Source organism: Liolophura sinensis, chromosome 6 (genome assembly GCF_032854445.1).
Source record: "Liolophura sinensis isolate JHLJ2023 chromosome 6, CUHK_Ljap_v2, whole genome shotgun sequence".
Classification (NCBI taxonomy): Eukaryota; Metazoa; Mollusca; class Polyplacophora; order Chitonida; family Chitonidae; genus Liolophura; species Liolophura sinensis.
Genome location: NC_088300.1, coordinates 24,155,330 through 24,222,897, shown reverse-complemented (window position 1 = coordinate 24,222,897; position 67,568 = coordinate 24,155,330). Strand labels below are relative to the sequence as shown.

At 39.6% G+C, this 67,568-nt stretch overlaps 1 protein-coding gene across 1 annotated transcript; it reads left to right on the top strand.

Annotated features, from left to right (window-relative positions):
- Window positions 1-14,131: 14,131 nt before the first annotated feature.
- Window positions 14,132-62,259, top strand: LOC135467026 (transmembrane protein 151B-like). Its single transcript, XM_064744781.1, has 3 exons — window positions 14,132-14,263; window positions 53,781-55,434; window positions 62,114-62,259. Exons 1-3 carry the CDS (start codon window positions 14,132-14,134, stop codon window positions 62,257-62,259), a joined length of 1,932 nt encoding a protein of 643 aa, XP_064600851.1.
- The last annotated feature ends 5,309 nt before the right edge of the window (window positions 62,260-67,568 follow it).

Below are 67,568 nucleotides of genomic sequence, written 5' to 3'. Positions count from 1 at the left end.
AAGAGATTTCATTGGCGAATCGATGTGCGGTGACGTAAAAGAGCGGGAATGGGAAGGCTCCCACAGGAAAAGGGCCAGACGGCACGTGGCCACGCTGGCGCCAGGAATCTGGGGCACTGGGTTTGGGATGAAGTAAATGATAGATGCTGACTGATACACGCGCTATACCACATCGGATAAAAATGCAGCCAAATCCACGAATGGCCCAGGCCTGAAATAAATGGCAATTGCCTTGATTAAACAATGTTTGTTTATCTACTAATGCAACCACTGGCCGTTTAGAATATAAAACTAACGAGCAGTAAGCTTTTTCAGATATATGTTACTGAAAAAAAAAGATTAATTTTTATTAGTTTATTATTGTTTATTAGTTTCACTCCACCATACTGCGGGCCGCCTGTGTATAAGAGAAATGTTCTTGCGTAGAGCGTAAATTTCAATCGGATAAATAAATAAACTAGAATAGCAAGCAGATTCTGCCCTGGTCCTCCTCGTGAGTTGCCCTATCACTGTTAGCTATCAAATACATATAAGACACAGCGTAGGTCTACTTATGTCTAACGATACAATCGCTTTGAGGAATTATGGACTATAAAGTAGATTTAATATTTTCAGCTGGCATTTTCTTCCCAAAACATGTGGCCTGCGATTGTCTCGTGACAAGCCTGTCACTTCAGACGGCTCCGTTGTGTCTGGTAAGTGCGTGAAATATACATGCTGTAACGGAATCGTAGACCACAGTAAAAGACACATAGTATATATATGTACGTCATTTACACAGATCCATAGTTCAGGCCAGTGCCCGTTAATGTACACGTATTCGTAACATTGAAATAAAGAAACGTTTGATGAATCTGTAAAGTCGTGACTTTATCAACTGGCATTTAGTGCATATGTGTGATTATCTTGTCTTCTTGATTTCCGCTTATTTTTCACCGTACTGGAGAAACTTATGAGCTTCACCTTAATGCTGTCGATACGCTGTGAAAGGCATCTCGGTTAAGCGTAGTAACTTGGTCGCGACTATGCTGTATTTTTTTTATTTATTTGTTTGTTTGTTTGTTTGTTTATTCATTCATTCAGACTATGAATATTACACTACTGTGTCTGTTTTTAAATTTAGCGGGCGCCGTTACCTGCCGTTAGTAAAAAATGTTATATTGGTGAAAAAACAATATTTTTCCCAGCATAACATTTCACCTTGTTTAACTTCTTGGAATATCTCCTCCATAACCCAGAAACTTTTCAGAAACCACAAAGAACCCACCATCATCCGCAGGATGCTGACAGACCGCTCCACCCAGGGCAGGAAAGGAAGGCAGCATGAACTCAACTTGAACTCACAGCGACTGCCTTGGCGAGAGGCTCCCGGATCATTTTTTAAATAGCATTCACAGTAAATTAAAAAGGGTGAACATAAATATGCAGAAAGAAACACTGTTTCCATCAATGTTTTTTTTCATTCATCGGGGCACTTCACTTAAATGCTTCACGGAATCCGTCCGCTGTTGTACACGGCAGCACGGTTCGTCACCCACTTCCAGGTGCTTGTTTCTCTTGCGCGCTAACTGTAAAGTTTAGCGACACAAACATGACATGTCTGTGAGAGCTGTGTCGGGGCCCGATTCTCACGAATCAATTTCCATTTTTTTTTAAAATTTGAAAGAAATACATTTCGTATTACTTACTGTCCAGTAAGTTTAGCTCAGAAGAGCGAAATCAGGTCACCACTTGTGTGTAAATAACGGCCATCTTACATCGAAGACGCGTTCAAATTAAAACAAAAATCTTGATAATTTGGAGAAATTATTCTCTGTACAGAAGTGTCCAATTTCTCTGTACAGAAATAGATTCCCGTGCTCGTGAGGTTATGTTTTTTTTCCGGGGTGGGGGGGATTGGTGTTTTACGCCATACTCAAGAATATTTCACTTATACGACGGCGGCCAGCATTATGGTGGATGGAGCCCGAGTCCGGGGGAGACCCACGACCATCCGCAGGTTGCTGACAGACCTCCCCACGTACGGCCGGAGAGGAAGCCAGCATGAGCTGGTCTTGAACTCACGTGAGGTTATGATGACAATAAGTGGTCTCTTTGCATGTCTCCTATATTATACGTCAAACGTTGGAAAGTTCGTCAGTAACTTGCCATAAGGTCAGTTGTTTGCTCATAGCACTTTGTTGGGGTTTTTTTCACCTGTAAAACTGACCGCAAAATTGTTCAGTACGATGTTAGACAACGATCAAAAAATACATTTTTCTATGCGAAACCATTCTTGTTAGCTGTTCTTCACGCCCAATGCAGTTTGTAGCAGACCACAGACAGTTCGTCGCTTTGTTTGTTTAGCCGTGCAGGTATAGCCTCGCGATGAGAGAACATTGGGCCCCACACTTCCCAAAAGGTGTACATTTTACAGCTGAGGCTCATGTCCACTGCACATACCCCTCTCTAAAGCCCGTCCAGACTATCCAACATCGTTCAATTTTTGTTGACTCAACAGCAAATTGAATGTTGTTGAGGTAAGTTGAGTGTTCGTCCACACTACAAATCAGATGGGTCAACACTGTCCAACACTGTTGTCGTGTGTTGAGCTGTGTGTTTTAAACAAACTTTCAATAAGCTGGAGCATTAAGATTAATGCTGAACTGGATAATTTTTCACTATACCATGAAGAAAGGATACAGGAGCGCCCGGAGTAAACCGTCAACGTTCTCCAGTACCTGGCTTTAGGCTGCAGCTCAGCCAACGCTAGGCGGATTTGAACCTGTGACCTCAGTGGTGAGAGGTCTGTCGGTTGCTGTGAGAATACTTAACACTGTAGTCTAATGCGACGACCCTATACACTTACTCCTAGAGCGTTAAAGCGGATTTTATGCTTTTTTTGACTCGCAGTTCACATTTAATACCTGACAATTCAAAAGGGACAATTAATTATTTTCCGATTGAAAATAATCATTTATGTTTAGAAATAATACATGCATAGGTCGTACATATTTATTACACAAACACCACTTCGCAAACCCCACAAAACGTTTGATTTATTTATTTATTTAATTATTTGATTGGTGTTGTACGCCGTACTCAAGGATATTTCACTTGTACGACGGCGACCAGTATTATGGTGAGAAGAAACCGGGCAGAACAGATTGTTGGCAGATCTTCCCACGCACGGCCGGAGAGGAAGCCAGCATGACAGACTTGAACTCATTGTGCCGCGCTGGAGTGCTAACCACCTCGGCCAAGGTGGGCTTCAAAACGTTTGAGCTCATATGATAAATCCACCTGTGGAAACCATTACTTCATACATAATGAATTTACATGACTCAAAGTGAATTCACATGATTCAAAGTGAATTCACATGACTCAAAGTGAATTCACATGACTCAAAGCGAATTCACACATCAATTGATGACTTAACTGTTGTAAAGATGATGAAGAGAAATCTCATACTAAACAGATAAATATCGGTGTTTGTTTGGGCAAACCTGAGGAAAAGCTTACAAATTCGCTAGAGTGTGATGTTCACGTAACAAACCCATCTGCCTGCATTTTCTATACAAACCAGAGAAAACGTTAACACATTTGCTAGTAAAGGTGGAATTGTCGTAATAGACACATCTTACGGTGTTTTTGTGCAAACACATCTGCGCAAACCAGGGAAAAATGTAACACATTTTCTAGAGAAGGTGGTGCTGTCGTAATGGACACATGTGCTGGTATTGTCTGTGCAAACACATCTGCGCAAACCAGAGAAAAATGTAACACATTTTCTAGAGGTGGTGCTGTCGTAATAAACACGTGCTGGTATTTTCTGTGCAAACACATCTGCACAACCCAGAGAAAAATGTAACACATTTTCTAGAGAAGGTGGTGCTGTCGTAATAAACACATATGCTGGTATTTTCTGTGTAAAACATAGAAAACTATTACACATTTACCAGAGAAGGTGGTACTGCTGTAATAAACACATCAGCTTGTGTGTTTTGTGCAAACTATAGAAAAAGACAACACATTTGCTAGAAAAGGTGGTATTGTCGCAGTAAACACATCTGTGCAAACGAGAGAGGAGCGTAACACGTGTATGCTAGTGTTTTCTGTGTATACCAGAGGAGAAAACTATAACACAATTGCTAGAGAAAGTGGTCCTGTCGCAATAAACACATTTGCCGGTGTTTTCTGCGCCAACCAGAAAAAACTATAACACATTTGCTAGAGAATGTGGTACTTCGTAGCAAACACGTTTGCATGTTTTTTTTTTTGTGCAAACGAGAGAAAACGATGACTTATTTGCAAGAAAAGGTGGTACTGTCGTAATGAATACATCTGCTCGTGTTTTTGCACAAAACCAGAGGAAACTATAACATATTTGCTTGAGAAGGTGGTACTGTCGTAATAAACACACCTTCTGATGTTTTTGGTGCAAGCCATAGGAAAAAGCTTACAAATTTACTCTACATGGATTTAGGCTACAGATTTGATAGAGAAGGTGATATCCCTGTAATAATCTTATCTACCGGTGAAAAGTCTTGCCAGATTTTCTAGAACAGGGTGCTGGGTGCTATCATTGACCTTTTCTCTGGAAACCCAGAGAAGGACTGCCGTCGAGAGCTTTCAAAACGCTTGGAATATGTCATTAGGATTACTTATTTATTTGATTGGGATTCAACGCCAAACGGAGGAATATTTCGCTCATATCAAGGTAGCACTAAAATTATACTTCTTCCTGGCTCGCTTTGAGCTCAGTACTGGGTGGTTGGAACAAGAAAACAGGAATGGTTGGCCCGGTGTCAGTATAATGTGACATGGGTGGGGTGTCATGTCTGGTGTCTTCGGTATGATGCTTCGGTATGATGCTTCACTTTTGCACAGAGATTTTAGAGCAAAGAAACAAGATTAGTTGCCCCGGTATCAGTATCATGTGACTTTGTATGGTGTCCGGTTTCTGGTGTCTCCAGTGTGATACACTTTTGCGGCGTGGACACGCCCTGCTACAATACCAGAAGACACATATAATGACGTTGTTATATGACTGAAAAATTGTGCGAAAGTAGGAAAACAATAAACGTACATATATAGATATATGACGGTATCAACATGTATTGGATGTATTCATCAGGTACCTGAGAATCCTTCTGACTTAAGGTCGCAGTGGAAACTCGAGCACGTGAGGGCATTAATTAGCCAACTGATCGATTGGCTGTCGTGAGAGCCATACAAGGACACTAATTAATGTTATGATTTGATTTATTGCATGATCCTATCTCTCTCTCTCGTCTTAAGACGTCTCAGTGGAGCAGTATATACTGATCAAAGAGTACGAGTCTTGGTGTGCCTGTAAAGCAAAACGTTGTGATGATTTGACTGAACTGATGTTAAAAGCCGGAGAGCCGATTATTTCATATGTAGTTTCGATGTGTGCAACATACTAAAAAGATGAGATTCTGAAAAACAAAGACAGAAAGCACAGCTCAAAATGAGACAAACTGCGCTAGAAGAGAGCAAAATATAAAGCAAGCCAAAAAAAAAAGCAGCACGAAGCTTGTTACAAATAACACCGCAGTCGTTCGGACAAATCTAGTACTATTTCCCTACTTACAACGTTTGTACCTATGTGGTATAATTTGAAAAATACTGTCGTGGAGTTATCTCCCTTACCTTGCCATGCAGCATTCACTACTGCTTTCTAAAATTAGCTACTATTTCGGCTGAGGTGAACTGGAATTAAATATCGTTGTGTTGTGATGAAAATGCATATTATTGACTCTTCTTGAAAATGATGCTGTAAACAATTTACCATCTCCTATTCTAATATCTCCAGTTCTAATATGGAGTCTATAATAGGTACTTACATGCACAAGTATGTCCATCATACACCTTCTGAATCCTGGTTGGGTTGTCACCAGCTCTGGTACGGTTTTGTCGTTTGACTGGTATTACCGCCATAATGCACAATTTTCTTTTTTGGTTTGGTATACTGCATCGAAAACAATAATCCACAAACCACTGGTCGTGAATAAAATGAGGCATGTGAAATCAAGTTTATTACAATGTGACGTCACAGGTAGCGCGGAGATTTACCCTATGGACATTCCCAGATTGACATCCCACACCCCCGGGGGACATTTCCGCTTGTGGACATTTCCCCCTATGGACAACCACCTTCCACCCGTGTATTAGATAATGTAGAGTGGAGAATTACGGTGCCACAAATGTAACTTTCTGAAAAATTCTTGAGTACTGCGTTAAACACCAATCAAGTAAATAAACATATACATAACACATGTAACTTTCAACTTTGTTATTTCGCTACATATTACACATATATGCATGTATTTGTGTATGCTTGGGTTTTAACAAGTTTCCAATCATACGACTACGAGTGTTGTATGTGTCTTCTTGTGACAGGGCGAGTCCATGCCTACCTGAGTGATGCCCCAGCTGAAGTATCATACCGAAAACACCAGGCAGAACACCCCACAAAGTTTACATTACATTTCACATTATACTGACACCGGGCCAACCAGTCCTGTTTCCTTGCCCTAACCGATCAGTGCTAAGCCCCAAGAAAGGCAGCAGCAAGTACCATTTTCATTTATTTATTTATTTTACTTGATTGGTGTTTTATGTTGTACTCAAGATTGTTTCGCGTATACGAAGGCTGCCAGCATTATGGAAGGAAACCAGCATTATGGTATAGTTGCCACGTATTAGCACATCCTAACAATTAATTTATGTTAACACTTATTTAATACTAGCTGGCCTATATCTTTACTTAAACAGAAGCAGATTCCAAAGAAAAAAAAGATGAGAATCCCGATGAGCTTCCTGTTCTCCGCAGTCACCTGGTACATTCATTGTACTATGACGAATGCCGTACAGACTAAGTCAGAAATATGGAGTTTAAACTTGCCAAAAGGTCACAAAACTGATCTTATTACAAAGTTTATGTTTACATATGAAGACAAAGGTTAACCAAAACGAAACTTTCACAGCACAAAGAAAAATATACGTGAAAGCCTCAGTGAGTTTCAGTAAAAATATCAGGTTTACGCTTATCTTCATGCAGTAAATTACAAACACATTGAATTATTTCAACCAAAAACTGGCATTTATGATTGGGATTGCATTTGTGGCGGTTTATTATTGGGCAACCAACACCTCAATGGCCATGTAACTTTTATGATCGCTTGAACCAAGGTGTATACTTCTGATCCGGAAATTTATAGAATTGTGCGGGGATTTTGAAAGTTGCACTTTCATATCGCACCTCTCTAGGGACGTTTCTTCCCCTTACCGTACCAGGTCCTTTGGTAAATGGATATTCCAACCCTTGCGCTAGTGGTACGAATCGATGGATATAAATATACATACAAAATTAATACGCTGTGTCTTTTATCGAATATTCTCATTTTGGACATGACTGCAAAATTCGCAATAGGGTGAATTGATTATAAGCAGGGAAAATGTCCTAGGGGAAAATCCATAGGAGAAAATGTCCTGGATCAGGTGTTACACCACTTAGGGAACAAGTGTGTCACAAACCTCGTTTTCATCAGTACGAAGGCCGTACGTTAAGGTCATATAACTGTGTTGCCCTGATTACATCGAATCCGTTAAACCGAAATGACCTCTCTAGAATCAAGCTCCAAGAAATTCACTTCAGCGTCATGTTATAAAATACATATCCATCACAAAATAATAAGGTCTACGTCCAAAGTTGTTTCCTAAGCTGTCTGTTACATATTCATAAGCTTAAATAAGGAAGAAATGTGTCTATATTACAAACACATCAAAAAGATGGGGGGCCTTCGCTTCTGAGTCCACCAAGGTGTTGTTCCCCTCCCCCCCCCCCCCCCAGGCCACTAGGCTCCTCTTGAGGCCGTGTGTTCGAATCCAGCTATAGCCAATTTGGCGGAAACCGTGGATCAAGTGGTTTACTCTGGACTGTCAGGTTTTCACCACCCATAGACTTGACTCTTGATTGCGATTAACACCAATAAGACAATAGTTAAATCAAATAATAATGACACCAATTAATTGTATTTAATTAAATGTAAGACGAAATACAGACGCCTAGCCACTTTGTCCACCTGTTCCAATGGCAGGTTAATCCTATTTGAATCTATACATCAAAAGATGCGCTATTTTTATGGACATTTCACACAATTTTAACAATTGTTTCATAGCGAACCAAAATTAAATTATGCGGCAAATAAAATTATACAAATACATAACAAAATAGTCATAGTGGTGGAAAAGGAAAATAGAATTACCAGTGATGAATGCGCTACTGTTTTCTATCTTTGATGAGTTATAAATTAATTTAAACGATCATTTCTCTGTCAGAGCTGTTGAAGACAAAAACCGCAACAAGAACATCGAGCGCCCTCGGGTGAAAGGACCTGGCAGGCGAGCTAACTAGCAACCAACACAGGTTAACCCCATAGATCCTCAGGTTATTGATGTGTCTAATGTCATTCAGTCGGGCCACAGTGGCTGCAGAGTGCGATCATCTGCGTACAAGTTTCTTCCACGGACCTCTGAGTTTCGGTCGATACACAAGTCAGTGAGTATGCATAGGAACTGACGCCTAGAATAGATAAGTGGTGGTGAAAAGTATCAAACCATGGAGCGCCCAGCCAAACGAATACATCACTTTAAACTCCGATTCCAAATCGTTCCTTTTTTCTTTGCCCTCTTAACACCAAACAGCTTCAACTTCTTTTTTTAAGAAGCGAGATGGTATTGCGGAAGATATTGTTCGGCTCAGGATGTGTTTATTGCTTCTGCATGGCATTGAAAAAGGCTTTCATGCTGAAGTCTGTGAAATAATCAAACCGTAATGGCACGGTACCTTATTGATAACCTTGCAAAGAGCGTTTGTGAAAAAGAAATAAAGCAAGGATTTGCAATATGAAACCAAGCTGTACGTCCATATCTTGTATACAGTTTTAATGTCTGCTTGACAGATTGTGAAATATTCTGCATTCATCGAAACTCGTGCTGATTCCTAACAAAATGTGAGCTCATTGAGGATTTCATTGAGTACAGTAGGAAGGTAGATCTGTCCTTTTTGATTAAAGTGAGAAAACACCTTCTGTTAGTGTACAATTATAAACCAAGCATTCACTTTTGCTGTCTTTTGTAAACCTACATATTAAACAAAGAATACACTTTTGTTGTCTTTTGTTAACCTGTTTCCCTAAGCCGAGAATACGTCTTTGTTATTTTTTGTAACTCTCCAGTTTTAAACCGAGAATGTACCTGTGTTGTCTTTTGTAACTCTTTAGCCCTAAACCGAGAATACGCCTATGTTGTCTTTTGTAACTATGTAGTTCCATACCGAGAACACAATTTTGCAGTAAACTCGCGGCCTTAAATCGAAAATATACTTTTGATATCCTTCATAAATACGCGAATAGGCCTTTGTTGTCATTTGTACTCTGCAACCCCAAACCCTGATATTTATAACTGTGTCCCATTTTCTTAAAATATCTTCTATTTTGTATATATTGCCATGAGAACAGCACATATGCAGAATGGCCTGCCGTCAGTCAAACTGAGAACATGTTTTGTGGTACCTTATAAATGGATGGATATCAAGGCATGCAGCATGATATCTTTCTCGGTAAAGCCTGTACGTACAATGGTCTTTTTTGCTGCTTGCCTCAATGGTGAGATTCCTGGAGGTGACTTCCGTTAAAGCCGGCATAATGGCCTGTAAACTTCACGTCATACCTCACAAAGCTTTCTCTGTCTACAGACTGATGATTCAGGCTGATTAATTATAAAAGTTTCTGAAGAATAGAACAGCTCGTAAACTATGAGAATGGATGCGGTTTCACTTAGCTATACAGGCCGTCGAGTGCCTGGCGTGGCGATCCAGGTAGAGAACGAACGCCAAACTCCATGTTTTATGCATTCGCTCCGATAATGGTAACATTTTCGTCCCGGCTAAACGAGAACCATCGTCGTTTAGGTTCCAGACAGCCAGCTGTGAAAAGGAGTGTGGTAAGCTTGACACATTTGTCGTTATAACGGCCTCTTAACGTGCCCTAGGTATGGTCATAACCAAGACAGACACGAGTCGTAAGGGTCAGACGGTCGATCCCAGTACCTGTCAATTTCATCTCACACCGTATCTCATGCTTTTTAGGCGAAGTGGATGTGATTGGTTTCGTTCAGTTTTTAAATCCAGACAAGTTAATCTTGGATGCCTCAACTGAAAGGGCAAAGTTGAATACATTTAAGAAATAACTAGGTGACTGTATCACCAAGCCACGTGTTGGGTAAAGTAGCATATTTATTCTCATACATGTACCCATATTTTGAAATGCCATCGCTTAAAACCCCGTGCCCTTTTGCAAGTGGTTTGCAGGAATGTCACATCCAAAATACTGTGTAAAAAATTTCATGAATTACTTTTGTTGCGATGTACTAGTTACACGTTAGGCACATCAGCGCGGCGCAATGGCCCAGAAGCCTCCCACCAATTCGATTGCCGTGAGTTCTAGTCCAGCTCATGAACGTGGAAAGGTCTGCCAGAAACCTGCCGATAGCCGTGGGTTTCCCTGAGCTCTGTCCGGTTTCGTCGGCATTGAATAAGCGAAATATTCTTGAGTACGGCCTAAGACACCAATCAAATGAATAAATAAATAGCTAGTATTTCTTTGCAGAAAAAGGACAAGGCTCCATAAAAATATCTTTCAAACCATTTTATTTGGTTTGAACTGCTTCACTAAGTGTCGTTTATTCTAACTGAATGAAGTACGAATTACGCGAGCCGCCTATAAACCAGCTCTCTGAAAGGGTCTTATAACGGAATCGTGATGATCGAGGGTAATCAAAACTCTTCATTTTAGAGTGTAACGATTTTAAGTGGCGCCAATCAAGTGGTCAGCTTACGAGTCTTAAAGTACACCCACCGTTATTTGAAAACCTGTGTGTGTTATGTAGTTGTAATGAAATCTTTGGTTGATCCTATAAAATTGTTTACAGTTTAATCATTTGCACGCGAAAATCGACCATCATATCTGCATGTTTAGTTTTATGTTCGGTTTGCAACTTCTAAATTCATCATCATTATTGTTGATCGATGTTCGCTGTTTGGTTTTTACCTAGGACCCGAGAAAATCTGACAAGACTTAATCATTCAATCGAACTGCACACACCATTAAAAAAATGCAATCGGTAATATTTTATTGTTGCAAAAGATCATGCTCTTAAATTTTCGGATGGATTTCCGGACAATGCAAATAAAGGGAAAACACATCATTATGCTTAGAACCTCGTGTCTTTTGCTAAAAAAAATCAAGAAATTAGATAGATAGATGCACAACAGTACTGTTTGACAACTCAAGTGATAATACAGTCTACTCCCAGTGTCACCTCAAAGGATCCAGGCGTTCGTTGCTCGACTTTCCCGCATGGCCCGAGTGTCCATGCAAACACCATTTTATAATCACCCTAAACATGATCCACAAGATGTTGTCTTCGTTTAAGTGGCAACCTTAACATTTTAGATGACCGTCTATTGTTTTCCTTTGCTTCATCTCTTCCATAATTCCTAATTTAGATCACGCCATCCCACGTTTTGTAGGTCAGGCCCACACGAACAGGAAGCTTCTACAACTAAACGAACGTTCCCTCCTTCTAAAGGGCGATAACTAAAAATATGTTTTTAACTTGTGGCAAACAAATGAAATAAATCCAAGTGTAGGAACTGAAAAGCTTCTGCCAGCAAACACTTGGATCCTACAGTCAAACATTTGTGGAAGTCTACCCAAATTCTGCCGAGTTCGAATACTTGGTGGGAAATGGTGGAACCATAATCACACACACTACACAAACCACTTAGGAATGCAGGTACCCGTATCTTGAAATGCCATCGCTTAAAACCCCGTGCTATTTTGCTAGTGGTTTGCAGGAATGTACATAGATTATAAGTCGGATAACACCTATAAAATGGATGCAGACTTATAAGACAGCTGGTACCAGTGCAATGAGTTTCCACTGCCAGATCGAGGTATGGCTTAGCCTGTGCTAACAGGGAAATCTACAAATACCTAATACAGGGCCCTATTTGGAACCCGCATCTCATGTTTCCGAGTGGTAAACGTTGCATAACTTTAGGCGGTGAAGAGAAAATCAAAGACAACTAATCATGTACTCATTATAGGCGGTGAATAGGAAGCTCTCACATATGAGCGCGAAGGGAAAATAAAAGACAACTATCCATGGACATATTATTTACATATTTCTGATTGAGAAGAATTTCCCCGAAACTTCTGCACATTTGTGATAATCAATTACAAATTCAGGCATTTAACATCTTTATACTGCAAAAATGCCTAGAGACTACTTCAGTGATCGCCGCAGAGAGACAGAAATGGTGTTTACCCCCAAGCAATATACTGATGTTTAGAGCACTCTTCGCGTGAGCAGATGACAAGATGTAATTGGAAATTTCACCGTGAGGCTGATCAGCTCCTGGTTATTTTCGAGGTTAGCTGCACGTTAAGTAATGCTAAGTGATTTGATATTAACCCCATATGGTGGCACGACACACGACATTCGGAGTTTCCCATCAGCGCTACGGCGTAAGTAACAGGCCCGGGGAGGTGTCTTAAATAGGACATGAGCATTTTTATTCAATGCTTGCATTTCTCCCTAGCGGTTTTCGGAAATCAAGAACGGTTACAAAACGTTACTTTAATTATGATTTTTCACAATGAATATAAGAAAATAATTGTGAAAAACAAACAAATATTCTTTTTTGGGGGGAAGAACAACCAAATTCAGCCTACCAACCAAGTTACGTAATGCAAAATGTGATTGCCCAAGATTGCATGCTGTCCAAACCCGATTTGCTACTTTAATGATTGTAAGGTCTTTCTAATTCACGAACAATAACGCGATGATGGCCCCTGTTTTGTGCCATGTTTAGTTTTTACCTTCTTTGAAACACCACAGCCTTTCCTTCTTGTGTCAGTCTTTTCATCTCATGAAAGTCATTCCTTCTTGTGCCAGACTGTTCGCTTCATGAAATTCTTTCCTTCTTGTACCTGTCTTTTCTCCAAATGAAAGTCTTTCCTTCTTGAGGTAGTCTTTTCTCCTCATGCAAACCATTCCTTCTTGTGACAGTCTATTCCCCTAATCAAAGTCTTTACTTCTGGTGCCAGTCTTTTCCCATCATGCAAAACATTTCTTCTTGTGTTAGTCGTTTCCCCTAATGAAAGTCCTTCACTCTTATGCAGGTCTTTCCTGTCATGCAAAACATTTCTTCTTGTGTCAGTCGTGTCCCCCTAAAGAAAGTCTTTCCTGCTTGTGCCAGTCATTTTCCATCATGGAAAACATTCCTTCTTCTGCCAGTCTTTTTCCCCCCATGTAAAACATTTGGTGTCTTGTGTTAGTCGTTGCCGCTAATGAAAGTCTTTCCCTCATGTGCCAGTCTTTTCCCTTCATGTAAATCATTCCTTTCACATGTAGCTTCTTTCTTGTGTATATCTTTACAGTCTGAAGAGTATGTAATTCGTGTGTAAGTTTTTCCTCACACGTAATTCTCCATATTTAAGTTTTCCTCCTTTTTATAAGTATTCCCGTTCCGAATAGGTCTTTCTTTGTTCTGTGCGGTTTTTTTTTATTTTTTGTTTTTCGTTCCTTTCATTCAAGCCTTTCTCTTTCATATAAGTTTAATATTTTCATGCGTGTGTACCCTTATGTGTGCTTACACAACTGTCGATGTGAAAGTGCGTCTCTCTCCTGTAAGTCTTCTCGTCTCACGGAAGCCTAGTTCACCCAGCTTTCATCCTGACTTCTTCGACTAACCTCAGTTTAATGCCATCGATCTGCGGCAAAATCACGTCCGGGGTTTGAAAGAGCATGGAATTTCATCGTTGTCGATGGGCGGATTAAACGCGCGTGCCATCCATTTGCCAACTCGATTTGCCGGCAGTGATCAACTCTTTAATAGTCTGCATTGTTCGTACTCGTGTTCACGGTAATGGTCGTGTCAGGTCCGCCATTGTTCACAGATCGTGGTAAGAATGCTCGCTCGTTGACCATTCAGATAACGTAATGTCTATAATAGTGATGTTCAGCGTGGGAGCCTGGAAGGGGGCTGCCCCTGACCATGTTCAAGTGGTGTATTGAGAGAGAGAGAGAGAGAGAGAGAGAGAGAGAGAGAGAGAGAGAGAGAGAGAGAGAGAGAGAGAGAGAGAGAGAGAGAGAGAGAGAGAGAGAGAGAGAGAGAGGCATAACAGTAGTGAGCTTACCGGAATGGCAGTGCATCTTTCAACTCTCTTTGAAGTATTATATTATATGAAAAGAGGATAGCCTGAAGAAGCACTCATATACTTTTTGACATCAAATCGCCCAGAATACACATTTTAAGACCTTTTAATGTTTTTTTTTCTACGTCAGTTTCTGTTGTCGCCAAAATATGGCTGAAATACGGTCAATGTGGCATTGAAAACCGTCCTTCATGCTACAGGAGTTGTCAGGACAAGCAATATTGTTAGGATTCTGTGTCAAAGATTTTATGTCCCTCAACTCATGTTACTTATGTTGAGATGACAACAATTTTGTCAACAACAAAATGTCCATACATATCATGTGCCATAATCATGTATACTTGTGTTATCCATATTATTGGTTTCTTGATCCTCTTTCTGACATCGTACTCGGAACGTCCCATACCATGAGTCCACTCCAACGCACAGTTGATTAAAAAGATATTTCTGCTATAAACGTTGTGAGACATAAAGTCAGGAAATCCAGGAAACTGATTGTTCATCTCCAGACGGACTGATAGGCTGTGCCGGCCGTTTGCTCTCACGAAGAAATGTCTTAGTGGACAATAATCTGAAGTGGAATAAAACTTCTGTTGAGCATAAAATTCGATGAACCGAAGATCTGGGAAGGCACTGCTTTGGGTAGAATTAATGATACTTGAGGGACGTCGGATTTATTTCTGCCTTTAATCCGATGAAGTTTACCATCATATAAAGAAAGTTTCTGCCCACGTCTGGCTCTCAAATCTGTCCGATCTTGATGCTGGAGGCGATATGCCATAGCCTAGATACATTCATCTACGATGAACCATGGATGAAGTGCAGTATGTGTTCTGAATTCAACTAGATCTTGATCAAAACGGTCAGGGTTCGATTCAACTCCGGTGGCTGGTTTAAGGCCATGGATTGCAGATGTATGATAAGTTTTGATGCTTTCTGGTCTTCCATTTCGTCTTATAAGATTCAGCGTCCCTATATCTAACGGATACAACATAAATTTGTTGATTTATTTGACTGATGTTTGACGCCGTATTCAAGAATATTTCACTTGTACTATGGCGGCCTTACAGCATTGTGGTTGAGAGAACCCCACCTTCCCACATCAGACCGGAGAGGAAGGCAGCACGAGTTGGACTTGCACTCACAGCCATCGCATTGGTGAAAGTTATGGAAGCCGATAAAGACTGCGGGGTAGCGAGATCAAAATAATTTCGATTCGCTACCTTGCTGTCTCGCAGTCTCACTACCCTTTACAAAGGTCAAGGTAGCGATGCGAGGTAGCGAGACAGCGAAGCGAGACAAGCGAAGCTGCCACACTACATCGCCACGCTACCTCGATACCTCGCTATCTCGCTTCTCTGCCTCACTAACTTGCTACCTCCCTGCCACGTTACCACGTTATCTCGCGGCCTCGCCCTGTATTAGAAAGGTTGAGGTAGGAAGATGTCCCCTATCGGCTTCCATAGAAAGGAGCCTGGGTCATATTTTTGCTCTTGCGCGCTAACCACCAGGCCACAGAGACCTGCCTTTCGGCGTAAATCACAAATAAGATAAATAAACAGATACATCTGCACCTACGTCAAAAAAATGCTAAGTTGGAGTAGCACGTTTTCATGCCTCGGTCACTATTTTTTCCGGTGTCGTAAGGTTTCGAGTAAAGATTTTTGCTTTAATATATATCAGTCTTTGGGAATAACCTTCCCGTTCATGAAATGACCGGTATCATCCGCATGTTTATCCTTCAGGCTTCCTCCAACCAAAACCAGACCGATAAGTGAAACATTCTTGAGCACGACGTTAAGCACCCGTTGAAATCATTGAAATGAAATGTTTACAAACCATTACACTCCAAAAACAGCTACACGTTCCGTTTCAATTCATCAGTCAACATTTGTTGTAAAGACAGAAGTTCCCTAAGTTTAGTAAAACATATATGGAAGGTTTAATGTCCTAGGGCCGGTTTCATGAAGCTCACTTAGCTAAGTAAGCTCTTAACTATCATAGCAACGTATGTTGTAGAGAGATAAAGTGCACTTAGCTAAGGGCAACTTAACGCTAAGTAAGCTTCATGAAACCGGTCCCTGGATGATAATGTACAAAAACGCCTTTCAGAGATAATGTACATTATGTGACTGAGATAAATTGAGTCCAATTCCAGGAATCTTGAGAGTAGGCAACAACTGAATCCTTAAAGTAGGGTATGTCTTACCGTACACGTCATCTCAAAGGTTGGAATAAACAAATGAACAGAGTTTAGGCCGAATTATTTCAGGCGGGAAAGTTTTGTGTTCTTGTTTAGGGCTTAACATGGTCTTCAGCATTCAAGCTATCTCGATCATCTATACAACTTGGATATATGACCATGAAGCCCGTGTATGGGGCGTTTATACAAAATATGCCTGGACCTGGTCTAATTTCCTCATCTTAAAAATGTACTTTGTTGAATATAGATGAAAACACTAAACAAGTAAAGTGCAGGCTGCTGGAAGACCTCATCATAATAGGAAAGTACTGGTTTCAGGTACAGCATGAGTATGTCTCGACTGTTCCTCCACCCTTATCCGAAAATAATTAAGGTTAAATTATGTGCTGCCCTTTCTTTCAAAATAAACTGCCTATTTCAAGAAGCTAAAGGTTAGCTTTGTTAAAGTTCGTGTCGGTATTAATTTGGAAATATCATCTTTCATTTCTCTTGGGAATTGCTTCATTTGTTGGACCTCCGAAAATGTGATCCAGATCAGTGTACACTGTGATCGTAAGTTCGTGGTAGTCAGTTTCAAGTTGTTTGAATGTTTTTGGGGTATATCTTACTTGTTTGTTAGCAGTTCTTTATTATCCATGTTGATGAATTGCCCTAGTGATGGTAAGCCACAAACATTCATCTACTGTAAGTTGATTGCGTGTGTATTGTACCTTTTAAAGATGGAAAATTCGACAAAGGTGGTTATATATTGAAAATCAAAATGTTCAGATTCGAATGTGTGTTTTTGTATATCTGTGCGAGGAATAAGAATACGACGTACTCTGTGACTCAAAATAAGATACTTCATTGCTCTTAGGATTTCTAAAGTGAGTCAAATAACAGTCAGCTAAAACTATTTCGCTTTCTCGTTGAACTAACCAGTTACTTTTATAACACGTATCAGAGCTTGGCTGTTACGATCATGAAAAAAATAAAATATAGAGTAAGACTTCTCCCACAATATAATGTAAAACGAAGTAATATTGCAGCACAGTTAATGCCATTTTGAGTTCCATGAAAAATGTTCTGAATATTTTCCAAAGAATGTGATAATCGAGTAACGGAAAATGCTGCTTTCTAAACCAATTGTCGGTTCTGCTATTGCCGTGGACACTTAATTAAAACAATGCGTTATGTGGGGAAAATCCTGATAAAATGACATTTGAAGCGTGCCAGGTACATATCTTGAGAGTCAGTTAATTGGATTCAGTGTTTCTAATGATTCCTGAATAATATCCAGGATCAGAATTTCGCCAGTTTTGACGACATATATAAAACTGAATGGTTCGTATTTACGAAAAAAACACACCAGTAGGGAATTAAGATTCTAACAAATTGTTAAAATAGCAATCCTAATCAGAGTGATGTAAAGACAACACATGTGTGAAATATTAATTATCAAAGGCCATGTAAAATAATTGACGCATTCGTTTTGTAGAAATAAGAATATAATACGCGAGCAAAGGAAAGCATAAATCATAAGGACAAAGGCTAGCGAAGCTATAGATATAGCGTGACAGAAAATAACTTTTTATAAACCGGTATAACGGTTTATATATAGACGACACTATGTACGACATTTTCATGTGGAAATAAATTTGGCTGAGCAGCGTTAATGTACGGTGGCCCATATACGACATTTTCTTTTTGTCTTAACTTTCGTAAACTTTTTCTTAGGTTTTCACCTGGGTGAAAACGTTTTCACCCAGGTGGAAACTCACGTGACGCAAGAAGCCTCGTTCCCATTTCCATGGGAAGAATGATGATGAACTACAAGGTGTAAGAACTTCAGTATGACAGAGAAAGGCGTGGATGAGGCAAGACGCACAAGACGTACCTGACGAACACGATTTATTGAACTAGGCATTTGGTATCACGTGAGTTTCCACCTTGGTGAAAACCTAAGAAAAAGTTACAAAAGTTAACAAACAAGGAAAATGTCGTATATGGGCCACCGTTTAATGTCTACATGGTAATTAAACGATCTGTTATCAGTTAGGTAGGCTTTATGTTCTTTGCCGAAAATTTGACTTTCATTCTAGGTGCGTTGTGTAATGAGTAATGTATGAAAGCTGTAATCTACATTTCGAGAACGATGATTACCACACCATACACGTTTACTCAGTCGTAGAAGTATTTATTTATTTATTTGATTGGTGTCTTATGCCAAAATTTTAAAAATATTTCATTTATACGATGACGGCCAGCATTGTGAGGGGGAGCAAACCATGCAGAACCCGGGGGAAACCTATGTCATCCGCAGGCTGCAGACAGACCTTCCCACGTACGACCCGAGAGGACGCACTCAGCCACGGGAGCTCCTAGAAGTAATACAAACGATGATGGCGATGGTCGATACATTAATGGTCAGACTCCTATCGTTCAAGACCAAAGAAAGATATCGACTTTGTCAAATACCGAATAAAACAGATATCAGTTAGATTTCAGATCGACTGAGATTGATATCGACAACTGTTTGTATACGGTGACACAGTCTGATATCGACTGTCAGTTATCGTCTGGGACAGATGCTGACTTTGCCATACAGACATTGACTAACATGGATATTGACTGATGGAGATATCGACTAAAAAAGGTTTCGACTAGAGCAAATACTGACTGGCACTTATACTGATCGTTGCAGATACTGGTTGGATCAGGTTGATACTGGATGCGAGTAATGATTTGCGGACATATCTGTAACCTGGGTCATGAGTGTGGTAACAGTCATTCCCAAAGAGAAAAATACTGGATGAAACAAGTCAGGAGAGGCTATTTTACAGAAGTTATGTGGGATCGATGGAGCAAAATGAGACAGAGACCATTCTCCTGCTCAGCACACAGTTTTTCTAAATTTGTAAAGTGATGGTTATAAACAATTATAGCATTCTTCCATGAACGTGTGAAATTCAGCAGTGTGAGGGTCATTAAGGAAGATTTCTTGTAACTGTACCATCCCTATGACGAAGGAGTAAAGAGTCCAAACATGGGCCTCGAAACTTAATTTAGAAAGCGATTTCAATAGGCTAATGACTGGCTTTGTTCAAATCCGTGTCTGTATTAATGGCGTGGGGATATGGCCTCTGTTCGCTGTGTGGAATCACGACTCTTCCTGCAAACCTCTGCGATCGTGACCTGTTCAAAGTGAGGTGCTTGTAGCTTTGGACTCTTGCCCCTAGCTTTTGTAAACACCATACGGTCACGGTCACAAAGATCGTGCGAGTAGTATGATTAAGCCAGGGTTTTCTTATGTAATCAGGGAGCTTTTTCCTTTAATGAAGAACAGATTCCATGGCCAACAACGTAAGAGCATTTTCAATACTGCATGAGCGAAGTTCAGAATAACGTAACGGAAAAAAACTGCTTAGCATCAGATATTCATACCAGTCCTTAACGTTAATGGAGGTTCAGGGTATATAACCACAAAATCAGTTTCCAAAGCAACGATCAATACAACCCTCTAAGAAGGTATATGACACAGAATATTATACAATTATGTAACGCGAAGTCAACAGTTTACAATGATCCCGGAAAAAAGTAAGGATTATTTCCCGCCAGTATAATTTGATCTAGAGTATGAAAATCGTTTACCGTGTTACATTATAAGTTAATAAAAAGATGTGTCAATCAGTTGCACTTCGCTGGCTATTTGTTCATTTGTCTTATTGTCTTATTCAAAACGGTGCTTATTATTGCCAGAGCAACAGGATAAGAGGAATTAGAGGCAGTCATGAAACAGACAAACTAAACAAAAGACGGATGACCAAATGATCTGCCAAGACCACACATATTCTGTGTTTATCCAGTCTTTCCCACTCGTAGTGGCCACTCATAGCCTGCTTAAGGAGTTGTGCATTTTGAACTCTAACTAACATGTACTTCCTGGACTTTACGTGTCTTGTTTAAAGGTTGTGAGTTGTCAGCTCTGTTCTAACAGACGTGTACATTCTGGACTTCACATGGCTTCTCTATGGTTTGTGAGTTTTCAGCTCTGTTCTAACAGACGTACACATTCTGGACTTCACATGGCTTCCCTATGGTTTGTGAGGTTTCAGCTGTGTTCCAACAGACGTGTACATTCTGGACTTCACATGGCTTCCCTGTGGTTTGTGAGTTTTCAGTTCTGTTCTAACAGGTGTGTATATTCTGGACTTCACATGGCTTTCCTATGGTTTGTGAGTTTTGAGCTTTGTTCCAATGGACATGCAGGCGTACTTTCTGGATTGCTCATGGCCTGTTTACGGGGTGTGAGTTTTGAACTCTGACTTAACGAAATGTGCGCTTTTGTCAGCAGATGGCCTGTTGATGCGTTGTGAGTTTTGAGGCCTGTTCAGACGAATATATACATTAAGGCAAGTTATTGAATCTTGATATATGCACAGAGCCATTTTTATTTATAACTATTCACAGAGATACGTCATAATTCAATTTCTGTTCGTGTAAGCATTTTCCACTTTGATCTGTCACCTTTTTGTACTCGTGATATAAAATGCATTTGTCATTTTAGTCACAGCTTTATATAAATATCTACAATCCCATATGCGTCATTGTCCTACGGATGCAATATAGCGCACGGCGCCGACCCAATTTTGCCTGGGATTGGAAAAGAACCGCACGCAGTCTTTGAAGTCCTTCAAAAAGTCATTTGTGTGAGTCCAATGTACCGTTACCCTTCCCAAGGCAAGCAATTATTACCTTCTAAATAAGATTACTTCTTGCGAGTGACTAATACAAATTAGCTTCAATGAAAAGCTGAAAAAATCATGCAGTAACACTATTGGAGATTAAAAGTGAAACACAACTGGCTTGTTTAACTCTCAGATCAACGTTAGGCCTTACACAAGATCAAACAAAGAAACACGAAGACACTTGAATAAGTTCAATAGGTCTACATATATTTTTAGAAAATAGACAAAAAACACAATTGACAATAATATACAAAACAATACAAATACTATTATATATATATATATATATATATATATATATATATATATATATATATATATATATATATATATATATATATATATATATATATATATATATAGTAGGGTCTCCGTGGCTTAGTCGGTTAGCGCGCTAGCGCAGCGTAATGACCCAGAAGCCTCTCACCAATGCGGTCGCTGTGAGTTCAAGTCCAGCTCAATGCTGGCTTCCTCTCCGGCCGTAAGTGGGAAGGTCTGTCGGCAACCTGCGGATGGTCGTGGGTTTCCCCCGGGCTCTGCCCGGTTTCCTCCCACCATAATGCTGGCTGCCGTCGTATAAGTGAAATATTCTTGAGTACGGCGTAAAACACCAATAAAATAAATAAATAAATAAAATATATATATATAGTATCTTGCAGCGTCCAAATGCACGTAAATAGAGAATTCACAGTTAAGGTGAATTTAGGTCAGACACTGACAAATAAAAAAATAAAAGCAATATAATACAATGTTTACACACGGGGGCTCATAACAGAAAAAAGCAGATAATTTTCTGTGCCACTACGAAAAGCAGACCAGAGTAGTTGTGGCGTCATACGAATCTGCGGCTGTGACACGTGATCAATTCGCCGCATTTGCGGTCGGTGAGCTGCCACTGAGTAGTGAAAATGTCATTACGGGAGACGATGAACATTGACGTAATTTTAATATACTCTCAACGTGTCATCGGTGTATCCGGATCGGCGTCGTAGTTCCTGGGGGACCAGTGACTTAATAAATCATCAAGGGGATAGCCATGTCGTTATTCTGCTAGATTATTGACCATCCCTTTGAATCATTTCTTGCATTTTTATTGCCATCTTATCGTTCCCCGGACGGGGTAGTTACAGTTGCGTCAGCTGTGCAGCGCCCCTGATACTGCAGATCGATATGACTTTATACCCACTACGTAGGGTGATCCGTTCTCATTTCGCCGTAATTCAGGACTTGTTGTCTGCAAAACTACAATTTCCTTCTTAAAATTTACCCAGATCAGGCTGCATTATTGTCAAATATAGCTTGATCCCTAATTGGTATGTCGTTCATTAATCATAACATCCCGTTGTGTTCTCCATTTTATGTTTTAATAAACGTCGAGAAGTTGAGTTAAATGTCACACATATATGTATTAGCACGAATTCACTTCTATGGTTATTGGTATTGTTGTCAGTGTTTCACAACAGATGTCTGTAGTGCTCGTAAATTTGTCGCGTAACTTATGATGTGTTGAAAACCTGCCTGGAAATGAAAACGCTACATTTCATCTAGAGAACGGTCCTTATAACTTTTTCGGTTTATAACTTTTATAACTATATATCCAGCCTTCTAACTAAGATGTTCAGTGCTGCATATCAAACATTGTCAATGGCAGTTGGTATCAAACGATTGTAATGCTTCGTATTCCATCAGTGACATGGATACCAATAGCAAGGCTGTCATTCTTGTTATCGATTTTACTGTGTTGTTCATATTTTGCAATACCTAGAACACACTTTCTGTCAATATTTTTTGGAATATTAGTTCCATTTGGGACAATGAATTTGAACATCCTTTGTTACTCATTTCAACTACGTTCGGAAACATGGTTTTTAACCCCCAATTTCTACCAAAAACCAGATGACAAGAACACTTCTTGAAGGCTGTCTTATATTTACGTCTGGTTTTAACAGGTGCCGCGGGGACATGTATGTGTACCTTCACGTTTAGAGAGACTAAGGCGTAACCGCTGAGGGACGGCCTCGAGGATAAGCAGCCTGGTGGTTGTCCTGTCGTATAGACTGAATCTGATAGAAGCAGATTTGTACACCAACACACAATTCTGAAACCCTCATTATATCAATGGAACTATGGTCGATTTGTCGCCAAACCTTGAGCATTCTTACAACCCTTCAGACTAAGGTCAGGTCGATGTTATCAAAGACGAAGTACTATCAGGTTACGGCAATCAGATAATGTCCGTGGCCCATTTCGGTCAAAGACAGACAAGCACTGGGATGTATGGGAGAATCTGAAATCAATCCTTATGGAGTCAAGAGGAGGCCAGGATATTTCTGATGTATGGAAATCTACAATCTCTTGTTTGACTAGATGCTCAGTTAAATCCTAGTCTGTGTCAGGAGTTTGTGGATTTTGAATGCGGCCTTTATTGCATAGTTGACTGCTGCCTTCTAATCGGACTAAACCTGGGACAATGTGCTGTAATGCTCGCCTTTAACAACTTTCGCGGAATGGTCAGCGATTATCAGAGGTCATTTTCAACATTGTGCTGGACGAATGAAGCGTCTGAACGCACTCTGACCCATTACCAAGACGAAAATAACTGAATAGTCAGTTTACATTGGTCAAACTTGATCCGAAATGCCCGATTAGCAGCATTTACATCGGGTTTGGATCGTAAAATGGCACGTCCATAAAAGTATCCGTAGTAATGCAGAGTTATCTGAACTGGAGCATATTTCTCTCTTGTTATCGTTATCTTGGCTGGCCATGCAAGTGTCGTCAAGTCGTTAGTGGGCGCATCCGCGTAATTGGACAGTCTTGTGGTTGGATGGGGCATCATTTCTGTCTGCGGTATGTCCGGATGGCTGGACAAATTCTGCCGTCATGTAACGAGGACAAATCCAATTTCTTTTCAGATTACTCAACCGAACTTTGCCTGACCCTGTCCAGGGTGATCAGTGGATGATCAGTGGTAGAGGCGACTCGAGTTTGTTACTGAATCCCTCCAGTTTCTCATTACGGCCCCTCGCGGACAGAACCAGTTAGTTAGGCACTCGGACAAGAGAGTTAAGACATATCATGCGGGTTGATCGATACCCTAATGCCGGCCAGTTTTACCTGGATCTAAAACTGTCATTCGCTCCATTCATCGTTGCAGCCTGCCTGATGGATACGGATATCTAGGGCTTACCCCTACCCCCCCCCTCAAACCACGCCCACTTTTCCACACTTCCGGCTTGCATTGAAATCGATCGGTTTACGAGGCAAATGCCATGGTTGGAAAGGCGGGAAACACGTCTCGATCAGGCTGGCATATTGATCACAAACATCGAGTGGTGCTAGGGCTGGAAGCAGAGCTATAGCAGCATGAAGTAAGGACGGATGTCGTGTCGTGGCCAGTATGCGATTAGACGACGATACTGGACGGCAGGAGCATGAGGTAGGTAGCCTACTATAACCACTCGTGTACCGGACAAATCTACGACATCATCACTAACCCTTCTATGTAACAGGCTGTAAGCCTTCTCAAATACCTATATCAATACAGTGTCGGCATCAGCTGATCTGATGGCAATATAGGTTGCGCACCATTGAAGCAGGTCACAACACTTCACCCTATGCAGACCACAATGCTCCGATAGTACCTGCTCTGTGTCTATAGCCGCGAATTCCAGGGCTACTACCATAGCCTTAGTTTCCCTATAGAATATTAATGTCAGCTTTTGCTAATTCTTCACGATTGTATCAAGTTCTCGCTAACCCTACATCGACGGTAGCTCCTTTTGCCTCAGAAATAAGTCGTGTACTATTTTTTACTTTGTAGGCTTTTTTTTACTTTTGACATTCGTATATTTTCCGAGTAAAATCCTTACGAGGAGACGTGGTATGATAATGCTTTTTGCTTTTCTCCTACAAATATCCACTGGTACAGTCCTCAGGTGACACGATAACAATGTTACGAAATGTATTACGTTTTGCTCAAAATCCGCAATATCTTCATTATCAGTGCTACAATTCTCGTTATGATCTGCTACAAATCCTACATTTGCACATTCATTTACGTTTTACTGAAAATCTACATGGATTCTCAGTTTGCATGGTTATCAGTTTACAAGGTAACAATACTGTAACCCTACATTAGCTTAATTAGGCGTATACACAAATTTATTCATCAATCCCTAAGACAACAAAGCTGCTGAGATATTTTTGTTCCGTTCTAAATGAGGGTGTGTGGTTTGAATGATTGGCTGACAAGACATCATTGCTACATCCATATTTCCATGTTATGACCAAAGCTGCTTCTGTTTAGCCCTTTTTGGATGACATTGAGATGAACCAACGACGTCACGCACTGGGCGTACGTTTGTGGTGATCATCTGGTTTAATATCTTAAAACGAAAGACCTTTCAACTTCGCAAACTGGCGTACTGTAATGCATGGAAAGCAACCTCACAGCCCGGTGACAGATCAAATTGGATTCTAAAATTCTAATTCTGTATTATATATTTGCATTTGAGATATTTTTTATTTATAATGATAGCAAAAGTGAAATGCTTACAACATGAGATATCTAGGTAATGCCGAGGAAGACACTTTCTCTTTCTCCACGGCTAGCTCTCAGGACGAACCAAGCATTCAAAGCCTACGGCTGTGGCAAAAACTGCGGCAACGGGTTATGCGTCGCCTGCTTTTCTCAGCAGCTATTTACCTGCATCTAGACCAGCTGAGTAGCTTTAAGAAAGTTTCCTGAGAACGGTAATGGAATGGTATCCGACCGTCGCCGGGTCTAGAAGAATTCCCGGCGCATAGAAGGCAAACACAATTGATTAACTGACTTGGAAGGCTTGCCAATGTGAACCCTGCCATCGGATCTTGTGTCAAGAGATTTATATTTTTTTCAAATCAGCTAAAAGCTCGCTGAGTTATAGTGCAGTGGATTATACAAACGATACCGATATTGTAAACGACTTTTGTATAAAAGCTTTCCATCGTTTCGAGCATACTTTTTACAGTTTTTCATATTTTTGGATATGCGTTACGCACACTTTTTCTTCCACTCCCCAAAAGATTTGAGTCTGGTGTCAAAAATGCCTGTTGGACGTAATTCAGGCCAGCAGGATTATACAAAACTACAACTGTGGTGCTCAGTTTTTTGCACAAATCAAATATGGAGAGCAAGTTATACACGTCGCAAGGCAGAGACTGTCAGTTCTGCAGAGAAGTCTATTTAGGCGCAATATATAAAAGCTAAATCCTTCAGTTTATCCGCTATTCTTAAAATCAAAGCCCCTAGAAACGGTTAAAGAGCATCAGGACGGAGGCAATATGGCTCTTTTCAAAAGTCTTTCCAGCTGTGAATAATGACTGGCCCAAGATGATTAGGTATCCTTACACAGCGACTTGGATTTCCCACGGCTACATCTCGCCCGCCAATCTTCCATTACGTGAATTCCGGTTGATACTGGTTTTGGAATTAAATGTCAATCAATCAAATTGTAAAATAAAAGAGTTGGTATTGCAGTTCCTTTTATCAGTGATATTCTAATGGCGTTAAGGTCACGTAACATAGAAAGAGTTACCCGTCTGAGGCCGGTATTTCCTACAAGTGCATTATTTTTTCGTGCATTATATGTCCGTTCAAGAATTATTCTGGCGCCAGACTGATGCTATATATGGTAAAACATGAGAACAGTTGTGCCAGAACAACTTTTTTTTTTAGTTTTAATCTTACACAGCTCTACCTTTGTGTGACCTGTCAATTAACCTGCCCGCGAGGACATTTGCAATCTCGGACATTTCCTATCGCCATTATAATAGACATGTGAACAATTCGCTTTAGCTTCTTTCGCGTTGTTGGTTCACAACATTTGCTCCTTTATTGATAATATTCCATTCACTGTGCAATTGACTTTAGAGGCCCATTTTCTGTCATTTGTCACATCAACGATGATGTCAGAGCTTAAGTATTTATTTGCTACAGATTTGTTATATATGATGTTTTTGGCGGAAGTCATATGAGCCTTGTAGTTGTCTGTCTTGTGTTTCATGCACTGTAGTGTAGTTTAACTGTCAGGTTTTAATTCCCATGTGTTTAACTGTACTTTCCATTAACAGTCAGATTTTTCATCACATATGTTTAACTGTACTTTCGATTAACAGTCAAACTTTTCGTCACATACGTTTAACTGTACTTTCCATTAACAGTCAGACTTTTCGTCACAGGTGTTAACTGTACTTTTGATTAACAGTCAAACTTTTCGTCACATACGTTTAACTGTACTTTCGATTAACAGTCAGAATTTTCGTCACAGGTGTTAACTGTACTTTTGATTAACAGTCAAAGTTTTCGTCACATACGTTTAACTGTACTTTCGATTAACAGTCAGACTTTTCGTCACAGGTGTTAACTGTACTTTTGATTAACAGTCAGACTTTTCGTCACATGTGCTAACTGTACTTTTGATTAACAGTCAGACTTTTCGTTACATGAGTTAAATGAATATTCGATTAACTGTTAGACTTTTCGTCACATATGTTTCACTGCAAGTAATGCATGTCAGCTATGAACGATTTCATCATTTTTCTCTCCGTTTGCGGCGAATATTAATGTAAGGTTTCTGGTCATGTGTCTTTCACATAACAGAGCCTGATTTGCAGTTTAGTGTAAACGTTAGTAAGACGAAATGCTATTCTAAGCATCCGAGACATTTTCGCTGTGTGTGCTGACATGATTCACGTAATACGGAATTTTAACGTTGTATGTTTTTGTCTGCGAAGATCTTTAGTCTAATTACACGTCATCCATGATAGATGATCGGTGATCTCTTCCTCTTCATCAACCTATCGATAAAGTCGTGGGTGTCCTCTGCTATTTTTTTTTGTCTCAACCAGTGAATAAACTATTCCCTGAAGCATGGTAAACATTCAACAGGAAAAACTCTGACAGGCTGGACTAAAAAAAGCTAATTGACTAAACTGCTGAACAAAACAACCACGTATTTTGTGGTACAACGTACGATGTTGTAAAGAAAACTCCAGGGTAATTTTCAAAGAAACCAGAAGACAACTTATGATCCATTAACGTCAGAAACAGTAAAATGTGGCATTTGTACGAATAAATTTAAGGTATGGATTTTGGCACGACATGTGCTTTATCATACTTGGCAGCCTGCAATTGTCATTGTTTTTCCTGTTTCCAAATAATACGCCTTATCCATGATTGATGTTTATTCATAGACCTTGGGTAAATCTTGCTTCCCTTGGCCGGATCTTATCATGAACTCAGACGGTCTCTTCTTGCCTGTGACAGTCGGGATAGTGGCGTATATAGTGTAGGAGAATTCAGACTAAGATTGTTCTGAAAGTGATAGACCCTTACTAGCTTAGTATCTTAGGCAAGTGATACCGCATAAGGATACTCCAAATTCCTATCAGATTTCTGAAATTGCAATCATGCTACGATAATAGCGTAGTTCTCTATGATATTCAAAGGGCACACGAAGTACCCGTATGGTCTAGCAGTGTTAATCTAACACCATTCATCATAATTGCATGTTACGTTATTTTTGGAGGACGTCTCTTAATATAAACTCGTGATTTCTATGATATTCAAATCCACACTTCAAGAAGTGTGATTTTTTATCTTAACATATTACCAAACACATTTAGCATGTTAAGGTATTTCCAGCGATTCACTCTGTGGCTAGACAAATCTGTCACCTCCCTGCACAATATCTTGCGTTTGCCATACACTATGGAACTTGATCCTAAGCTAGAAATTAATAACGCGTTTTCTGGTGTTTCCAATTTTTTAGCTACTTTTCTCAATGGAGTTCTTTCCGATCTCTCCATTTATCAAAACTATTTCAAAGTCATTCTTAATGAGCAATAACTGGCATCTTGAATTTTTCATAACTTAACACGATCTATGATGTAAACGTTCATTGCACGCTGAGATTTCACATCAAGAAATTCATTGCAGCTTTTTTTTGCTCGCATTTGAGAGAAATGGGAAACTCGTTTTCACTAAATACACAACAATGTTTATTTTTGATGATGAGCCTCTAATGTGCTCACACATAATCCAGCCGCAGTTCTGCACTGCGGTCAATAAATGCCTGGGAATTCGCTACCGACTGCTGTTTTGTAAATCCTGGCTTTTTCACATAGTCTTTCATATTTATGGGTTTGGGCTGACAAACATGTAGGAACTTTTGGTTACATCTGTGAGCTATACAGTCCCTTATAAACCATCCTGCTTTGATATTCCCGACAAGAGCCTGAATGATAAATGGCGGACTGTATTGTTATTGAAATGTGAAAAATTTCTGTGAAGTATTAATAACGTCAGTATTACCATAACGGTCTATGAAATGGGCAAGCGTTTTAGTCATCATCTGCCAAGGAGTAAAATAATTGCTAAGATTTGAAGTTTGTATTTTTTTTAAGAAAAAGTAGTCCATTTCCTTTGTTGCATTGTGTTACATTACGCTTGAATCACAGGACTGTGTGTATTTTTTTTTTCTAAAAAGGCATAGTTATGAAATAGAAAGAAAGAAACTCCCAATATCGAAGTCATAATATTAATCTGTATTTCGGTCATTATGTTTGTACCATCATCAGAAAATATATACAATAAAGAATACATAGGCCTATATAAATGTAGCTGCGTAGGTCTACAATGTATGTACGTATAAACACAAAACAAAGTATGGTAAGTCAGCAGAAAGGCATGAATATTTGAGCGCGAATTACATACTGTTAAGCTGATGTAAGAGGCGTTGCATAAAATAAGCATAGTTATGAAGTTTTGAAAAGAAAATATGGATATAGCTGTATGTGTGAGGTGATAAATTCCTGGCAGGCCCCTTGCTTTATTTGCTTACACCGTGTATATTTGTGTTTTAGTTATTTTATTAGTTACATTTACGTCATAACAGCTGTTTACACTAAATGAACATGATTTTGAAATTCATGGTAACAATCATTAATATTCCGTCAAAAACTCTCAATTGTTTAAAATATATCTGGTTAAAATATAGCCGGGTAACTGAAACAAGATGACACATTCAGTTATTCTAATAGAATGCAATACACCGCTATTCCAATAGAATGTCAATGCCCGTTATGGCAAAAGCATGCCATACACCATTCTTCAAGTAAAATGCCTTACATTCTTCAGTCCACAGAAATCCATACTCCGTTTATTCCAAAGGAGAGCTTTACAACGTCGTTTTGTTAGAGGGCAATAAACCGTTATTCTAATAGAATATCATAAACTGACATTCCAACAGTAGAACACCGATGTTATGGACACATTATGAATGAAACCTTTTTTCAGTCGCAGGTGGTTTCTGGACAATCAACCCTCCATGAATAGTTTTAGAAATTGTATACATCCTTCCTCTTGTCAGAGAGCTATGGTAAAGAGATTTCCCAGAGCAGAATGAGGAGACAGTAGGTTTGTATTGGCAGACAGATAGATGTCAATCTTGGAGGACCCTAGCGTGTGTAAGGAGAGTAATGGAGCTATACAAATGTAACCCAGAATACCCATTAGGCTGAATTCATGAATAAATTTAGCCTCTGTCTATGTATGTATCGGTGAAAGTATTTGGTTTCTGTATGCAGAGATGAATATTTTAGCAGCAAGTCGCAATGGCTTCAGAACTTACAAACCCACTCGATGCTCGCTTTACGTCTGTCCCAGTCAACCTCAACAGATTCATGACTATCTTAATTAGACTGCTGTTGGTCAATTGCTTGTCGTACAATCTCTCTTTTACTCGACAAATAATAGGCCTAAAACAAACCACAGGCAGTTTTGCTTACTACGAAGCGGAGTTGTGTTTGGGAGGTAGATTGCAGAGTGATAAATAATAAGCATGTTAATATATTAGACATATATACTGTATTCTGTTTCTTCATGTATTATATCCATAGAATATTCTGCTCGATTATTTTTAAGTCTTGGAGGGAAATCCATGTTTGGCTTCTTTCTTGATTGGGTAGTAGTTGCCTTTAAATAAAAAAGAAACCTTACAAAACATATATTTGTCTGTCTCCATAATACTCGTCATTACTTTGTTTTTGCGGAGATAATTACCATCTTTATCATTGACTTACATGTAGTTTTGTTCTTTACTGAAGTATTTTGAATGAAAGTGTGTACCAGAAGCAACTCGCTATGTGCAGGGCTAATAAAAAGGGTTCTAAATGAAGACAAAGTCATAGCTATTTTGAACTAGCTTTTATCTCCCATAATAACTTTATCGAGCAGTTCAAACATGTTGCAGAATATATCGTACGTTTAAGGACCTCTTACAGATCAGTATAAAGGTTTTATTACGATTATATCAACTCTCACAGACGTATTTAGTTACGTGATTAAGAGTATGCGAGCAAAACATACTTTCTGTAATCGCTCACAGCTTATTACTGATAAAGAATATTTAAGCAGGAAATTTAATTTGTGACTGGCAAATTAGGGATAATGAATTGTCTTCTTTAGAGACCTTCAGCACCAAAGACAAGATGCTCTTCGTCTGTATATTCATTGGCATGACACAACCATTCAGGCTGGGGATTTCTAATGCCTCACTGATAAACGTTGATTCTTGGGATCAATATGGCATTTGATCTTTATCAGTTGGTAAATTACGTCGAGTACTTGTCACTGAGTATCACTGGGTATTCCGAATGTACATAAAACAGACCACAGAAGCAATAGCTAAATGGTAACTACTCGGATCATTTTGTTTCACAAATGTAGTCTAGAAAATATGGCTCGCTTATATTTGGTAAAAAATATGATCGTTTTATTTTCTGTACGAAATTAAGCTTTCTTTATGTGCCAATGTCAGACTAGAGACAATCCAGGTGTTGCCGTCCTATGATAACAATACTCCCAAGGCACTCTTTGAGCACTATCTAGGCACTGCTTATGCACTTTTCGCTCACTTTCTAAGGACTCTCTATGCACTCTCTAGGTGCCCTCTTGGGTACTCTATACGCTCTATAGGCCTACACAGTCAGTAAACCTCATTCCAACACTTTCTGTGCACTATATTCTTGTTTAAATGCACTTTGGACAGTTTCGGCTCAGCAATGCTTAGGTTATCCTGTTAATTTTACCCTAATATATTTCTTTAAATAACAAACCGTATTCGTTTTGAATAATTAACGATGTTTTTTTCTGTTCGGCTAAATATTATTTTAATGAGCAGAAAGCGCTTTGCTAGTTTTTCGGAGTTCATACCTGTTTCTACTTCAGCGCAAATGCCTCTTTTGGGTTTTTTGTTTTTCGTGAATTAATGGCTTTTTGACAGTGTTAGTCGGTCAGTACATAGTTAAACAATAAATCTTCCTGTCTAGATCACTCAGTAACATTACGATGGGTTATGAGTGTGAGACGATATGTTTACATTGATCCACTTTCGCTCGAGTACGATAAAATGTCTCGCTTAGAATTTCTTCCGACAAATGCTCTTAGCGTGAACATTATAAATTGATGCGATATTTTGTCAATATTATCTCTTTTTATATTTGAAAGGCTGATTATTGTTTCTGCCTAACACCAGCTTTAAGTAAAAAATAAATGATTGTGTTTCATAACTTCTGCATGGTATTTTTAGCCACACCACTAGCATAATGCATGGCAAATGGTGTGTGGTCATCAACGAATTTCATGGAATGGAACTGGCATATCTTATTCTGACAGTCAGCTTGAATTGAAAGGATAAAGCACTTAACTAGTATAAATAGAAAGTGACACAGAAAAAGCATTGAAACTTATAGCCTGTGGGCCTTTTTTAACTACGGAACTCAAAAAGATTATTCATGCTGAAGTAGAATACCTTGCCGCAAAAATCGCCTAGTTAGAGAAAAAGAGTATTAAAAATTAAGCAAACAATTTTGCAAATATCGATTTACTCCGGTCCTGCACTTCCGGTCAGATTCAAGGGATGCTGTTCGAACTCGAAACGGTAAATGTCGGTTGTGGCATACAGAAGCTTCAAATAACAGGGAATTCATTCACAATAAATTGACTGCCGTGGGACCTCAAAGACATTTTGCAATCAATCCAAGACTATGAATGAGTAAAAAATAGGCTGAGCGAATGACTGGTAATACACGAAATTGGCTATTGCATTCACTAATGGACCCGGAACACTCTGCTGTTTGGAAATCTGAAGTAAAGGACTTAGACATAGAAACGGATTTCCAGATTCCATTCTAGGATTTAGAACAGGGAATTCTAGATTATTAAGATGAACTGCTTTTTGTTACTGGCCGTAAAAGCAAATCGCAAGATTTGGCTTTCCCACAATTCCACGAAAGTTCATGCCTACCGGAATATTATTTAGGGCAGTACTTTTTTTGGTTATCAGAATCATATAGAACGGTATAATTCAGACCATTATGAAAGAAAGCCAAGGCAGTGACTTATACATAGAAAATGTTACAACGAAATTATATCGAAAAAATAAAGTGATATTTCATTAAGTTCCAATTAAACCCAGAATAAAAAGTGTAAACGCGTTTAGAGTAAATAATCGAATGGTTTTAGGTATCAGAGTGTGTATGTAGGAGTCGTGTTTAAGCACAGCGTTCATGTTGTTTCAGTAATTCGAAGAATTGGATAACCTAAAACATGATCAAATAAAGATCCTGTTTTGATAGTTTGCGAAAACATAACAGTGCTGTTATCTCCGTATAAGCCACAGATGTTAGATTGAATTTAAAGCATTTTTATCATCTTGGTGTATGCCAGGCGTTATATTGAACTTACTCTCATCTTGGTATATACCAGACATTAGATTGAACTTACTCTCATCTTGATGTATGCCAGACCCTAGATTGAACTTACTCTCATCTTGGTGTATGCCGGACATTAGATTGAACTTACTCTCATCTTGGTGTATGCCAGACGTTAGATTGAACTTACTCTCATCTTGGTGTATGCCAGACGTTAGATTGAACTTACTCTCATCTTGGAGTATGCCAGACGTTAGATTGAACTTACTCTTATCTTGGTATATGGCTCAGTCGGTTAGCGCGCTAGCGCAGCGTAATGACCCAGGAGGCTCTCACCAATGCGGTCGCTGTGAGTTCAAGTCCAGCTCATGCTGGCTTCGTCTCCGGCCGTAAGTGGGAAGGTCTGCCAGCAACCTGCAGATGGTCGTGGGTTTCCCCCGGGCTGTGCCCGGTTCCCACCCACCATAATGCTGGCCGCCGTCGTATAAGTGAAATATTCTTGAGTACGGCGTAAAACACCAATCAAAAAAAAAAATCATCTTGGTGTATGCCAGACGTTAGATTGAACTTACTCTCATCTTGGTGTATGCCAGACGTTAGATTGAACTTACTCTCATCTTGGTGTATGCCGGACATTAGATTGAACTTACTCTCATCTTGGTATATGCCACACGTTAGACGGAGTGTACTCTCATCTTGGTACATGCCAGACGTTAGATTCACTTTTAGCCTTTAGTGTTCTCCGTTTATCGAATGGAGCAGACATTTCAAAGGCAAACACACACTAATTTATCATCTGTACTACCGTACTTGCCTCTGAGTATATACTTAGAGTAGTTTATGTTACAGTTATTCTGTGTGAACTAATAACAATTCTTCCCACGCATTCCCCGAGGGAAAAAGGAACATTCCTGAAGCTCTGACATCCCACTCAATCACTGGTTGATACAGATATCATCTGATGAGATATCTGGTTATGTTTTCATTATAAATAGCTTCTTTAGCAGTGGTAAGTATTTCTGTGTATAATAACTCTGGATGTTGCACTGACCGAGTTTCTATGGTGTACGAAACTTTGAAGAAACTTTGTAGAATTAAAACAGAAACAAGTTTCATTTAGATGATTAAAAATAAGCGTGATATGACTATATTACATGCGACATCAGTTGATGTCTGACGTATGATATCAGTTATAACATGGACGTCGAAAATGGGCTTAGCCATTCAGATGAACATGTTTGGGGGTTGGAGGGCGGGGGGCTGAATGATTGATGTTTTATCGTGGAGAGATGTCCAGAGACTAACAACAATAGATATGCTATTACATCAGTGCCTGTATAAACTGAACTCGACAGTCAGTATATTCCTTTGGATTTGTAGCGGTAATCGGTATCTATTTTTAGTGGTGAACAATGCGCTATATTCTCTCTCCTGGATTAATACTAAGGTCAGAGCAGTGCAATGCTCTTCCCTCATCAAGTCTTTAGCCAAAAGCTCATGGACCTAAATAAAATCCTAAACTCGCGTTCTGCGCAGGTATTGGATCCGCTCTATATTAATCCTGAACGTTAATGGCGGAATTAACTGCACTAACGTATATCATGGGACGGCGCTGAGGGTATGATTACATGATTACTGATGGATCAGACTAAGGGCACCTGGCCGACATGATGCTCTGCCTCAGGGGACGAGGGGTGAGGCACTAAGGACAAAGCACACATACACACCTAAGGCACCTTGCCAGGAATAACCGGAAACGTTAGCTCACAGACAAACCGGCGTACAGGAAAACCCACTTTGTGGCACTCCAACAGAAAATACCGGCAGATTCATTTGACAAATACCTATCAATCGTTTATGTATATATTCAACTATTCTTTTGCTACTTCAGTTAGTTATCATTTCGTACTTTATTCATTTGATCATTTCATTTACACTTATTTACACCTGATCCACAGAATAAAACGAAGGTGTATTGACGTGGAGCGATACCCTTTTATTACTCAATATTTGGATTCTACGATATTGGGATTATTGGAATCGTTTATTACATATGTATTTATATAAATATCTATACACTCTGGTACATGTTGAGTTTATGGCAAGTATGTAACTGGTGAATAATGTTATTATTTATTTATTTATTTATTTATTTATTTATTTATTTATATATACTTGATTGGTGATGGGCCAGTTTATAGACCAAAATGCCTGTAATAAACCATCAGTCATTCGCAACTAACTGACGTACTTCGCCATGTTTACAAGGATGTTTGTAGATAGACTGCAAGTGACCTTCAACGATTAAGTTCTTGTAACATCACCTAAACGGCCTAGTCTATGCGCGCTGTCTACATCTTATTGTCAACATAAGGCGGGGAAATCTATATGAAGGTGAATAAGTATTGAAGTATGTTACATTGTCGTCATAGGTAGCGTTCAAGAAAGTGTTTTAGGGGATAACTGTAAATGTCACTGAACTGCTAGGTTTTCTTTATAATTCGAGAGAAAACTCCTTCCCTGTGAAGCCTAACGCACGAAACATGAGTTATGCCGGTAGAATAGGTTTTATTAGAGTAAACACATACTTAAGACATTGTGCAATGCCATTCCAAACGAATGCCGTTATGTTTCATTTCGCTTCATTGTTTTGTGAGCTCAGGCTAGTTAGCAAAATTACCCATTATTGTTCTGCATGTCCGTACTTCGTATGCAGGCAGTTGTTAGATAAAGCTCACCCTCCCACGTAATGGACGTTATAATCCGGATCAAGCCACAACAGGCCTAGACTCGAAGTTGGTTAGCATAGTCATGATCGACGTCTAAACTCACTGACAGTTCCGTTGACCTTGAAATCCTCGTACTCCGCGACCTTCCTGATAGCATCCGGGTCTTTATCCGGTTTGGCACGAACTGGGGGCTTTCTTAATTACAGCCCGGGGTTAATTCATATGATCCCCAGCCATAATGCTACGGAATATTTACCGAGATATTTAGTTTGTGCCCTGTTTGATGTTGGAAGTGTTAGCATACGCTAATGGTGGAATTAGCACTTTTCTCATATTGCCTGTCATCTCGGTATTGATGCATTATCGTAAACAAACCTTACACAGTTCCTCATGCATGGATATAATATCATTGTACTACAGGACAAGCTGTGGTTTATGCTGATGCACACCAAAATTCAATTAACATAAAAGCTTCCAGTTTGTGCAGCTACGTATTTTCTCGAGCTAACTAGGAATCTGGGACAACATGGCTGGCAAATTGCATAACGACGTGTCTAATGGAGGCTGGAATTTCACAAGACAGTCATCGTCATGTGTAATATCTGCGTTCAGTAGGATACACAGTGATGACGCTGCTCGGATGCATGAGACCACCGTATTACAAAACTTTCGACCTTTCATACATTAGACGTATTTACCATAATGAATTTTACATTTATTTTTTAAAAAATGTCCTCAGCTTATCAGCGTACTGACTGTGGAAAACTATCTTCACTGTCTTCCATACTAAAGCGATGTCTAATAAGTTTTCTACATATGTTTTTTTTTCGGTATTACTCTAATTCTGATGGATTAAATTTTGCGCTGTACTGAAATAATTCATGGGACATTACATTTACTACGTAGCATTGTTTTGTTTTTTAGCTGAGGCGGTTTCCGTACACGAAAAAGTCTGGCTGCCACCTGCGGATGGTCTTGGGTTTCCCCCCTGGCATTGTCCGGTTTCCTCCCACTATAATGCTGGTCGCCGAGGTATAAGTGAAATATTCTTGAGTAAAACAGCAATCAAAAAAATAAATAAATAAGTCGGTTTCTAAGAGATTATATTTGTATACAGTGTTGTTCCCCCAACAAACCAATTTCTTAGAGGTTAAATTTTGCTTGCATTTGTTGTCTCTTTGCTCTTCATATACCCTTCATATAACAGTAAAAAAATTAGTTTACAATCTTCTCCGAAAGCCAGCTGCTTTCTTTAATGGAGACATTTGCTGAAACATAAAACCTAATCCCGTTGAGATTGTGGTGCCCCAAAAAGTTCTGGAACGTAAGGAGCAATTTAAATATCGGCATACAAAAGGTAAAATAAATTCTTGAGCGAGGTAATTGGTCGTCAAATCGATAATTTTTAACCGGTTATGTGAACCGAGGTATTTCCCTGGTTGCCTTGGTTGGACGTACTTGCTGTATGTCTCATCTTTGTTAAAGTGCTGCCCTTCGGCACCCACCCTCGACTTCGTATATCAGTGAAAGAATTCCCAAAATATATCGTGTCGAACTGGTACCTAACTTTTTATCACCATCTAGAAATTGCCACATAGATTTCACTTACGTGTGCTTCCATTTTGTATCAACATCTGTCCGCATACTGCAATTAATTTTCCTTTTACTGGCATGTTAGCGTTGGGTAGCACCTGCATCTGAGAGTTGCAAATCTTCTTAGTCTGTTATTGACCGACTTTGGAAGCATTACTGATAAACATTTACTGAAGCCCATGATTGATGATTTTTTCGGCTGCATCCTCTCACACAGAAGATGGGTGAGGGGACATAAGCTTGACAACAGGGACGAGAACTTTTGAGCGCGTTTCCATGCCTTTACATCCGCCCAGTTTCAACCAATACACACTACAAAATCTTTCCATAAATTTTAAAGCCTCACACCCAACAGGTTAATGCAAAAAAGGGAAAAAAACGACGATGAAAGAGAAAGTAAAAGCAAAGCACACGCCGAAAAGAAAGTCCAAAAAATTAGTGCTAAAATAGTTGGAACTTCAATCCACTCGAACGAGAAAATGGTAATAAAGTCTTGTCTGTATACATTTATGTTTGTCACGTGCCGCCGTAATCACCGCTCAAGCTTCACAACTCGGTTTAGGCTGATAACAACTGGACAATACTGAATGTTGAGAGAGCGGAAGTACTGATCCTGGCGTCAAAGTGAAGAAGCAGTGACGTACAAAGAGTGAATGCGTTTGTGTATTTGTACGATTTGTAGAGCAACATATTGTACTTCACCACAGTGATCCACTGAACCAAGACTGACTGGGCTATTTTTTCATTCTTACTTATGACGTATTACTCGTGTGTTTCGAGTGAAAAATGGTCAGTCCAGCTTGGACCCGAGTTGGCGTCTATACGGGGAAAGCCCATGGATAATGACTGAGAAGGCTTGCTAGTGTTCCATTCAGCCCAACCTAACAGAAAACAGCATAATGCTCGTGTATGCTCCGCTGAATAATGAACTGATATTCTGGCATACAACACATGTGGCCAAGAGATACGCAGCTCTCATTTAAGGTGATGAAAGTAGCACAACTGCTTTTCTTTGGTCACGAAACAAGGAAGCCGCCTTCTTCCAGTCGCTTCAGGCACTATGCCACTAATTCATATGTCCATCCTTTGACACCCTTTTCTGATGTTCAGTGTTAAAAGCAGGTGATAAAAACACGAAATAGTGACGTAATGCCGGAAAGAAATGTAAAAGAAACGCCTCCCCTTGAAAAAAAGCTCTGATATGCTGGTTTACTATATAGGATGGTGTTGCCTTTATCATGAGATAAGCTTTGTCATTAGATCCGATACTATTCCTCGAGAAACGTTTGCCTTCGAGCTATATGCTCGCAAGCTTGTTATTTGTGGTGAAGTCAACTGATTGACAGGGAGGGCTGTAGATAACATGATTACAGGTTCGCGTTTTCAGGTAACCTGGATTCAACCAACCCGCTAAGGACCATTGACTAACGCAGATTATCGGAGGAAAACACCGTAGGATATAATTTGAGGAGGGAATGTAGTTTGGGGGAATTGCCTTTTCATTAATATTGCCACTCGGCTTTTATCAAAGGTATGGAGGATGAATTTTCTCAGCGGTTTACCGCAGACAACCTTGGGCTATTCACGTGGTTGTACCCTTCCGATTCGAAGACTACAGTGATGCCTCGACATTCCAACTTCTTAATGTTTCCAGCCAAACAACCACTCATTGCAAGCCGTATGAAATACATGTATAAACTAAAGGCGGTCGATGTACACTATTTTTGTTGTATATTACAGCCAGAATATAAGTTCAAACAAATCGATAATTTTAGATCAAGATGAACGGATTACACATCGACTGTGTTTTAATCATTTTAAAAATAAGGTTACTGCTTATAGATTTGGATGCATTTCATTAACGTTCAGGCAATGCAAGAGAAATTACAGATGAAAATCTCTGTAACATTCATCGATATACATAGAATATTTTTTTTTTCGTGATAATATCATGTCATGCAGTACATTAGCTAATCTGATCATATCCTAATCGAGTAAATCAGCGGATACAGGATATTGCTCACTGATGAGATTCTTCCTTCTAGGATGAATGCAATCAGCTTCGGGCAAGTCCTTTAATCTTAACATGTTATATCTCCCATAGCACGTTTCTGACTTGAGATATGTCAAAGTCTGAAAGTAAAAATGCCATTCGGATTTGATAAACGTCGTTTACTTATCTGATCAGCAGACAGACTGATATTCAGGGACAGTTGCTTTGCTCTTGCAATCAGAAATCAAATCACTCTTAGCTCTCTCATACCTGCGTTTCCACACTCTGATCGCCTCGACGCTCTTCAAGAAATCGATGTATATATCTTTATGGTTCACTACAGACTACGTTTCCGCTTCACAGGTTTGACTTTCAGAAGGTTGGCAGACTGGCGTAAATATTATATTCTGCATCATGAAATAGATACTGCGTGATACATTCGTTCCCCGGTGAGCTGGAAAAACATCATGGTAATTACATTTATTCAAAATTCAATATCAGTGGCACGCCATATTTGGTTATCTTGACGTCCTCACGGGAACTGGTTGCCTGGACCATGTGATAAAAGAATTTCGTTCATGTGATTGAAATGAGACACGTATAGGCTCTCTAACGCTTAATGACGGTTTGTTACTTCGCATCCATCGCTGGAGGTAATATTCTGTCAGAGGCACGAATGATCCAAAAAAAATAACACATAAAAATAATTCCCAATGTATCAGTTCAATTTGGAACATAAAAAACTAGCATTTTAATTTCCTGTAGAAATTCGGTCCCTTATGCTTGGATAACTTTTAGTTTCGTGCTTTGCCTTGTGGGAGGTTGAAAAAATTGGGTGTAATTTAAGCTGTCAGTACTACATTCGACATTTAGTATGTTGAATGTTAATGGTTTTTCTCTGCGTGTACTTTGAGCAGACGAAGTCATCAGATTGGTTAAGAATGTTTTGTAACATAGTAAATTGATTTTAACTTAGTTAACTTAACCACTGGTGATATAATGGGGCCGGTTTCAGGAAGATCACCTATAGCTAAGTAAGGCCTTACCTACCATGCCAACGTATGTTGTAGAGACTAAGTACGCTTCATGAACCGGCCCCAGGTGTTTAAAACATAGAAACCAAGAGCAATGCAGTGGTCAACGAAAGGCCTAAGATGTGTATTAAGATGTAAGTTATGCAAATTATTTAGTCAAAGCTCATGGATGGTATTGATGGTGTAGACCTGCCTTTCCACGCACCACGTTGACTCTGATCTAAGATAATACTTTGATAATACATGAGTACTGCGTTACCTGTTTGCTACAAACGGCCGTCTCAAAGAAGCAATGAATAACCTGAAATGATCCGAATTACACGAACTTAGGCAGGAACGGTCCTCCATTACGATGGCGCGGTAATGGACGTGAATGCGTCACTACACAGTCACCTAGAACCGATAGTATATGATAGCAAAATGTAAATCTAAAGGCGCCATAGAGTAACGATGTTCTCTACATCGCCACCGACTTGGAAAGATATACCTATGGTAGCTTAAACGTAGATGTCATTCACCGACTTTCAATAAAACGAACTTGACAGCTAACTGGCAACAAAAGCTCCTCATTTTTTAAGTGAAACAGAATCGGTAAATGTTTTTAGAACGATTAAACAGTGTTTTGATTTTACTGAACATACTTTCATGGCGCAACGACAATTATTATACCTGTTATATAAATATCTTTAAAACGAAAGTACATGTAGGCGAGGACAATTTCCACTCTGACTAATGGACTTGAATAAACCGCGCGTCTGGCTAAACAAACTTTTTATGTATATGAATTGTTTCAGTGTGCTTAAGTGTTATTCTTATAATTTGTGCCGATGGTTACGAAGTCGCCGTCAATTCTGAGACTAACATGGTCGCCTAATAAGGTTTGGATTACAACAAAAGCAATAACTATCAGTTTTCACAGACCACTGGTTTAACATTCTCTTACTTGATAACGTTTTATAACTTTGTTATGTTACATTATTGACAACCTGGAATTCATTTGCATTTTCTGTCTGGATGACAACGCAATAACCAGATGAATCGCCATCTAAGCAATTTCTGCATCTCTGTATACGGATAGCAATAAGATACCCCTGTACAACCTCAACCATCACTCAGTCTTACATTTTTAATGCATTTTGTATTTTCTCTGTTCAGTCTCTGATCAATAAAGTGCGCGCTACTTTAAACAGCGCAGCGAATCGTGTAAATAAAACGCGAATTATGATTTAAATGAATCCCCAGCCCTGGAACCTTTCTGTAAAATGGCGGAAAAGTGAATTCCGATAGGCTAAAATTAATCCTGTCTGTTTATCGGCTGGGATATTCTTCCGCCTTTTATTAACCTTAAAATATTTAATATTTTTTTCAGATAGCAAAAGTCGACCACAGAATGACTCTAGGACTTTTGCTTTTGTTGATATTTGTTTAAATCCTTCGGTTAAACCTTTTCACTCATCTGATGGCGGTCATCTTTAGGGGTAAAGGAAACCGGAGTGCCATGGGTAAACCAACAGCCTTTGGCGAGCTACTGACAAACTCTTCCAAGTGTAACATTGTTGACCGGCAAGCGGTCTTCATCAGTCTCCATGTAAGACCACACAAAGGAGCGTCGTCCATAGCTTCTTGCCACCAAAGTCCAGATAACAAGCATGGGCATCTGGAAAATTTTCTTTCTGAGAATGGTATTGGGCCAAGTCTCCTGTGACATGCCAAATGAAAATCAAGAATCCTAACCGTTGGACCTCCACAAGCTCCTCGAGTCATTTAAAGCTCAACTTTGTTTCTAATTGTATCGTGATCCGAGCGAGAACAATATTATTCCCATTTGTACACAAATTCAAGGGTAAGCTGTGGTTGTGTAAAGTATTCCGCTGTAAACAAATCCATTTTTGCATTCGTATTCACTGGATTGTGGAAGCACTCAAGTCGTATTTTACCATTGCCGACAGGCCGTACTTCGCCTGAAACTAATGAGAAATCCAAGAAGTATTGATTTTTTCGTTCCCAATATGCCCTAACTACCCCCTACAATCCCTGGATTATAGCCCTGAAAGATAGAACATTAGTCTTGTTAGGTCAATTAAACAGGCTTGTTTAATTAACTTCCAAGTCCCTGGTTTTCTTTTCGGCTCAGAAGTGTTACGATTTCTTCTAACAAGCCCGGTCTTCAGTGCACAAGTTAATTAATCCAGATGGCGGCATCGCCACAGTTTTTGTCATCCGAAAACGCCTGCCGGCAGAGATTCGATAGGTGAGACAAGGTGTTTAATGCCTGCAATCAGAGCTTTGGTAGGTGAGACATGATGTTTAACGGCTGCAGTCAGAGATTTGGTAGGTGAGACACGATGTTTAACGCCTGCAGTCAGAGATTCGGCAGGTGAGATATGGTGTTTAACGCCAAAAGGCACTGTATTAATAGTTCACACAAAGCCAGATTTCATTTACATTTTAATTATGTTTCAAACCGTAATTGTTAAAATGATTAACGGATTGTATTAGGCAACATTCTGGAATTTTTTTTGTGTCATCGAGATGGAATACTCGAATTTTAGCCAAATATGTTGGTCAGAAAGCCTGGATTTAGCCAATACTATTTCTGTCTTCCCTGCTTCATTAATTTATTTATTTATTTATTTATTTTATGGTGTACTCAAACGATATTTTCCTTAATAGTTAATACAGATCAGGTTTATCCGTTGAGATAACCGGAGAGTTAGCCAGGGAAAACCGCCATACCAAACCTTGGTTAATGACACAAGCTACACAACGAGCTGGAACGAAAACCCCTGCTTTCGACTAAGATGTCCGCTATATACACCAGCTTTGAACAACCCAGCTAGAATGTGCTCATCTAATGGCTGGATCTGCGTGGGGAAACTCCGCCTAGGTGGAATCCCCCTGGAGAGATCTGGTCACACATTCCTTCACGCTGACCCAAACTTTGATCAGTTTAAGTGGTCGGTTTTGCTTGAACAGTCTTCCTCAGTGACATCAACAAACGTGGGATCGATTATTCACGGCTAAAATTTAGAGGACCCTTGATCCTGGAGAATCTTTGGTGTGCCCTCGACGGCTGCGTTGAACTAACCCAGATGTGTCTTCGATTCAAAGTCTATTACAGCCTCATCTCTGGAAGCCAGAGCCGTCAGAAACAAGCTGCCTGACTTGTCATCTGTTATGCACTAAAGCAATGTCTTTTAGCATTGCCATATCTTCATCTTGTTGAATTAGACAGCCATGATGGATATGTCAACGGGCGCAACTGAGATACATATTTAAGATATTATCAACAAATTATAAAAACATGCGTAGGGCATTTAATACAATCGCCTAGAGTATTCTTTGCGGTTTACCACCATGTTTGAAAACTGTGAACTGCGTGAATCCGTTCTAATTTTGTACTTTGTATGCTGTCTTAGTTCTTTGGTGACCTGTTCTGAGCATTCTTTTCGAAAATGGCCTTCCGATTATTGAACTGGAACCCCCATTTAAGGCTGGCAGCTAGTATATGTACGTTTTGACGCCTAGATTCCTCTCATGATCTCTTGCTTTTTCCGCTGTTGTCTCACGGAAGAATTGATAAACAACTGCGATATGTTTTGGAATTATTCAGACAATGAAAATATTTCCTCATATGCCAATGTACTAGACTTTCATTTTCAAAAATCCTTATCTTAAAAGAAAAAGGATGTCGTCAGTCCAATAAGAAGAAGATAAAACCGATAACTTTTGTAAACCGATATTTTTTTGTAGAAATTCCTGCTCTTTTGTGGTGAAAACCAAATTGTAACAGTTAAATGATATAGATTATTTTCTCTCACATAATATGCTCTATAAAATTTAGATGATAAAATACTTTATCCTTAGGATGTATATCTGTCATCACGAAGGTGGCAGATGACAACCTTCATGTTTTTTACATTTATTGTTTTAATATACAAGCTTGGGCAGGGTAGAAATATATGGAGAACATATATACAGATGTAAGCCGTAGATTTTGCAACAAGGTAGCTTGCCGCTGGCTAAATACAATACAATACCACTATTGTAAAGTAGATTGCGTGTGTTTTTATTACGTGTAATTTAATTTAGAATTCGCAAAGGAATAGTAAATTCGGGATTTGAATGGATAAAAATTGGTGCTGAGAATGAATTTGGGAGATTTATTTTTTTGCAACAATATTTGAGGCTGGTATTGACTCAATACTCAATACTCAACAGAACAAAACCTAGTTAAAGAAGCAAGGGATTAAACTGTACATTGGCGTTAACTCTGCTTCTTACCACATTCCCAAAGCGGGAGGCACGGGCTTTCTAGAGAGGAAGCGGTGATATTTGGCAGCCTTAGGCCGACTATAAAGGTAAGATTGAAAGCGTCAATAGGAGAATCACGGCGACTGTTAGCTGAGCTCGGAAAGTGCACTGATTGTTTTTAACTGCAACCGCAAGCTGTGCACTGTTGTAAAAATCACCGATCTAGTCCAGTCGAGACATGTCGGGTTTGAATATCAAAGTGCGTAAGTAGAGCTGTCTTTAAAATCCATTTTCGAATCTTCTTCTTCTCTACTTCTTCCACTTCACTTTGAGAGCACCGCCTCCACACTGACAATGTTCTGGCTACGTATTGCTGCTATGATGATTTGTTTTTAGGAAGACACACCCCCAAATAGCGTAATACAGCACAAATACATGTTACATTGTGATGTCCAAGGTGTCGGAAAATTTTTATCTTATCTTTTCAAGACAAATTACAGGGAATGTAAACCTGCTATGTGTGGTTTGTAGAGCGTGCGCATACGCTTAGTGGACAGATTGTAGTGTACATTTCTACACTGTCTCAGCAAAACCGTTATTAATATAAAACAACGCAATTTAGCGTAAATAGGCTGGCAGTATATAAGACAACAGGGATTCTCTCAACGGAAATTCGCCAGCCTTCACCCATCTTGGCTTACAGGATGAAGATGCACATCCATTTAGGAAGGGTCCTTTCCACGTTCGCACAAGTTAGTGCCTCGTTAAGCAATGGAATCTTTAGAAAATGGGAACTATATATAACATTCTTGGTCATATTCAGTGCGAGAGTTGCAGGTGGCACTGAAGAATGGGGTCGTAAACGCCGACTTGTATTAGAATTATATGGAAATGTTTACGACTACGTTTATACTGTTAACTAACGGTTTCGGAATGGTATAATGGACTAGTCGCTACCTACATACATGTACTTGGAACGTTAGTGAGTCGATATATCACTGAGGCATAAATTTTGGGTTACAAAAGAACCTGAAAAAAATTATTTGTAAAACAGTATCTTAAAGTCTTTACAGAGTTTATGATACACACTTTGCCTGCTTTTCACTTGAAGATAAACTTGTGTGTTTACGATATGAGCAAGTCCCACTTAACTGCAGAAATATTTCAGTTTTTGGAATCGTTCGTCTGACCCAGGCCCTACAGAAATGAAAAAATACTTACTCATTGAGGAACCCAAACTGTATTCATTTATGTATTTATTGTTTCACGCCAAACTCATAAATTTCACATAAAGTACAATTTTTTAGTATCACTTTCTTAGTGTTGTTTGTGCTATTTACTGCAGACGAACATGAGCACACATAATGGCTGCACGTGAAGCACGTGTACACAAGAAATGATGACGTGGTGTAATCCGTAGTGTTGCTCTTCGAATTGTCCCTTACATACACAACTAAGAGTTTTAAAACGTTACACTGACAGATGAGAACAAACTATTCGGATATAACCTGTTTTTACGCATGTACATGCAGTTTGAAATCATCATTTTTAATATATTTGACACATAAATATGATTCATGGCCCAGTTCACGAAAATGTATTAACTAATACTGGTATTAAGTCACTTTTTATATTTAAGATTTAAGCCAAATTCAGCAGCCAATGCACTGGTCCAACGTCAAAGTAGGCCTATAACAGCAGCAGATATGGCTCATATTAAATATGCTGTTACGCAATTATTTTAGGGCTAAGTACTAAATTGTAATAAAGTAGTAAAACAGATTTGAACAACGAGGCCCTGATTCCCAGATGACCGGCCACATTACCATGCCATTCAGAGCAGAGTATATGACGACTGCAAGAAAATATGATTGAATTTAATATAGAAAGTTTCGTTTGCGCGTGAGTGTACATGCTGAATACTTCATCACTATGGAAACTGTCCACACAGAAGATGTTGTAAGGTTAGATACTGAGGTGGAATTACATCAGGCCTATAAATCAAGTTGTCATGCATAAAAGTCAGGTAGGAATCTACCATCACTATGTAATGTGTGTCTAATATCTTGTATAAGCGCGTATAGCGCCACAACAGTTTATGTACAGGTATAACGGCTACGCCCATTCCGCATGACACTTGATCGATGTTTACTGTCAATACAAAATTTATTGTGCCTCATTCATGGACGACGAATTTGAACTTTGATATGGAATTCATGCCTGGAATATCCACTGTCTGCCTGGCATCATTGAAAACTGATTGAAAACAGATTCTCTCTGTGTTACCGGCTTTATTTCCTATTTGTATAATTTCTTACATACCATTGTCTTTGGGAGCTAGTGTTAAACGTTGCTTTGGAAATGGATCTTGCGATTATCGACTTGGAACGCCCTTTACAGACTTCGAATGGTATACGAATGTCGGACATGACGCTTATATCTATTTTACATACGAAGCCTTGTGTGACTTTATTACAGTGTACAACAAAGCCGGCTGGATGAAGCCCAATACTTTGTCACGCTGTCACCCAGTGTGTGCAACAAATCCGGCTGAATGAAGCCCAACATTTTGTCCCTTAGTGTGTGCAACAAAGCTGGCTGGATGAAGCCCAACACTCTGTCACTGAGTGTGTGCACCAAAGCCGGCTGGATGAAGCCCAACACTCTATCACTAAGTGTGGTGCAACAAAGCCGGCTGGATGAAGCCCAACACTTTGTAACTGAGTGTGTGCAACGAAGACGGCTGAATGAAGCCCAACACTCTGTCACTAAGTGTGTGCAACAAATCCGACTTGATAAAGCCCAACACCCTGACACTTAGTGTGTGCAACAAAGCCGGCTGGATGAAACCCAATAGTTTGTCACTGAGTGTGTGCAACAAATCCGACTTGATAAAGCCCAGCACTGACGCTGAGTGTTGTGCAACAAAGCCGGCTGGATGAAGCCCAACATTTTGTCACTTAGTGTGTGCAACAAAGCTGGCTGGATGAAGCCCAACACTCTGTCACTGAGTGTGTGCACCAAAGCCGGCTGGATGAAGCCAAACACTCTGTCACTGAGTGTGTGCAACAAAGCCGGCTGGATGAAGCCCAACATTTTGTCACTTAGTGTGTGCAACAAAGCTGGCTGGATGAAGCCCAACACTCTGTCACTGAGTGTGTGCACCAAAGCCGGCTGGATGAAGCCTAACACTCTGTCACTGAGTCATGTAAAGACGAAAACATTCCTTATTTCTTACAAGACTGAGAGACAATGGTTTCCTGTCATCGATTCTGTCGAGTACCCTAGGCTTATAAGCTTGTTATCCTGGAAAAAAACCTATTAATATGAGTGGTTGTGTGGCAAGGAGGACAGCTAGTGTAAAAAGGATTATTTGGACTGTTGATGCGTAGTTGGCTGAAGAGGTTGTTACTCAGTTGTCTGGCTAGCACTTCCAGCCTCACACATTTCCTCATAATGAATAGGTCAAGAACTGTGTCTAACCAGATACAAATTTCCCTAAGGAAAAAATCCTTGTCTGTGTTAGTTGTCTTTGGGCTGAGACAATACACACATTTACATTTAGCTAAATGAAAAAACAAACGGACATCCTGTAGGTGATCAGTGCCCGGTTGTTCAAACCCATCTTGAGACTTAATACCAGATTTCACTTTAAGTTTCTAATTTTGCACTTTACCCCATAATCCTTGAGTCTTCTGCTGTTATACTTTGACTATGGACAACTGCTTTACCTGCTAAGTTTCGCCAAAATTTTAAATATATAATATGACTTAAAATCTGTAGTAGCTCATACACTTTCGAATAAACGAACCCTGAAGTCTCACAGTGTTGGAACTTTCTCTGACTAAGGGAAATTGACAAGATGCCGTATTCCAAAGGTTACGTGTGACCATTTGCCAAATTTCATACTGCCGTCGCTGCTCCTGTTTTACTTTCTATACTGTACGTCTTTACAGGTTACGTGTGACCATTTGCCAACTACCACACTGTCGTTGCTAATCTGGTTACACTCTCTATGCTGTACGCCTTCAACGGTTACGTGTGACCATTTGCCAACTATCACACTGTTGTCGCTGATCAGGTTATACTGTCTATGCTGTACGCCTTCACCGGTTACGTGTGACCATTTGCCAAATATTACACTTTGGTCGGTGATCTGGTTATACTCTCTATGCTGTACGCCTTCACCAGTTATGTGTGACCATTTGCCAACTATCACCCTGTCATCGCTGCTCTAGTTTTACTCTCTATGCTGTAGGCTTTTATATTGTAGCCGTTTTTCTAGGCATGATCACATGACTTAAAGTGATACCCAAACGTGTTCAGGATGGAACAGTTCACAGTGACACGGTTGTGGCATTGGTAGGCATACCACATCGTATTTCCAACCATATGATATCTGGTTGAACAATCCTAATTACTCGCGATGTATAGGTTAGGCGTAGACACGAAGACAGAGCAGTCCTGCTTCTATTTCAATCAACACTCTTGTGTCTTTCGAGAAATCAAAAGATCTATAACATTGCTCATTACCCTTTTGTACACGCCATGTATTCTTCTCATTACTCTTATACGACATTTCTAATTCCCACGTGGCTGGGAGAGAAAACATGTTAAATGGGACGAAAAACACAACTTCGCAGGAGACGAAAAACATTGCTTCGTATTGAAACGTGTGTGTGACAGGGAAACAAACTCAAATCACCTGCAACCAGCAACTTTTTTTCAACTTTAGCTTCCGCGTGAACGCTTTCGGTAACCTCATCACTTACTTCCTTTTAATTTACTGTACTTAATTCCAGATCAAACTCAAGCACAAGGCGTTCGTCATAAAGTAAGGACTATGTACGAAACAAATGTTTATGTGAAATTATTAGTCATATTAGGTGAGGATCACATGAATTTATGTACAATCGGAAGCTCTTCTGAGATTTCTTCTGAAACGTGTTTGTTCACAGCGCTGACAGAATTCATAATATGACAGAACATAGAGCTATGTATGAGATTGAGCAGCTTCCATCGGGTGTTTATGATGCTGGTCTAAACACAGAAATCATATCCGGGAGCCAGTCACAGAAGAATGGCAATTAAATGAATAACACAACAAAGAATACCGAATTTGAAATCACTCTTTCCGAGACGACTATTTAGGTTATCAAAGTAAATAGTACTAGAGAAAATATAAACTCTATTCCTGCATCTCAGAAGCGACAGATATAGCAGATGTCGTATGGTCCGACGGTTGTATCTAACATCAAGTCAACGAATGGATTTATGGAAGAATCGGTCGAGAATTGGAGGAGATGTCAGGTCGACACAAACTCTCCGCGATTTTCCCTTGAGAATAGGAATGGTCGGTTTGACTCATAGCAGAAGCCCTGCATGGCTAGCCGCATGTGGTTTACCGGCCAATTTCAATCACAGACTTCACCTGGCCTCAGACTAAGCCGCACGTGACATCTAGACAACCGATGCCTTGGCAACGGCACGATCCGAACACAATGATACTTACGGACATTTCAGTACCAGGAACTAATTGTCTGCTTTAACAACCAAAACATTTGTCCCTCACAAAGAACGCAGAATCCATGTTTGTTCCATAAATTTAAATTTTACTGAATCAAAAGTTTTGGGTGAGAAAGTGATCGTCGCACTCATGTCTGCGTGCCGAGATCTATACGCTTAAGTGACACTGTTCTCAAGACCATTTCTAAGGAACTTGTTTCTTTCTCCAGTATATAGTGCGAATAATGATTTCGTAACGATTGCCTAAGTTCACGAACACATATCTGTCTTTCTGTGAAGATTTCTTCTCGAATAATCGTTTGTGTACGACTACAAACACGCCTGATCCACCAAGTTCTGTTACTATCATTACTCTGCTGAATGGAGACGAAAGCAGGGTTTCTCAATTTGCCTCCTTCCATCCTTCTCTCCGCCATCAGCAGTATGGATTTTCTATAAAATACAGAGCTTTATGGGTCTGTCCTGTAGCATCGGCTCAGCAGATAATTTTAACCAAATTGCTACAAGGGTCTAAATGCTGACTTGTCTATAATGCATTACCCCGCCCATTCAACAGTATTATAAAATCCAATCTCATCTAAATTAATTTCTTTGAAGTAGGTGTGATTGGGTGCGTGTCGTCGTTGAAGTATTATTGGATTAGGGAATACATCTTAGCACTTGTGCGCAGAGATAAGCCAGGCTTGGAGAGCCCGACCCTGCCCTCTCTGTCTAGATGGTGACAATCTACCCGGCACACACAGACACCCTTAAATCACACACGGGATAATCTACCGAAGAACGCTCGGATTCAAATCACAGAGCCATTTCAATCTCGGCCGTCTGCTGGCTACAAAGACCACAGCGCTATAATTCGATAAACTTCCAGAGAGGTGGCCACGCGTGGAGCGCTATAAGAGGACCTTATAGTATCGGGTTGGAATTTGCGAGTCAGCGTTAACAACAGGCTCTTTATGTGTACTGGACCCTTAACCCAACGTTTTGTGACAATCTGGGTACAGCCAGATTGATTTCGGTGATTGAGACAACCCGACCAGATATACGGCTGCTTGTACACCTGAAATTTTACTCGCAGAATCCCAATGGTTTTTTGACTGGACTTCAGAGTCTCTCGTATATCTTGTATCTGCCGAAATGCTAGGCGATGTAATGAGACACTACCTCCGCTGACAGTGAATAATTTAAGCTTTATTGACATCTAAGTTTTTATGGATGTATGCGTAGATTTATTCAAATGACGACATAGAGCGTTACCCAGATGCTTTTCTCAAACACTCTTGTTTTACAGATGAATGACTCTTTGACGAATACAAAATACATTCGGTCGTAGTGTTAACTGGTAGATCTAACCTCGTGGTGTCGAGTGGACGGGGAATTATCAGCAAAAACCCGTGAACTTTAGAATGATTGGTCCGCGCTTAGGGACTAGCATAGCAACAGCTAATAAGGTTGGGTTCTGCCGTGGGAATAACATGGTAACAGTTAATAAGGTTTTATTTGACGGCTTCTCGGACAAGGCGAATCCTCCGGGAGACATAGGGAGACTTAGAGTCACGGTGTTAAACAGTTTTGGCACGTATTACGAGGAATTCCTCTGTGGAGTCACAAGTAGCTGTTGCCAAGCTAAACACTCCTAGCAAGGAGAGGTTAAAAACCTATGCCAAACCGAGGTCACATGGTATGACGATACAGGTCAGAAAGCGGTTTACATGAAAACATTGGGAATTACAGGTGTGAACGATTAATAAAGAAAATTATATGGTATATGCATAAGGTGTATAGGTCTTTGGACAATGAGCTGAGGTAAAATCTGATTTTATATCTAGGTCAGCACATATCACGGGAAAGGTCATCGGCCTGTTCAGAGGTTTATTCCGGAATCGGGAGTCATGGATTATTGTGAATTGAGGATTAGAAAGACTTTCTAAAGAGGTCTTCGGATCAAGAGCTATTAAAAAAATTACTTATGTGCTTAGAGGATACTGCGTATGTGTAGAATTTGCACAAGGTTATCCATAAAATAAAACAATATTACAATATCTCAACCGAATCCGCTGTAGTATTAATTGTCAATTCACACGTCTTTTTAATCTTATTTCCCTCTTTTTCAAAAATATTTCTTTAACAGTAAAATGGTCGTAGGTTTAAACCTGTCTTGTTATTTTAACTCAAAATGTATAATTGTTTGATTGTTTGTCACATCAGTCATATTTACGTGTGCCAATTTTACTTATGTAAGTCAAAATGTGTTATATTTGTGTGTACCAATTCTACTTTTGTACGTCAAAATGTGTTATATTTGTGTGTACCAGTTCTGCTTTTGTACGTCATAATGTGTCATAGTTGTGTGTACCAATTCTCCTTTTGTACGTCAAAATGTGTCATATATGTGTGTACCAATTCTACTGAATTCCGTCAAAATGTGTCATATTTGTGTGTACCAATCCCCTTTATGTACGTTAAAATGTGTCATATTTGTGTTTCAAATTCTACATATTAATGTCAAAAGATGTCAAAGAGATGTCAAAATATGTCATATTTGTGAGCCAGTTTTGCATATCTAGATCTATATATAGTTGAAATAAAGCCTTAACTAAAACAAAATGGTACGGAAAACAAAAACCATGGGTCATGGTATAAGTATTAATGTATGTATTTTTTTATGTTTTTCCAGCAGGAGCCGATAAAGCAGTCGTTCTGTGGGTCAATGAGAAGAGACACCCACTGGAAATGTTTGATACTGTCTCTGCTCATTTACGGGTGTCTCGCCGCCATCGCCTGGTGTCGTCTGGCCGTCGTGTCGCGGGTAGTTGTCAGTTTCTATCAGGTCCCTATGACTAGGGTGAACCAAGCAAGCCCTTGTGATGATGGATACGTTTACATTCCTGTGGCATTTGTGATTATGTTATATTTGGTGTACTTGGTCGAATGTTGGCACAGCCATACCCGCATTGAACTTCATTACAAAATAGACGCCAATACGGTGTATGAACGGATTCAGATCATGCGCGAGGCTTTACCCGTGATATGGTGGAAGGCAGTGTGCTACCATTACGTACGCAGAACTCGGCAGGTGACGAGGTACCGTAATGGCGACGCCTTTACCACAACCCAGGTGTATTACGAGAGAGTCAACACACACACGGCAGGATCAGCTTTCAACTTTAACAGCTGTGGTGTCAAGGATATTTCAAAACACCTATCAGGCCTGGAGAACTACCCGGCAACAAAAATAAAGTTCTCAAAGGCGTTTTCCTTCGCGAATTACGATGCGGAGAACGAATTTGAGGATCAGCGTGCTGACTTTTTCCAGACTCACGAACGACGCGACGATTATATGGAGACTCGCGAAGGAATGGACTTGCTCAACGTCAGTTTTAAGGATTACGTCATTGCCTTCGCCGACCCAGATCATCTACCATGGTACGTGTCTCATATAATTTTCTGGATTGCTTCATTTCTGCTGTTATCCTGGCCATTGCGTGTTATCATTGAATACAAGACCGCCTACGTTCATTATCATATACACAAGTTGTTTGGCACAAATTACATTGATCCGCTCTACGGCCCAGGTACAATGTCTAGAGTGAGCACAATGGGAAGTTCGGAGCTAGAGATGCACATTAGGAATAATTACACGATGGTACCCAGTTATTCTGAGGCGCTGCTCATGGACTCCTCCGTGTATCCACGAACAATGCAGGATGCCAATGGCAATATAACACCGATGCCGTTCCGATCCACTCCTCGCAGCATCACCTTCAGCAGCTTCCTAACGCCGACGCAGAGCAATGGCTACATCCACGGGCTGATGGTAAACGGTGATGTACAGACTGGCTGCATACACAACAGATACTTCACTGTCAGTCGATCAGCTCAAAACTATAGCTCACATTATAACCCGGGTAGTTTTCCCGATGGGTTCGACACTCCCACGCAGGGCAGAAGGGGTGGCAGAAAAAAATGGAAACGGAAAAAGAGATGGCGAAGCTCGCATAGTACCCCTGATATTCATCAAATAACACTAGGTTCACTGTCATCTCCTGAGTATGACAATGTATGCATGCTTACGCCACCACTTCCGATTTCATCTCGTGTCGCCAGGGTTAGGAACGAACACCCGAGTGCGCATGACCCTACTTCGTCCACCCCCAGACCATCTTCATCAAGCCCTCCATTGTCCAGTCAAAGAGAGACACACGTGAGATATCACTCCGCCACGCGGGAAGTAGAGATGGTCATTTCCTCACCGGAAGACCCTCCGCCTCGTTATGAGGACGCCCTCTGGATGCAAAGAATCCCCCGATCGGCTAGACGGGAGGAAGCAGGTAATGAGGAAGAACAAACTGCAATTAACCAAAGACCAAGGAGACACTACAAAACTTTAGAATGCATGGAAACATCTTTGTAACAAATGGTGTTCCAGCGTTCAAATAAGAAACGTATGATTCATTTTGTGATAGAGCTCGGCAAGCTGAAACATCATAGTTTCATCACCAAGTCTTCTTTTCTTTGATCACATTCAAAAAATTCCGACTAAAGTGGAAAACCCAGAAGTGATGTGGAAGATTCAGTTTTTCTGTTGTCTTCAGATGGGATGACCAGAGATCCATGTTGGTTTTCTGCTAACCAGAATGTATATGGCCTGACTTGGAAACCAATCCCATGTTTAATCAAATGTTAAGCATGTCTTCTTTGGATCATATACAATGTTAAAGAAAGCGTAATACAGTGATAGCAATGTTTTCAATCAATTCAAAAAAGCATTTTTTTTTGTTTGGACATTAAAATATATACTGTAAAATTCTGATACCGAATTTTTGGGCATCTGACTTAAAATACGTTAAGACAGTGCCAGAATCTGAGGCGCTTTTCTTTGGTCAAATAAGAGTGAATTGGAAAGAGATTCTGTACATATATTTCAATCAAGGGAAATTATTCGGTTGTATTACACTTTCTTTACTATCCCAGCATCAGGGCCTCCGATTGAGGATAAGGGACTGCACATTTGTTCTCACTGACTGATACACCGACACACGAGGGTGACTTGTAATTGATAACAGTATTATGGAGTTGTGATGATAACCGTGCCAACTGATTAATATTTCCAGCCATTGTCAATAAATATACATTTATAATATGATGGATTACTCTTTGATGTATGTTTTAATATTCCAATGTTTTAATATTCCAGTACCGAGATGACGTTAAGCCATAATCATTCATTCATTCAATGGGGTGGTGGGAGTTAGGGGATTTTAACAAAGGAAGACTCCAGTATGGGAGATTTTAACACAGGAAGAATCCCATAAAGGGAGATTTTTACAAAGGAAGACTCCAATAAGGTGAGATTTTGACAAAAGAAGATTCCAATGAAAGGTGATTTTAACAAAGGAAGACTCCAATAAAGGGAGATTTTAACATAGGAAGACTCCAGTAAAGGGAGATTTTAACAAAGGAAGACTCTAATAAGGGGAGATTTTGACAAAAGAAGATTCCAATAAAATGTGATTTTAACAAAGGAAGACTCCAATAAAGGGAGATTTTAACAAAGGAAGACTCCAATAAAGGGAGATTCTAACATAGGAAGACTCCAATAAAGGGAGATTTTAACAAAAAAAGATTCCAGTAAGGGGAGATTTTAACAAAAGAAGACTCCAATAAAGGGAGTAACAATGTAGTTATGGCGTCTCCAAGAACTGAATATGTACTCATGAATATAGTGTTATTGAACGTTGAAACCTTGAGCCCTCTCATTAGGTCATTAGGTCCTAACCATCAAATATTACCTGGCTGATAAAGCAATATAAACCAGAACGTATTAGGAAATGCATTTTGTGCCATTTCTCTATCGTCACTGGCTCATTTTCTACCACAATACTTCTCACTTTACAACCAGGGGTGGTAAACCCCGGTGGTCCAATTTTCGGCGCGTCATATTATCTTTGTCTTCAAGACTATAGTATACCTTATTTATTGGGGCCGGTCCATCACTAAATCCAAAAACTTTTTTGTTTTCAGTCGGCAACAAAAACGTTAACTATTGAAAATAACCCATACACATCTAAGCCGTTCCCTTCACTTTGATTGGATCCTTATAAATCATGTCACTTTAAATGACAGAAGCGATTTGGCATGCAGCAAATATTGAAATAAAAAGTAGTCGAATGTGCCATATTTGACCAGCTCATCAAAAATAATAGGGATTTTTGAAAAAAAGGTTGTTAACCTCAATTATTTGTCTCAGTTTCCATGACTTTTGGCAGATTTTTACTTATGCCGCGATTTCAATAACAATCCTGTAAAACACGCCGCTACATTGAAATGATTTGTTTTGGTTTGATGTGTGTCAAGATACCAAGACAAATCTTTTTCTCTATATAAACATTTCTGAAATATTTGCTCCTGTCACATCCTTTGTAAGATTACCATCTGTCAGTTGCGGCAGAGAAATGGCTTCTTATGGTCTTATGTACGTTACTATACCAGTCCAAAGATAACAAATAAATGAACCTTCATCCATCAACTTTTTTTTGATCAGTTATTCTTGCCACATATTTACTTTATCATTTAAAGGATTTCCTTCTCTCTATCACTACAGTAAAAACTTCTGTATATGTGGATGGTGCCAATCTCTCACTGGACACAACCCGTAGGTATCTGATCACCAGAGTGTATGTTGTTTAACAGAGCAAGGTTGAAAACATTCATAAAACAATGGCTTACATGTTCGTCCTTCTGTCTACTATACGGACCATTCCTGTTCCGTGGACTTACATCCAGCAGCTTTGGTCATGGAAAAATTCACAAAAGCATCGACAATGAGAATTTCTAATTCACCATAAATGATTTCCCCACAGCCTTTACCGTTACATCTCACTGGTTATCATACAATACATATGAATTACGGTATCACATTTGCGCTGCCTCTTTGCCTTTTCTCAATCTGAAAGAATTCAGGCAGTACTGATATAACAAACTCTACAAATCTCAACGGGCTGGAACTTTACCTGGTCTTCGTTTTCCAACACCATATATATGATCTCGTCATGGACTTCGGACATGCATGACACTTCCAGTTCTTTTAAACGGTTTTTATCACAGAATGAAATCTCAAGCGTGTATTTTCTTTAAACACTGTTCTGAATTTTGAATGCGACATAAAAGTTAAAAATTAGTTCCTTTTGAGAGTAGCTGGAAAGTGTGAAATTTTATTTTCTATCATGTTTTTTATCTACGTTTTAAGACCATTACTTAGACACTAGCATAAAATCTCAAGCATGTATCTTCTTTCGACACTATTCTGTATTTTGACACACACTCCTGGTTTCCAAATAAAGTAGTGAAGTCAAGAACTTTACATTTCTTTTGCAAGAGCTCGTTATACTTCGATCCGTCTGTTCAGGAAAACTTGTTTTAAGAAGCTGTCAAGATCGTCGGAGTCGGTTTTTTACTGTCTCTATCACAGTACAAAGGACTCATTTGTTTTGAGACACCCTGGATCCCTGAAGTGCTCGACAGCATCCTCACCACAGTTCTATTACCCCCAGGAGAAAACAATGTCTGAGGTATCAGTGTTTACTGATCTTGAGTGGAGTCGAGCCACACATCTCTGAAGACAGGTATGCCATCTTAGAAATTGCGGTCGGTGTCAGTTGCTGTTGTACACTGCTGAGAGTAACACTAGCCCTCAACGCTGTGGGAAATCAATACGGTTGTGTCTAGCACCGTACTCCGTGGCTGTCACGTAATGATGTCATCCCAAACGAAACCGTGAGGGGATGGGGAGTCAGCGGTTCTTCGTGTTATCAACTACCCAACCATTAAAATTAGATGCAGGTTTTCGAGGAAATGTATCGAAACATGCGAGAAGAAATAGACAATTTAACATATCGATACTCGTCATTCCTGTAAAATGCTGTTTTTCACAGCAGAAAGCAATGGTTCCGTACTGTAGCAATCCATTATCTTAGCGAAAGTGAAAAAAAGTAAACCTTATCAAACCATGAACAAGGCGACAATTAATCAACGCAAATTCTATAACAACGTGGATGAAAAAAATGCAAATGTTTACTGCCACAATTGCAATAAAATTTTGCACAAGGCGACAATTACCCCAAATAGGCCGAAGACCGAATGTTTGTATGACCTCGGGCCAATCTGTCAAAACAACAACAAGAGGATCATGTATCAGTCATATAAAGGCAGGGGAGACAGTCTGCTTAACTCTCATTTACGGTCTTGTGTCCATCCGCGAGAAGACTAAGGGGTAATTCAAACCATTTTTCTGTGGTCAATACAATAGCCCGGATTGTAACGAAGTTATTAAATGTAGACGAGCTTCAGCCATTTGATGCACTTCATGACTTTTTAATATATCCAGTCACCTGGCGACAGATAGCCGTTGATAATTAGTGATGAGGCTTTATATGTTTGTTTTCATTCATGGAGGAAATACTACTTTATACTCTGAGGGCATCATGCCCGGTGTCTTCGGAATAGCGCTAGAGTGATGCAGCTCTATAAATACGCCAGCACCGAGGCCAGTCTGCACATAGCCATGATATGAACAAAACAATACTGATCATGAAATTAAACAAACAATTAAACAAACCCATACACATAAACAAACCAACAGAGTAAATTATCACCGTAAGCTACTGTAGCCAACTAATCCAGGTCTGATTTAGAGTGGGATTATTGTCAGCTTACTACGTCATGAATAAAATCCATCCGCATGCAACTTACGGTGAATTTATCGATAAATTTGACGTACTATATTTGTGCACACTTTTGATACTGTGCACGTCGTTTGTGGATAGAAACTCACATGGGATAGTCATTTTGGACAGGTGTAACATAAAAACGAAACACTAATGCATCCTTTTGCTGTCAAGTGTGTGCAAAAACTTAAAATGAAGCTAGTTTTCCCAGAGGAACGTTTAAATGTGTTATCCCGTTTTTTTTTTTAAATCAGGCCAATTTTCGAAGTGAAAGTAAATTAAAACTGTAAGAAGACAGCACAACGCAGTAAAATCCGGTTTTCCTACATTATCACCACTTGGGGACCATTACCTCGTAAATTACTGTTTTATTCGACGCATTCAGTGGTGTTCCTGTGTTTATAGGACGTTACCGAGTTTTCAGTATTTTAATTTTGTATCAAATCAATTATCTACAGAAGGAATGCTCTGTTGTCGAAGAGTTCCCTGTGTGTAAAGTACCCATGGGTAAAGTAAAACCATGTAAACCATTGCAATCCTTAACACAGAAAAGAGTAAGAATTCTGATCTATGGTGAAACATGCACTATCCAGAGAATAATTCACAACTGTTTGGCGGAACACACATGTACCATGCAATTCAACACGTTTTTTCTACCTAGGGTCAATTTATATATGTACAAATTCATACATGTAATGTAGAAATAATGTTGTGGCTTTAAAACGTTGTATATCGGAGCATATTTGTTATTCTGTGTGAATAATGAGGGACTTCTAGATAAGCAGAAACCTACAATGATCAAAGTTTCAATTACGGCTACACACAAAAAAGGTGGGAAGTTAGAAAACGACAATTTGGCACAAAATTTAATATTTTATGACATTAAGTCTGTCTTCTGTTTTGCTGTAACTAACTGGCAATCATTTGCTTTATTCACAAGGACCATCACTGGGATATCACCATGGAATTTTACATCGCCTGATAAGCCATCGAGATTTTATGCATACCTGTATAATTATCAGACAAGTGCAGAATTCTAATCGTTTTTGTGATAAACATCTTCCATGTCAGAGATTTATAGATTAGTACTTACAATTTATTTCCAAATCTGAGCGTACTTTTCGTAATCCAAAAAAAAAGAAAAGATTGTTTGAGATTCCGGCAAAAATTTGCATTTCCCCAGAGAGACAAAAAATGAACGAACACTAATAAACTCTCAGTATAAGTGAACATTTAAGCACAGTGTATCAGATTTGTATTAGTAATAAGCCCATGATTGTACGGACACACTTGGGAGTTTATCAACACACTAACAATACTCCACACACACAAAAAAAACAATGGACATGACTGTTGTCATGCCTTATTGGTAATGGGTTCATCACTTTCTCTACCTCATAATTCTCTAAGAATGTTAAGTACTGTCCCTCAAGGGAGAGCAATTGCACCCGAGCGCACCGGAAGACAGACATCCAGAAAACAAGATAACCGTCAAGGCAGATAACACGGGATGCTTTGGAGAGGGATTTGAAGGTCTACTTCCATATTTCAGTTACTATTAACCTACAGCAATATTTTGAAAATAATGTTGATATGTTGATATAAATAATATCAGTAATTTAAAATGTAGAATTCACATGTCAACTGGATATACAAGTACTAATAAATCATCCACCAGTTGGGAATGAATGATTATAAATCGATTAAAGTCACTTTTCCATTTGACCATTTCGAGTGTCACCCTCGAAGTCAGGAGTCGGGTCACACCAATGACTTTTTAAAATGGTAAAAGCAAAGTTAAAGCAAGGAAACATGACTGGTTGGCCCGGTGTCAGTATGATGTGATTCGGTGAAGTGTCATGTCTGGTGTCTTCGGCATGATGCTTTAGTGGCGGCAGCACTTTGGCGGGATGGACACACGCCTAATGACTCCTCATGGCCAAATTGTTAAGTACGACGTCAAACCCAAACCATACATTCATACATACATAAATACACTTTTTCAGCCATATAGTTTCGAACGAACTTGGATTATTCAAGAAAATACTGTGGTAAAACTGTGCAGAAAATGATTTACGTTGGTAATTCCTATTTTTATTTCTTAAACACCATCCGTGTAAAAGTTTCAGTGAAGATTTCATCCTCATGTGAGATTTACTGTTTCTGACCAAGTCTTAATTTTACAGACATCATAGCGCTATTATACACTTTGAAAAACAAGCGCATATGGACAACGTCAGTCTGAGCTGTAATGATTCCTGACATCCGTCTCTTTTGCTTTCAGAATACCTAAGAGATTTGGTTCACTGGTTTCGCCATCTTCTTCAGGGAGCGAATGACCTTGAGCTGAGGTCATCAGAGGACGCCAGACACGGTTCAACGAGTTATCTCGAGTTCCTACCAGATATCTCTGAAATCCCCCCAGTGTAAATGAAAGGCTGACGTGTATTTTATTGCTGTTCAGACGAGCTCGTCAGACGTCTTTCCGTGGGTATTCATACGATTTCCCTGCCTGTCCAGCCGCGCAGTCAGGCACCGAAAACTGTAGGCCGGGGTCGAGGACAAAAACACACTCCTTGGAATTCATTTAGCACAGACGGGTTTTACAATATCTTAGAAAACCTGTCGTATAGACATCCCGTATTTAGAACTTTGTACCAATGTGACCGCAATTATCTGGTAGGAGTCCCGATCTGTGGTCGTGTCCATGTCACAAACATGACCTTCCCTCACAGTAGACCATCGCTGAATCACTAGAGCCTGATGGAGAGAGGAGGCTTGGGGGGTCGCTGAGATTCATAATGGAGCTAGCTAATGAAGGACTATCACGCCGAAGGGGGCATTCACCACTGACATCCGCCAACATGGTCAGCTGAAGGCATCGATATAGCTTGGCTATCCAAAATACATTTTATCATCCGGGACGGTCATTTTAAGAAAGCAGTGATACGAATTGACAGACTAGTGACGTCTACATAGAGGCTTACGAGCTGGATTGGCGGGTGATACATTTATAAAGATGGTATCAATGAGTGGTTACTACATGGACGTCATGTACTGTGGTTCTATTTAAACAGTGTTTTGTCTCTTGACATAATACATCATTCTTACCTGACCACGACTAAAAGCGACAAAACCCCAGTCACAAACAATGGCAAGAATAAACCTTTTTCAGTTCTTATCTTTCATCGACTAAACTGATGGTTACTTAAGACACGCCTAAAAAGTTACAAGAATGAAGCAAGAATGTAAGGAAGAGGTAAGCAGAACACCAACAAACAAACCCGCCAACTGTTTTTATTATCACAAGTTTTGACCGTTAAAAACCTCCAACTGAGGATTTAGATGTGCTTGTTACGTTTAACGCCTAAAGTTGTGTCATGCTAGTCGATAAGCCTTGACACAGTACATACCTGTGGCCTCGTACGTCGAACAACAATGCTTCCTCTGTAGCCTCTGTCCCGAATGGCCATAGATGGAGTCATGGTGTAGTGTGGGGTAACGGTTACTATGGCCCAGTGCTATTATCCACCCAGGCACTTGTTCTTGGCACAAACGGAGCGAAGAAAAGACCACTTAACGGCTGGGGAAAAATGTATTTTCGTTGTCTGTGGTTCTTAAAAGGATAGCACCTTTGCAGTGTTTAGAATCAACATTGAACATGATAATTATCTTTTTACCCGTTAAAAACGATATTGCAAAGACAATTTCTTTGTCATGAAAAATAAAAAGGCCTTTTTGTCCAAAATAATCTTCTCCAAATTGCACATTTTTTAAATACACAACCTCTTTACTAAAATCGTTAAATTATTTCGTTTTTTTTTTAACTGAGCACATTTGGAAATGTTCAGAAATTCAGCGAATTGTTCCTCTTTAACGCGATCAGCCTAATGGAATAATTCGCTGGAACCTGCTTATTAAAACTGGCAGCTCTAGTGCTGGAAGTAACGGTTCGACTGAATCCGTCAGAAACAATGTTCCACGACTACCTTGAGAGCCTTACTCTTGGTTCACTTCCTCCATAATGGCGAACGTGATGGGAGAAAGAGCCCGCAATAAGATTGTTTCTTGCCAACAATACATAAAAGCCATAAAAGCTTTCAACTCGTAATTCAGACCCAAGAAGCAAGACAACATTCGCATTCCCATTCTCACTTGGTCCTCGAAACTGCAAGCCAACAAGTTTTCGCCTGTATTTTTTGAAGGGGACTCGTAAGCTTTCATTGCTGGCCTTCCTTATCTAAGAGTACGTATTGATTATATAAGATTTTCCGCCCTACTGAACCCAGACAGATGTGTGGATAGATAGTGATTTTTTATAGCAGTATACGCCGAAATATTACATAACAAAAGTTTTTAATGTGTTGGGAGCAAACCCAACAAATAGGTTTTGCTTTTCGATGTAGTTAAATTTGATGAAAAGACGGCACCGATGAATTTTGATCTACACCCTTTGTCCAAATTCTATCCTAATTCATTTCGTTTGTCTATTAGTAAAGATGATTTTATCAGAGATTAATAATACGGATTAATTGAAATTTTGGTCTTTTGCCAAGTTTTGGATGGTGGGAATAGACTTTCTCAGAATATATTTGTTAAATAGATGATAGTAATGATGTACCTATTTCATAACGACGACACAAAAGTGAAAAATTGAAAAAGACGAAGAAGGCTTTAGGACTTTTACATCGATCAGGTGTTCAATAGTAAGACGAAAACTAACGATGTTGTATGGACAAATGATTGCATGTCTCTCACAGTTTCCACTTCAATCCACTCAGAGATATTAAGGCACGAATACAGTGAAATAACACGAGATGATAGTGTTAGGGCTGGACACTGGTAATGACAAAACTGCGTGATTTGGAGAACTGATAATATTTGTGGATGGAGAACACTATAGCTCCATATATGCTTCCGTGCAACGATAGTTATCACTTTTTCGTTCATGTGTATGAGAAAAGTTTTTCTAGACCAACATACGAGACAAGCGTATTTCTTTCCATTAGACTTTAACAAACATCACCAATATGGTTGTAACATCAACATACGCTACCAGTTAGACCTAGCTAATAGTCAGAACTGTTTACACAAAATTTCTTTCCGGAGCTTCGCCACCCGAGCCCTCCAGAAAGATGTAATCTAGACAAATTAAAGGTTGCGCGTTTGAATCCAGGTGCCATTAGCTCGGCCATGGCTTTATGTCACGAGCTTAATTAAGCCTTTGGAATATGTTAGGATTTCCCCATAAAAGCGTTTTATAGGTAAAGTATTTCTTATGATAAGAATATAATGTCAGTCCGGAAAATAAATAAATGCAATCTTATTTACAGAATGCCGACCTACAAGACAAACAAAAATTACCTTCCTCCAGGTATTTTATAATGATGCCTACTGAACGATCAATGCTCAGTGATAGGCCAAGGCTGAGATCTTCCATAAACGGCAACTTAACTACAAGATCAGAAAACACATGCTGTCATGTAATTCTGCATGAATTTCGGGGAATTAGAACCAGTAAATAGTCAAAGCGGAAGCTAAACCTACTATCAGTTTTATGATGTTGTTGTTGTTTTTTGTTGTTGTTTTTTTTGTGTTTTTTGTTTTTTTGTTTCTTGCACTGTGATGACCTTATGAACACAATTTGATTCAGGACCTTGATAAAAACACAAATGTTTACTTCCACCATTGCAGTCAAGACTTTCCGTAAAGTGTTAATTAGCCCAAATAGGCCCAAGGCCAAATCTTTTCATGACCTCGTGCCAATCTGTCACAACAACAAGGGGGTCATGTGTGTGTCAGATAATGACCAGTGCAAGGCGTCTTGATCAGGATTAACTTTCAGTTACGGTGCTTAAGCTATGGTGCTAGCAGGAGTGTAACTTGGTGGTTTTTAAGCATTTTCGTGAACATTTAGAATATAATCATAACTGGGGTAAACCAACAATAGGCCGTATACCACCGGTTACATCTGACCATTTGCCAGCTATCACACTGTAGTCGCTGCTTTGGTTTTACTCCCTATGGGGTATGTCTTCAATTATATTTTACCCATCCGCCAGTGGTAAACTGACACTATCTCCCTGTGGTTGTTGGAAATAACATCAATCAAGATAATATGCATATCTATATACCGCCACGACAACAACTATATTTGAATCGTGTTTCTGATAAACGTCTTTTATTTATTGATAGGTTTGTACTATACACATTGGACACTTCATGTACACAGCCCACAGCGCAAAAACCTGTTTCGGATACCAGGATACACTAACATTTTACATTTCCCCAAAGAGACAAGATGAACAAAAGACGAAAAACCCTCATTCAAACGGACCGTTTAGTTACAGTGTGTCAAATCTGTATTAGTGATACAGTTCATGACTTTAGCGAATCACTGGGGAGTTGATCACTACACTGAGAATAATCTAGTCGAACAAAACTCAATGGACATGAATGCTGTCATGCCTTACCGGTTATGGCGTCATAACTTTTCACAACATAATTCTGGTAAAATGTTAAATACTGTTCTTCAAGAGAAGCCATTTGCCCTGAAACGTAATGACATCGCGAAAACAAGGTTGTTATGTTACAAGGCAGATACCATACAATTCTTTGTGATGGAATTTCAACTTCCACTTCCTCATTTGTGTTAGTCTTTAGCTACAGCGATATTTTGATGCCAATGCACACATGCTGATATTGACAATTTACAATGAGCGAAATGAATATACAACTAGTCGAAGCATCTAGCACATCTAGCTCCAGGAGCAGCACATCTGTTAGTGTTTTGTGGGCCGCCTCAAGAGAGTCCAGATCAACTATACGTGTTAGCAACAAAAACAAAACTCAATACAGAAATGAATTTAGCTTGGTAATTAAGATAAGTAGTATTTGGTAAAAACGACAGTCTCACAGTTTACTAAAGAAAGGATTTCACACTGAAGTGGGTTTCGTCGTTCCTTCAAATGCATAATCTTTCAAACATCAAAATGCAACTTTACACTTTAACCATTCACACTGACTTTGATAATGTCCATATGGTTTGTAGTGATTTCAAATGTCCATGTCTTTGTCGGTAGCAGTAGACCGATGAAGGGAGATGAGTTCCTCAGATGTCTTTCTGTGGGTATTCACAGGATTTCCCTGCCCGCCTGGCCACATCCTTGCAGTAAGACGCCAAAGTCCCAGACAAAAACAGACACCCTGGAATTCATTTAGCACAGATTGGTTTTACAATATCTTAGAAAGCCTGTCGTACTGAATTCAACCCTGACCCGTGTGTAGAACTTTGTACCAATTTGACCGCAATTATCTGGTAGGAGTTCCGATCTGTGCCGTGTCTATGTCACAGACATGACCTTCCCCTCACAGTGGACCATCGCCGATTCTCTGAGTGTGGTGGAGAGAGGCTTATGGGGTGGCTGAGATTTATCATGGAGCTAGCTAATGAATGATCATAACACTCGTAGAGGGCATTCAAGTATGCCATCCGCCAACAGATTCTGCCGATCGCATCGATATCTTAGCACATCTTGGTTACACCCTTGGTGCAATGTGCAGTTACCACATAGGCGTCATGTATTGTGGCTACGGAACTGTCATTTGAGTAGTGTTCTCTTGACATTACGACAAGCCTGATACAGAAAGACGCCGTTCTTATACAACCACAATCAATCTCTGTCCTGCATCTGTGCTGTTCTAGTTTTGTACCGAACTGATCGTCATCTCCACAGTAC

Coding starts and splice junctions, on each gene's coding strand:
- LOC135467026 (XM_064744781.1), top strand. CDS start 14,132: ATGTTCAAGTGGTGTATTGAGAGAGAGAGAGAGAGAGAGAGAGAGAGA. Junction 14,264..53,780: donor GAGAGAGAGGCATAACAGTA/GTGAGCTTACCG, acceptor ATGTTTTTCCAG/CAGGAGCCGATAAAGCAGTC. Junction 55,435..62,113: donor GGCTAGACGGGAGGAAGCAG/GTAATGAGGAAG, acceptor TTTTGCTTTCAG/AATACCTAAGAGATTTGGTT.